At 48.3% G+C, this 56,083-nt stretch overlaps 6 protein-coding genes across 8 annotated transcripts in view; 3 read left to right on the plus strand and 3 right to left on the minus strand.

The window, feature by feature from the left end:
• Window positions 1-2,709: 2,709 nt before the first annotated feature.
• On the minus strand, window positions 2,710-14,067 carry NSDHL (NAD(P) dependent steroid dehydrogenase-like). 3 transcript variants are annotated; one of them, XM_014955952.1, is made up of 8 exons: window positions 14,023-14,067; window positions 11,831-11,881; window positions 9,776-9,937; window positions 8,724-8,870; window positions 7,178-7,306; window positions 6,276-6,418; window positions 4,305-4,407; window positions 2,710-3,701 (listed from the first exon to the last, which is right to left on the minus strand). In XM_014955952.1, the coding sequence occupies exons 2-8, from the start codon at window positions 11,849-11,851 to the stop codon at window positions 3,366-3,368; spliced, it is 1,041 nt and encodes a 346-aa protein (XP_014811438.1). In that variant the 5' UTR covers window positions 11,852-11,881; window positions 14,023-14,067; the 3' UTR covers window positions 2,710-3,365. The 3 variants fall into 3 exon arrangements, with proteins under 3 accessions (XP_014811438.1, XP_014811437.1, XP_014811439.1); XM_014955951.1 differs by having other exon boundaries at window positions 13,959-14,044; XM_014955953.1 differs by lacking the exon at window positions 14,023-14,067 and adding an exon at window positions 12,562-12,656.
• A 313-nt stretch (window positions 14,068-14,380) lies between these two features.
• On the plus strand, window positions 14,381-18,156 carry CETN2 (centrin 2). The gene is made up of 5 exons (XM_014956080.1): window positions 14,381-14,463; window positions 14,712-14,870; window positions 15,906-16,034; window positions 16,724-16,861; window positions 17,917-18,156. Exons 1-5 carry the CDS (start codon window positions 14,461-14,463, stop codon window positions 18,004-18,006), a joined length of 519 nt encoding a protein of 172 aa, XP_014811566.1. The 5' UTR covers window positions 14,381-14,460; the 3' UTR covers window positions 18,007-18,156.
• Window positions 18,157-18,762: 606 nt separating this feature from the next.
• Window positions 18,763-20,677, plus strand: LOC106896254 (caltractin-like). The gene is made up of 5 exons (XM_014956081.1): window positions 18,763-18,775; window positions 19,010-19,153; window positions 19,567-19,695; window positions 20,187-20,324; window positions 20,535-20,677. The coding sequence occupies exons 1-5, from the start codon at window positions 18,773-18,775 to the stop codon at window positions 20,616-20,618; spliced, it is 498 nt and encodes a 165-aa protein (XP_014811567.1). The 5' UTR covers window positions 18,763-18,772; the 3' UTR covers window positions 20,619-20,677.
• Window positions 20,678-21,333: 656 nt separating this feature from the next.
• LOC106896201 (ES1 protein homolog, mitochondrial-like) lies at window positions 21,334-26,110 on the minus strand. Its single transcript, XM_014955985.1, has 4 exons — window positions 25,944-26,110; window positions 23,564-23,735; window positions 22,578-22,779; window positions 21,334-21,954 (listed from the first exon to the last, which is right to left on the minus strand). Exons 1-4 carry the CDS (start codon window positions 26,049-26,051, stop codon window positions 21,762-21,764), a joined length of 675 nt encoding a protein of 224 aa, XP_014811471.1. The 5' UTR covers window positions 26,052-26,110; the 3' UTR covers window positions 21,334-21,761.
• Window positions 26,111-29,383: 3,273 nt separating this feature from the next.
• LOC106896178 lies at window positions 29,384-38,552 on the plus strand. Its single transcript, XM_014955954.1, has 9 exons — window positions 29,384-29,526; window positions 30,282-30,395; window positions 31,289-32,974; window positions 33,561-33,660; window positions 34,429-34,577; window positions 34,742-34,854; window positions 35,648-35,737; window positions 36,619-36,741; window positions 37,161-38,552. The coding sequence occupies exons 1-9, from the start codon at window positions 29,466-29,468 to the stop codon at window positions 37,344-37,346; spliced, it is 2,622 nt and encodes an 873-aa protein (XP_014811440.1). The 5' UTR covers window positions 29,384-29,465; the 3' UTR covers window positions 37,347-38,552.
• Window positions 38,553-48,744: 10,192 nt separating this feature from the next.
• The window catches only part of LOC106896183, a 14,091-nt gene continuing 6,752 nt past the window's right edge, over window positions 48,745-56,083 (minus strand). Inside the window, exons 4-11 of the mRNA XM_014955961.1 lie at window positions 55,102-55,194; window positions 54,408-54,512; window positions 53,605-53,714; window positions 52,490-52,684; window positions 51,150-51,312; window positions 50,148-50,313; window positions 49,875-49,969; window positions 48,745-49,248 (exon numbers count right to left, since the gene is read on the minus strand). Coding sequence (XP_014811447.1) covers window positions 49,163-49,248; window positions 49,875-49,969; window positions 50,148-50,313; window positions 51,150-51,312; window positions 52,490-52,684; window positions 53,605-53,714; window positions 54,408-54,512; window positions 55,102-55,194 — 1,013 coding nt within the window. The 3' untranslated portion in view covers window positions 48,745-49,162. The remainder of the gene's footprint in view (window positions 49,249-49,874; window positions 49,970-50,147; window positions 50,314-51,149; window positions 51,313-52,489; window positions 52,685-53,604; window positions 53,715-54,407; window positions 54,513-55,101; window positions 55,195-56,083) is intronic.

Consider the following 56,083-nt stretch of genomic DNA (forward strand, 5'->3'; position numbering starts at 1 on the left):
GTGAGCGTTGCTGAGAAGAAAAGATTGCAACTGCATCTGACCCCAGATATTTGGCAGGAAATGTTGTTAATGGCAATTTTGCTGTGTAGCCTCCTGCTTGGTGACACACACACACACACAGGTTGTGAAGAGGTGACGTGACAAGTAAATCACAGGCAGGAAAGCACAGAAGGATCTCACTGGCTTGCCCAGAAAACGTGGGCTGGGACTCACACAGGTGCTTGTTGGGATGAGAAAAGGAGTGGAAAGGCTTGATCAGGGGTAGAAGAGGCTGTGGACAAAGCAGGGCTCCTCCTCTGTTGTGGCCGGGGGTAGAGGCCCAGCAACAACCCCTGTTTGTGTTTGGGAAAACAGAAGCCACTCACCCTGCCAGGAGAAATGCTGGCAACTGACCTAATTACACAGGGAGGACCAAGTCAAACCAATCCAGCGTGATGCAACGCTCCTCTCCGTGCCCAGCTCTGGGAAACTGCTCGCCCCAACTCCAGCAAACCTCATGGAAACTGTGTTGGCTGCTGCTTGGCATCCAACTCCCAGTGCCTCCTGTTTCTGCAGCACCTTCTGGTTGTCACCATCACCTCTTACCTTGACAGTCCTCCAGAGGCATGGGGAGATGAGTAACCCTCCACTGGAACCGTGTCCACAGGCTGAGAGACAGCATTTTTGGGGCTGGTTGAAGCTGCAGGGCAGCTCTAGCTGGGAAATGCCATCTAGAGGCCAAAACGGGCTTTTCCCTGTTCGTTGGTTGGTTGGTTGTTTTTTTTTTCATTTACTTTTGACTTCAAGTAACCATAGCACTTGCTCCTTTCACTTCAGTACAATCCTGCCCGCTCAGCAGGACAGTGCTGTCCCTGCTTTGGGACAGATCCCTGGCAGATGAGGAGCTGAAGTTCTCTGATGTCCTGCACCACGAGTCCCAAAAGCTGCCCCATCTTAACGAGAACACATTGTCTGTCCCTCAGGGCTTCCTGTTCTTACCAGCCTGGCTTTAGCAGCCACCTCCCAATTGCCCATTTTCACAAAAGGCCATTCTTCTAGTAGCAAGCTACGAGTTTAGTCTCAGTTGATTATGTTATAAAAATGAGAAGTGCAGCTTTATGGAAAGGAGCAAGGAACAAACATGCTCCCACCCTTCCTCACCCCTTAAAGCAGAACCTTGGGAATAAAGCTCTCAGCCAGCCCTGGTTTCACCATAGGAGTTCTTTTTATACGTCACAATTATGTTTTGGGTTGTTGGGTTTTTTTTAATATAGGTTGGGCACTGACCCACGCTTACAGAAGCAGTGAGGGAAGGAAGGGTCTCTCCACAAACACCGAACTTGTGCCGGGGCATCGATGCCTCGCACGGGGTCTGACACCCCCTCTGTCTCCTCCTGAAATGGGGGGTGGGACGACACAAACCGATTCCAGAAAACCTAGGAACCACAGGACTTTATTTTTGAACAACATACAGCTGAAGAATTGCACACTAGAAGTCAAGATTTGGATATTTAACCCTACAGGCTGAATTACAAAAAAAAAAAAGCCCCTGGTGACTGACCAGTGCGAACCAGAACCGCATGAACTGGCCCAAGGAATTGGCTGCTATGCCCCTGGTGACTGAGCAGTGCAAAGCAGAACTGCATGAACTGGCCCAAGGAATTGGCTGCTATCTACTTCAAGATCAATTAAGGAAAAAGTTGGTAAAACCAACTAGCCATTAAAGCAGCAAGTAAAAATTTCCAGGAAAAAAAAAAAACTAACATAAAACCCTCCAGAAAATGCTCATAAGTTAAAATAAAACTATTTCTAAGCAGCGTATGGAGCTCCCAGAGGAGGGTAAGGCTCATTGAGGGAGGCACTGCCCGCACCTCTGAAATCTGAAACACCCAAACGGCCACAGAGGCAGGAACTGGCAGGGAGGGAAGTTCCAACTCTAACCTCAACTCTTCATTTAAAAACAAAACAGAACTGAGGCACTTAAAAAGATTATAGGGTAAAGTACACTTCATATACATGTCAAACTCAACAGCTGGGTGAACATAGCATTATGATAATTATTTTCTTGTGGAAAAGAGGTTTTTTCCATGTACAAAGTGGTCAAAGCAACAAAAAAAAATGAAAAAAAAAAAACTAACATAAAACCCTCCAGAAAATGCTCATAAGTTAAAATAAAACTATTTCTAAGCAGCGTATGGAGCTCCCAGAGGAGGGTAAGGCTCATTGAGGGAGGCACTGCCCGTACCTCTGAAATCTGAAACACCCCAACGGCCACAGAGGCAGGAACTGGCAGGGAGGGAAGTTCCAACTCTAACCTCAACTCTTCATTTAAAAACAAAACAGAACTGAGGCACTTAAAAAGATTATAGGGTAAAGTACACTTCATATACATGTCAAACTCAACAGCTGGGTGAACATAGCATTATGATAATTATTTTCTTGTGGAAAAGAGGTTTTTTCCATGTACAAAGTGGTCAAAGCAACAAAAAAAAATCACCATTTCCAGCAATTAACATGTCAGACCAGACGAGAGCTTTGTGCAGGAGGATCTTCCAACCACTGCAGCTCTTAGGGGAAGGGATGGAGCTGCAGTAAGACAGTGTGTGCTGACTGACAACAGCCACAGCAAAGATCTCCCCCCAGCCAGAAGGGAATGATTAAAATCCTGTTTATGCTGAGATGTTCAGAATGGGCTCTGCCCTCTCAAAGATGGGACACGAAGTTAGGATGTCATCTCTTCTTGATTTATTTGGGTTATTTTTTAATGGAAACAGGCTCCTGCAAAAAGAAAGGCAGGTGCTTCCTTACAAAGAGAGGCCTGACAAGCCTTTTCTCACATTTCCCCCTGATGAAGAAGTCAAATCACCCACCAATCATGGAGGCAATAACAAAATCAGCTTCGATGATTTAAGAGGTGGTGGCAGAACTCCTTTTTGGCACGAGCCTCTCCTTCACGGCTCTTGTATAGAAAAAAAGCCAAACCACAGCCAGGAGAAGTACTCATTAACCAGTCTGCAGCCAGGAGAAGAGGCGGCTGTTACCACCCGAGCAACAAAACAGAGGAGCAGGGTGGAGAGAGATGAAGGAATGTTGATGTGCTGGGCTGGGGCTGAGGAGGGCACAACAGGGTGTTTATTCAGAGTCCACAGGGTTCAGCAGCTGTTTCAAAACAAGAAGTCACATCAAAGAGAAGAACTGTGAGCGCAGCTCCTACAGGAGTTTATTTTCAACCCAGATAAAACTGTCTCGATAATGGTGAGGAGGAGGAGGGACTTCGGGAAAACTCCCTGTTCCAGAGAGTGAGTGAAATTTGCTTCAGTGTTCACGTTAAGAGATCAAAGAAATTACGGAAATCAAGTAGAAAAAAAAAATCCATCTAGGACTTCTCAGGCCTTGGCCCGGCGGAGGTGGGGGTAGCTCTGCAGAGTCCTGGCTATGGCTTCATCCAAGCTCACCACTGGCCTGTAGCCCATGTCTCTTTTGGCTCGCTCACAGCTGTAGTAGTGAAACGTTCCCGCTAACGCCACCCGCATGGGGGTGAAGGTGGGCTTGATGGTGAGCAGGGGACTCAGCAGCCACAGCAGCAGGGAGAGGAACAGGGCCAGGTAATAGGCCAGCCAATAGGGAATGTGGTACTTGGGAGGGTCGTAGTTCAAGCCAGTCAAAATACGGGACATGAAAGCCCAGAAAGGAATTGGTTCGTCATTTGTGATATGAAATGCCTGGAAAAGAGGAAGACAAAAAGCCAGATGACAAAATCATTGCGGTTTTCACAAATTTGTCTCATGTTCACACAGGGACTGATGTCCCTGGCTTGACTGAGAACACATTTTCTTGAGAAACTGCTTTGCACCTCTGTCTGAAAAGCAATGAACCCCTTCTTTGCTAAGAAAACCAGCTACTTCCGACACTCCAGAGGTTCAGATTGCTGAGAAATGGTCAAACAAACCAAGTGACACAACACAAACACGTGAAAGCATCCTCACGACCAGAGCACGGCGGTGCCATGAAAATCCATAAAAGTCTCTCCTGTCCTCAACTCTATTGCAAAAACTAAATAACTATGTTTCATATGTACACAACTTGGCTGCCCACAATTCTGGCTGCATTTCCTTGCACAAGGAGTTTTACAGCGTGAAGTTAAAGTCTATTCCCACATCTCAGCCCACGCGGCTGCACACAGCTGTCACCAGACAGGCCACCATTCCTTGTGCCCAGGGCCAGAAAAAACCTGACTCATTTGTGTGTTGGACTTCCACCCATGGCCACATGAAGCCAGGCGACGCTTGTCAATGGAGACACCCCCTCCCAAGGTCCTTCCTTACCTTCCCACACAGGGGAGAGCCCTCCCGAAGCTGTTCTGCAGCCAAGATGTGGCCGTGCACCACATTTTCCACGTAGGTGAAGTCCACCAGGTTCTTTCCATCCCTGCACAGACAAAAGGAAGAAGTTTAGCCTCAAGGCTAAAAAAAAGAAAAAAAAAAAATCTGCTTGTGGTAAAAGAAAGGACTTGAACACAAGATATATTTATTCCAAGTTTCCTCTTCTTTCAACCTGGAGAAGAGAAAGCTCCAGGGAGACCTTATAACGGCCTTCCAGTACCTGAAGGGGGCTACAGGAGAATGGGGAGGGACTCGTGATCAGGGAATGTAGTGATAGGAGAGTGATAGGAGGAGGGGGAAGGGTTTGACACTGAAAGAGGGGAGATGGAGCTGAGATGTGGGGAAGAACTTGTTTGGTGTGAGGGTGGTGAGAGCCTGGCCCAGGTTGCCCCGAGAAGCTGTGGCTGCCCCATCCCTGGAGGGGTTCAAGGGCAGGTTGGAGGGGGCTTGGAGCAACCTGGTCTGGTGGGAGGTGTCCCTGCCCAGGGCAGGGGGTGGAACTCAATGATCTTTAAGGTCCTTTCCAACTCTAACCATTCTGTGGTTCTATGATTCTCCTGCTCTCTTGTCCTGCAACATCAGGCTATGCCCTGCCAGAGAGATGAAATGTATTATTTTTGGAGACAGAGGAAAGGCTGTTATTGTCTCAGCTCTTGCGGAGGCCCTCAAAGTTTACATTCCTGTAACGTAACAGTACCATTTTTAAACCTCCCAAGTTACCAAGTTTCCAGGAGTGGCAGATCCTACAGGTCTGAGAATCAGCAGAGTGATCCACAGAAGCAGAACAAATGGAAAGAGAGTGGTAACTAGCACAGAGTCAGTCATTTAAGGACAAGCTTTCAATTATGAATTTCTCGGCTCATGAAATTCTAACTCACTCCCTCCACACGCCAACTTCAGCCACAGCTACAAGAGATTTAACCCTCTGTGCTAAATCTATTTCTGCACAGGTACAGAAAATGACAGTGAATCTCTGTATCATTTTCAAGAGTCCAGCAAAATGAAACAACTGGTTTGTTACAAAACCATCCCCACACTCATTTGGCCACAAACCAGTGTTGCTGCAACCCAGCATTCTGAGAAAGAATCACTTTCATTTCCTCTGTTTGTGGATGAATGGCTTTATCTGCTTTCTTGGAAGGGATGTACGGGTCTGGGTAGCGGTAGGGAAACTCCAACGAGGAGTGCAGGTCTGAGCTGGGAGTGAATGCAGACTTGCACGAAGCAGAAACCTTGAGTTTGTACAGAGTTACTGCTCCCAGATCACTTGAGAGATCAATTCAGAATGGAACCATAAGGAGAACTCAAAAAACCACAACCCCAATACCAAAAAACCCACAACCTATTGCCTTTCTTCCTTCTACCCCATGTGCACACAGACACACAAACCAGCTCCTTCCATGTAATAAAAATCTATTACAAATTAAAGAGCACATTTCTTTTCATGAGCATAATACAATCAATTAAAAATATCCTTAGTAGTAGCTTGAACTATTTCTTGCTCTAAAGTTTCAGTGGTCTGTTAGAAGCTCTGCAAGGCTCAATAACGAGGCAACCATGTTTGATCTTATCATCAGAAATACTGAAACACTGCCACAGAGGCTTTTTAATTGCAAGAACCTCAAATACCAGAAGTGTGTATTAATTAAATTAACAAGAAGTAATCTGAGCTCTCTCATGTTTAAAAGGACAGCTCTTCAGACAAGGCACAGACAGCTCAAGCTATGGCAGCTCTCCCCACAGACACTATTTTTGCATTATAAACACTCACCATGGGAGTGGTATTAAATTAAATAAACATCTTTTTTTTCCATGCCACACCACCTCTACTGATTTAATATTATTCTCCACAAGGGCTTTGTAGGTTCAGCATCAATTTTAAGGAAGGCTATGGAATGACCAAGCCTCACTCACCCAATTATGAACTTCATTTTGCCGCTCTTGGCTGCCTGGATGAGGATGGGAACCAGCTGGGGGTCTCTAGGACCAAATATTCCATGGGGACGGATGGCAGTAGTGAAGAAATTGTTGCCTGGGTCATTTGCACTGAGCACTTCCTGGTGGGGAAAAAAAGATAATCAAATCAGGTTATCTTTGTTTATTTGTATGCGTTGTTGTTGGGTTTTTAATAGAAAATCCAGCAGGTGGATGAGTTCAGAAACAGCATGATCACACGGCTCTTCCAGTGAAAGCAACAGCTCTGCCAATTCTCTTATTCTTTCTCTAGAAACAACCTCTGTAGCATTACACACTATTTCATTCAGCTTCCCTGGTAATTTATGTCACAGCTTTAATGAATTCTCTTTTTATTAAGTGAATACACTACTTAGGAGTACCAGCAGCCAAGGAGGACACAACTGCTGACTGATATATTTGGACAGTGAGCCAGCCTCTAGGAAAGCCTCCCCAACCCATCAGCATCACCAGGGAAAAGGATGGGGGGCCCTTGTGAAAGACACAAACGGCAGCCCCCGTCCTTCTCTGTGACACAACAAACCAATCCACAGCCCACAAGTCTCCACGCTGAGAAGAGGAGGGCTAAAATCTGGCAGGTTTGTCTACAAGAAGGGAATTTTCAATTTCAGTTATAGTCAGAGAACTCCAGCAGGCATTGCTACCTCTGCAGGATTCTGTGCACATTTTCTCTGCCACTGTAAGAACGAGATACTTCTTTTTAATGCAAGAGAGATTCTGGAGAACAAGAGAGATCTGTTCAGTCTTGAAGAGCCTGTTGTGCCCCCAAGGGCATGCCCTACTTTTAGGAGGGCAGTTGTAAGCACTGAAAATAACGTCATTTACCATATGATGACAAATACCTTCTCCTGGAGGATCTTCGTCTCTGTGTAATAGTCGATAGGTTTTTTTGCATAAGGGAGGTCTTCTGATCCATTTTTTATGTCTGTGCCCTCAAAAACGACACTGGCACTGCTGGTTAACACCAGTTTCTGCAATAGATGTGAAAGAGAACAGTCGTTTAAAGCCTAAGACAAAAGGGTCATTATTTACGAAGGCTGAGTAAAGACAATAACAGCGTTTAATCAACTGATTCTACAGATAATAAACTAAGTCTGGAAGAACATGGGCTCACAGGAGGTGATCTGAAACTGCAGGTAAGAAAACTCCCACTCGTTTTAATTGACATTGTCACATTGTTTAGTGCTACCTAAAGGAGATTAAAACACTTCAATAAACACCCAAAGCAGCCAGTTAAGGAGAAAATATCTCCAGGAAAAAGCACAGCACCCACTTGGCTTGGCACATTTTAGCACTTAACATGCAATGAGTGTTTTTAAGATATATTTACTCATCTTGACAATAACAGTAGATTAAACAAAAAAATAATTTTGATCTTGGATGTTTTTGTTGGATAAAAACATACCGTAGTGGATTTAAAACAGGAAGTCAGTGATGTGTTTGAGTAATGAGAGACATGTGGCTTTAAACAAGATCCACATTGTAATAGAAAGATGAGGAGATCCAACAAGTCCCAACAAGACTTAACTCCTCCCTCAGAGAGGATCCAGACTGAGCCCGAAGGGAAACACCGCGTGGCCCATTTCCTACAGCAGCTTTTTACCAAGGTGGGGAAAAAACCAAACCACCAACTGTGGGGCTGGGACTCCCATGTGATACACACAATTTAATTCTAAACATTATTACCTGCGTATTTGTACCTGGACACAGCACAAAATGCAGGCTTTGGAGGCAACATCTCTGCCCAAAATAAGTAAGGGATCTTCACATGCACTGCGCTTGAAAATTTGCTAGGAATTTAAATTAAAACTCCCGCAATACCAGCTGAGGGAAAAAAAACCCCAACAAACCAAAACACTTGCCTGAACAGCAGCCTGGTTTCCTCTGGCTCTTTCTTTTGTGGGCAAATGACTTTTAAAACCAAATTACAGTGACATTATGGCATAAGTGTGTTCCTTTCATTATATGTCAGAGAATTCACGGAGGTAATAGATGCCATGAACACTTCCACTGCTGGATAAGCTATCCTTAGAGCTGTCCTCTTATTACAACATAAAAGAATCCACTTGTCAGTCACAGTTCTCCCGTGGGTGATTCCCAGACGTCTAGTAGGGAAAATTTCAATGGATGCTTTTCCTGCAGTCAGCCAGGAAGATTGTAGCGTGCAGGTTTTGTGGGGCAAACATGGGATGAGCTTGCACTAGACACCAAGCCAAGACCAATGGAGTCTCTCTCTTAGTAGTCTCTACTCATTTTCATAGAAAAAGTAAGAATTCAGTATCTGAGACCCTTGGTCCTCTATCAAACTAGATTAAAACTGGTCCACGCTGCAACTGTTATAAAGTCACATCAGCATCTTATCGTCTCCGTGTGCTTTTCTACCCTTACCTGCACTCCAGCTTCTTTGCAGGCTTCAATGACTGCTTTGGTTCCTATAAAATTCACCTTATAAAACAGTTCCCTGTTGTCACTTGAAGGTGCTGGCGACGCGCAGTGAAATGCCACTGACACACCTTGTAAAGCTGGCAGCAAAGCCTGGAAGATACATCACGCGAGACAGCAATGAAGCAACAGCAATAGTGCCTGCTGAGAACAAATAAACAGGAAGGAAATAAAACACAGGGTTTTCTCTCATGGAAATAAAACCGCTAAATTCCAAGTCATGTTCCTTCCATAAAGATGAGCAGCTGGAATAGGATTAGTGTCCAGGATCTTCACAGTGTCCTTTCATTTTTTGCTAGCCAGAAAAGCACCACATCATCTTTTCTCTTCAGAGAAGAACCTGGGAACTTTCTGAGACCCAGAGGCCACCTAGACTTAACTACTTGCAATAGTCTGAAGTGCAGGTTTGAGACTCAAAATGACCTGGAGACAGGAGTTAGAACACTCAGGGAGCAGCAGGTTTAACAGCCAGCACTACCCCGTGGCAGTGTCTGTGTTTGAGGGGACTGGCACAAAGCTCTGAGATGTGAGACTTTGTGCTGGTGGGGAGACGTCTCTTCTGGGTGCACACAAAGGTTTTCACCAAGGCTCACACACATGACTTAAGGCAAGAGGTTTTAGTGTGCCTTAACTGCTCGGAATAATGCCTTCTGCAGCTGAGGTTAGCCAGGAGAGCACCCACCTGCAATTACCAACAGTGGCTGTAATTACACTGTAGATCTGAGCTAACAGTAATGCAAATCACAACACAGAAACACGTTCTGTTCTTCCCAGCTTCAAGCAGACATCAAGTATATTTCTTTAAATGTTCTAGATGAGGTTTCCACAGAAAACTGCTCAAGCTACCAACTTCACTGGGAAAGGTTGGGGGTATGTCTAGGTACCCTTTTACCACCTGTGCAACACCATCAGGTGTTTTAGCGCTTCAGGCAACAAACGTTTGTTTAAACAGATATCCTTTCTATCCACCCACACCATGGAGTGTCCTTAGTCTGTACCTCCTTGTCACAAAGGTCTCCCAGGAAGAACTGCACTCTGTCGTTGTCGAATCTCTTCTGGATGTCAAACACGTTGACGGTGTAACCCTTCTCCAGGAGCTGCTCCACCATGTGCTGGCCCAAGAATCCTGACCCACCGATCACCACACATTTCTTACCACCCTGCAGAGATGGGGAGAAAAACCCTTCAGCCAGCAGACATACCAGGCAAGCAAACTGATCTGAACTTCCCAAGATCTTAGCGTGCTGGAATTTTGCACTAGTCAGTAGCTATTTTAATTAGAAGACTCTAAATTCAGATACCAAAAGACTCTTCAATACGTCTGTGCTATCACAGTAACTTATAAGTTCAGAAATACTAATGGCCCACAAGGCTCACATGCTGGTTTGTACTGGGCAGGGCTCTGCCTCATAACTGAGTGGCTCATGGAGGAGGGAAGGAAAAGAGGACTGGTCTGAGAAACTCTGCCCTGATGGTAAAGCAAACCAAATTGGCTTCAGCCACACGGCACAGATACTTCACCATGCTAAAACTGTCACCGTTGGCAAGGACAACATTATTTTCAGAGCATGTGAAACTTAGGTTTCTCCCAGGCAGGAAAGCAATCGGGTACAGGCAAGGCTCATCCTTTTAAGTTAGTCATTAGTTCTTCCTTTCTTTTTTAAAGCTTTTAAAAATCAATGGCTAGAGTCACTAATTAACAGATTCGTCTGGTCGCTCCTCTAACTGGGCTGAGACTGAAGCCCTTGCTGCCAAGACAGAACACACAAGGGCAGGTCTGAGGAAGCTTTTGTACAAAGAATGCTCTGTCCTGGTGGGGAATAGATTTGCTCCTTATTGTTGCCACACAACCCCCTCCTCTGCAGTTACACCATCGAGCTGAAGGGAATTTTAACCCAGTGAAGCCACGCAAAGATGATAATTTCTAAGTGCTACATCCTTAAACAAAGCCTCTACTGGAAAGTGTCAGTTATCCACAACAGAATGAGAAGAGTTCACTGCAGGTGCTCAGTTACATTACAGCAGAAGCAGTTATTTAGAACGGTGCATGCAAAGCACAGTCTGATTAAAGTGATTTGTAAAAAGCAGTCTGTTTGGTTCAGATAGTTGCAAGAGAACAGACGATACAGAAGGAATATGCAAGTCTAGGGACTCTCTGCCATTCTCTCTCCCTGCATTCCCCCACTACAACAGGTTTGCATTTGCTTTACTCACCACCTTCCTGATCCTCTGAACCCCGTGACACCCCTCCCCTCTGCAGTGCCCTCTCTTTGTCAAGTGGTCTGGCCTTCTCAGCTCCTCCTCAGAAGGCACTCGTCCCATTCCATCACTATTTTTTACTTGTCTTCCCTTCTCATTCCAGCATGTTCTTCGTAAAATGAGAGCCCCAAACCACACACTGCGCTCAGATGTGCTGAACAGAAGTTTTGCAGCAACAGAGTGACACCCTCTGTCTGGCTCTGAACATCACCATCATTTTCTACCCACACGGATGAGACAATCCAGGGTTTTCTGTATGACAGTTTTCCACTCACCCAAGGAAAGGACACTATCCTAACCAGTGATGAGAAGCAGACTATTTAAACAATCTTTAGTTCACATTTATAACATGAAACACAATCTGGTACACACTCCTCTTGGGAAAGTGTTGAATGACCCAGCTCAATGACCAGAACCAGGATAACTGCACCTGGATTGATCAGCTGTTTCTGTTTTAAAAAATGCAGGTAGAAAGCCAGCCTACACATGATTACATTGATTTTAGGATATGAATTACTACATATCCAGGGTTGTGCTGTGAAGAGGTAAGAGCTTGTTCATGCTCTCTAAATGTCTGAGATGCACTGCTCTTCCATAAGCTTTGTACGAATTAATGAGAAAATAGTTCAGAAAATAAAATAGTTCTTTGGAAAAAATCACGTTTTCCCCACCAATATCTCTAGAGTTTGTATGAATGCAGGAACAGTCTCATGTCTTCCCTAGTAATGTTCAGAAAAAAAATTTATGAAAATACATTTCTGCTTCATAAAGCACCATTTAAGTCCTCAACTTACCGATCTGAGGCGTGTGGCCATTTCTCAGATGATTCACTACCAACCCGATTCCTTTAAAAAGGAGAATATTATTTTATTCACAATACAATACTTTACTTAAGCCTGCCATCAACACGAACCACCTTTTTTTTTCCAACACATTTGTAGTTATAGGAGTCAAGGTTTGAAGCCATTATGCTAAAGAGCAGCATGAAAAGAAAGAGCTAATTCTCTCTGCCACCCTGAACAAAATAAGCAGTACCAGTGTAACAGTGACATCAAACAGCTTCCTCAAAGGCATAATTTTAATATAATAAAATATCCTTGATAACAAAGGCACCATCTTATTTTAGCTAATATTAGCTTCATGCACTTTCTCTAAGTCTGAATATTTATACTCCAAATAACATAAACACAATTGCAGGTTATGGCAATGTCCTCTTCAAAAATAAAGTTGTTCAAGGGTGTTTGGAACAAGAAAACAAATCTGAAGTCCAGGCACTTCAGCAGCACCATTCCCTGCTGTTCCACAGCAGCAGACACAGCACGGGGTGTAACACCCCCCATCGGAGATGAGAGGGGAGCCACTGGTGAGATTTTCCAAGTTTTCACATCCCAGGCTGTTGATCCCACCAATTTCATTAAAATACGCTATTCCTCCCAGCAATAGCAAAGAAAATTCCCCACTGAGCTGGGATCCTACTGTGTGGGGTAGAATTTAAGGCAGAAGAAGACAGCACGCCTACTCAGACCTGTTTCCAGCATAAAGACAAGCTGCACACTGAGACGTGGGATGGCTCTATGGTCACTTTAAACCATGGCTATGACAAACTACTGCTTTAGAGGCTGACGTGATCCTCTGTATTCCTGGTCAGCGCTTCCCAGTGTCTCCTGCTGTTCAGGCACCGAGATGGATCAAGGCCATGACTAGCTGAAAATTAATCATTTTCTGCCCGAGTTGGTTTTCAGCCAGAGCAGCTCTTTGACCCATCTCACGTCACGAATACTAGTGCCAACACAACTGGACGAGATCCAGGCCCAGCTACACCGATGCCACTATAAAATTATCACAGTACTGTGCCTCATGCAAGCAGATACATCTGCTGGACTGGCTCCCCGCAAGCTACCCCGTTTGGCGCCCTTGGTTTTTTATTTTTCTGAAAAGCCCTTTGAAACAGCAAGGAAAAAGCCAAAAACCAGGCAGGATTGGTGTCTGTTCAGCCAGGAACACCAAGCTGGTTTGAAAGTAAGGGCACCAGGTGACCCATCCTCCAGTCACCCCCTCATCTCCCTTTACAGAGGCCTTGCCACTCTCCAAAATGCAATGTATAATTTATGAACTGCTCAGTCTCCAGTTTCTCTCCAGCTCTTTCAGCACCCCCCACCCTCCTCCCACCCCTCCAGCTGCCCTCCACACCCACCCCAGCTTTCACAGAATCATGGAATGATCAGAGTTGGAAGGGACCTTAAAGCCCCCCCAGTGCCACCCCCTGCCCTGGGCAGGGACACCTCCCACTACACCAGGTTGCTCCAAGCCCCATCCAGCCTGGCCTTGAACCCCTCCAGGGATGGGGCAGCCACAGCTTCTCTGGGCGACCTGGGCCAGGCTCTCACCACCCTCACAGCAAAGAATTTATTTCTGGTGTCTAATCTAAATCTCCCCTCTTCCAATTTAAAACCGTTACCCCTTGTCCTGTCACTGCACTTCCTGACAAAGAGTCCCTCCCCATCTCTCCTGTAGCCCCTTCAGGTACTGAAAGGCTGCTCTAAGGTCTCCCCGGAGCCTTCTCTTCTCCAGGCTGAACAACCCCAGCTCTCTCAGCCTGTCTTCACAGGAGAGATGCTCCATCCCTCTGAGCACCTTCCTGGCCCTCCACATTCCAACAGCTCCATGTCCTTCCTATGTTGAGGACTCCAGAGCTGGACACAGAGCTCCAGGTGAGGTCTCAGGAGCGCAGAGCAGAGGGGCAGAATCACCTCCCCTCTCCTCACACCCCCCTCCTCACACCCCTCTCCACCTGCCCTTCCTCCCCGCGGCCTCCCCTAACAATCTTCCCCACAGCCTCCCCTGCACCGCAGCCCCCACGACCTGCTTCACCCCCCCGGCTCCCTCACGGTCCCCCCGGGCCCTGCTGCCTCCAGCCCGCACCTCCAGGACCCGCCGGGTCTCCTCAGCCCCTTCAGCCCCCTCAGCCCGGCCCCTCTCCGCTCACCGCACCGCCAGCGCCCTACGGCCCCTCGCTGCCCGCCCTCACTGCCGGCCCCGCCCCTTATCCTCTCGTCCACCAATCGGCGCGGCCGCTTCCAGCAAACCCCGCCCACTCCCACCGCCTCACCTCCCACCCGCCCTGGGCTGAGCATCGCGCTAGCCGGCTCTCTCTCGCTGATTGGCCCGCGGCCACCTCCCTTCGGCCAATCGCCTTTGACGGAAGGTGGAGAGGGGCGTCTCCTCCGGTCCGTCCCCTCTTGGCCCCGCCCCAGCCGCGCGTTGGCCAATCGCTTTGGCCTCAGCGCCTCCCGCGCCCGGCTGGCCAGCAAATCGGAGTGAGCGTTGCCATAGCGACGGCGTAGGGGCATCAGCCAATGGGGAAGGGCGGCATTGAGTCTCGGCCTGCCAGGATTGGAGCCGCCCTGGGGCGCCGGCCGCCGGGATGGTGAGTGCGGCCCGGCCCGGCGCTTCCCCTCCCCTCCCTCCCCGGCGGCAGGAGCGGGCCTCGGGCCCTGCTCCGCTCCCATCCGGCCTCCCGGCGGCGGGGCTGCGGAGGAGGCCGCTGTCAGTCCGGAGCGGCCTCTCTGGAGGCTGAGGCGGCCGCTGTCCTACGGGCCTCACCCGCCCCTTCCCGGGCCCGAGTCTGGCGGCGGCGGTTCTGATCCTCCTTTGCTCTTGTGTTGCTGTGCCAAGGCCTCCAGCTTGAAGAAGCCCTCGCTCGGAGCCGCCTCCCAGAGGAAGAAAGCCAGTCCCAAGCTGGAGCTGACCGAGGAGCAGAAGCAGGAGATCCGGGAGGCTTTCGACCTGTTTGACACAGACGGCACCGGGAACATAGACGTTAAGGAGCTAAAGGTAAGTGTTGTCCTGGTGCTAGAAGCACAGCTCTACTGGGGTTATAAAGTAATTGGGGCATAAATGCCTAAATGCTCTGAAACAGGAAAGGAGAGATTTATTATTTCTGCCAGCATAAAACCTTGCTGTCAACAGGTTCTTCTCTTAACCAATAGCACCAGTAAAGAGCTATAATTGTCTTTAGGACCAGGCTGGCCGAAACATATTGGTAGTTCTGCATTTTCTGTACTGTCTCCTTCTCTGTTAGTAAAACATCAAAAAGGGTTTGTGCATATTAAAAAGGTGTGTGTTTTTTCCCCTCTCTATGTGTTGTTGAGGATTGCGTGCTAAGCAAATTAGGTTGCCCAAGCTTTGGAATACAACAATGTTATTCATGTTTTTATTTATTGCAAAATATTTTTGGTCCCTCCTCACCCCTGCCCTTTGGGAAGAAGAGTCATCAGCAATTTAGGACTTATTTTGCTTTCAGAATTGTGTTTTCTCAACATTCATTTGAAAAAGATTTTTGTCACTAGAATGAAAAATTAACTGATTTAAGTTCCCAGTGGTCTAACAGCTGAAGACTCTACTTCTTTGTGCCACCAGAGCAGGTTGTTGGAGTTCGGTAGAGTTGCACGTATGATGGAAACTTCTCTCTTGGAGCCACTTGTCTTCAAGTTATTTTGTTGAGGCATTTCTGGGTGTTCCCTTTAACCATCTTGCTTACAACAGGGCAATAAATAAGCTCTTTTTTGTTAATTATTATTATTCAGTGTCTAGTTTCTCACTGCAAAGGGAATGCTAGCCTTTCCCTCTGAATTCTTGCCCGTTCTGAGCAGGGAGTGGTGGATGAGGTGGTAAGAATGTGTTTAGGAACTTTCTGAGTTAACTAGTGAACCAAATGTCAATGATTGCCTGTCTGTTCTCTGCAGCTCGATGTGCCCTCGATGTGTGCAGCGTAGCCTTGCTCTGAGTCTGCTGCTTTCTCTTCCCCTCCCCCTGTGCTTTTGTTTATAGTTTTGTATGATTTATAATTTTTTTTTTTTGTCCTGACAGGTGGCCATGAGAGCACTAGGGTTTGAACCTAAAAAAGAAGAGATCAAGAAAATGATATCAGATATCGATAAGGAAGGAACAGGAAAAATCAGCTTCAGTGACTTCTTGGTAGTGATGACACAGAAGATGGTGAGTAAATTTTAAAAGTCAAAGGAAAAGCAATTTTGAAAATGGGTCAGTACCTTTTGTTTCCTTTCAGTTTTGGTGGGGGATGAAAGCACTGTTTTAATCTTAACAACAAAATATATAAAAGTTAGAATTCTAAGACAGGGACTGCCCTACCTCATTTTTCAAGGTAAGGTTAAAATGATTATTTTGCAATCAGGGTTTTATGTGTGCATGAGAAAAGGGAAAATACAAAATCAAGATTTTTATCACAGAGTGAACCCAGCTCTGGGCTGTGGGAAGCTGTCGGGGTGTTGATGTGTGACATGGATGACTGTAGCAACGCACTGTATTTTTCTTTTCTGGAGTTTTAAGACATTTCCAGATGAAATCTCTGATTTTAAAAATTTAAAAAAAAAAAAAAGTTGAGTAAACCCAGATATTTAACAGTGGAAGATCCTGATACTGTAATCCCAAAGGCATCTGCTAGCTATGAAGGGAAAAAAAAATCCCTGAAGCCCTGAGCTTCAGGAAGCATCACTCTGTCTCTTGTAGCATCAGCTTTTGTACACACACGTCCTGCTGGCTGGGCTTTAAATTTCCTCTTAAGAGAGGTTCTCTGTCTTTCTGATACTTCTCTTTTATAACTTTGAGTGTTACTTACAACATAACCACTACTTTTCTTTCCTTAAACTTACGCTTACTTCTTTAAGGCTGAGAAAGATACCAAAGAGGAGATTCTCAAAGCTTTCAAACTCTTTGACGACGATGAAACCGGCAAAATCTCTTTCAAAAACCTCAAACGTGTCGCCAAGGAACTGGGGGAAAATCTCACGGATGAAGAGCTGCAGGTCTGTACCCAGCACTGGAAACAACATTACGGAGTGAGGCTCCCCCTCTGCCTCCCTGTGTCCTGGCCATGGGAAGGTCCCCATCGCCCCGTGTCACCTTCATGTGTTACTTCCCCACCTCGAGGGCTGGGTCCAGTTTTGGGCCCCTCACCACAAAAGAGACCTTGAGGGGCTGGAGCAGGTCCAGAGAAGGGCAATGGAGCTGGTGAGGGGTCTGGAGCACAAGTCTTGTGAGGAGAGGCTGAGGGAGCTGGGGGTGTTCAGCCTGGAGAAAAGGAGGCTGAGGGGAGACCTTCTGGCTCTCTCCAACTCCCTGAAAGGAGGGGGCAGCCAGGGGGGTCGGTCTCTTCTCCCAAAGAACAGGCCATGGGACAAGAGGAAACGGCCTCAAGTTGCGCCAGGGGAGGTTCAGATTGGAGATTGGGAACAATTTGTACACAGAAAGGGTTATGAAGCCTTGGAATGGGCTGCCCAGGGCAGGGGTTGAGGCACCATCCCTGGAGGGATTCAAAAGCCGGGTTGATATGGAGCTTAGAGACATGGGTCAGTGATGGTTTATCAGGGTTAGGTTGATGGTTGGACTCAATGATCTTAAAGGTCCTTTCCAACCCGGAAAATTCTATGGTTCTACTTGGGTTTCATATTTGCATTTGTTTAAAACCTGTGTAAATGGTCACAGTCTACGTCTCAGCTGGCAGAAATGGAAGAGGTTTGGTCAATGTGGGGTTGGGAAAGGGATTCCAGGCTCAGGGATGGGATAACAGAACACGGCTGTCGAAACCACCTGGGTGGAATTGCAGTTTCAGGGGGTTAGGGTGATTCAAAGGCAACAACTTTGTTTCTTCCAGGACAGTTCCTATAATGACACATTTTCTACACAGATTTTTGTATAAATATATATATACTAGTTCAGTACAAATATTTTGTAGCATAGTAGGTCTGACGTTGAGCTAACGCTGTCCCCTCTGATACAATTTGCTAAAAAGCGGTTCTAATTCTGAATTTATCTAATAATTTGAATCCGTGTCTAATTTCCGAGCACAAATCTCTTCCAGGAGATGATCGACGAAGCCGACAGGGACGGGGACGGGGAAGTGGACGAGCAGGAGTTCCTGAGGATCATGAAGAAGACCAGCCTTTACTGAAAGAGGGCGTTAGTTATTTATTTTTGCACACGTGTACCTACGTTTGGGAGCTGCCTCACTTTTTTTTTTTCTCTGGAAACGGCAGAAAACACAGGTCAATCTTTTTTAAGTGGACAATCTTGAGCTTGTGTCCGTGGACCAGCTGCCAACCTGTTTACATGTAGCAACCTGGCTGTCTGCGCTCGTGAGATGTTTACACTCTTTGTTTTCAGCACAAAGCCCATTTTGGATCCAGATCCTCACACCCTTCCCCAGGGAAAACCAGGGGCCAAACCTAAATCTCCACTTCCCGGTGGCTGGAAGGGTTTGGGTTGGGCCCAGCTGTAGCCAGCTCTTTATAGGATGTATTTGTGGGGATCGGCTTTTTATACTCTACCTTGCGGTGATTTAGCCCCTTTCCCTTTTTTAGTATGTTCTTTAAATGGAAAAATAAATTTTAAAAAAAGTAAATGGACTGAGTGCTCTTCAGTTCACACATTTATCTCTTGGCAAAAGAAGAGGGAGGTTACCGTGTGCTGCTGCGGAAATGTCTGCGGGAATATTCGGTGGCTGCAAATATAAGATTGTATTTAAAATAAAGTGTCTCTATTTTAAGCCATCGGAGCTGCGGGAAGAAATTCACAGAAATTGACAGAAATTCACAGAAATACAGGATGTCGGCGCTTGTCCCGCCCCCCAGCTGAACCTCGGCCAATCAGCCCTCGCGATTTCCCTGAGGAGCAGGAGCGCTGGCCAATGAGGGGGGCGGTTGCCGGGAGCCGTTGGGATGGTGAGCGGGGCTGGGCCTGCGCTTCTCCGGAGCGCCTCAGCGGCGGCGGGCCTCGGGTGGCCACGGCCCGCGGGGGCCTCCCTGAGGAGCGACGGGGAGCGGGGCCCCGGCTGGTCCTTGGGATTCTCCCCCAGGAACGCCTCAGGCGGGATGGGGCCTCCCTGAGGAGGCGATGGCGGCGGAGGGCGGGGTGGGGTCCCCGTCCCCCGCTGAGGGCGGCCGGTCTCCCCGCAGGCTTCCAGCAACGAGGAAGGCGGCCCGAGGGAGGAACCGGCCCTGGCCTTCCCGGTCACCGAAGAGCAGAGGCGAGAGCTACGGGAGGCCTTCGAGTTGTTCGACCGCGATAGGTCGGGCCTGATGGATGTCAGCGACCTGAAGGCAAGAAGCTGCCGAGCCCCATAGAGACGGGGCAGGGGGCGGCCTCGGAGCAGCCCCGACGGGTGGCTTTGGGGCCTCTTTCTGCCCCAACAGACTTTGCTGCCTGAATTCCAACTCCTTATGGAGCCATCAGTGGGGCCAGGATTGTGCCAATTTACTGCCCAGCGGTCCTGGGTGGGGGGGCAAAGCCTCCCTTCTCTGCCCGTCCTGACAGCTCTTCCTGGCTAATTTTTCACGGCCCTGTCCTACTGATGTTAGACAGAACTTGTTCTCTGGAGACATAACAGTGGATGAATAGCTGCTGATGAAAAGTTGAGGGATTTTTTCACCACTTTCATATACCTGCTTCTTTCCCTCTATGTTTCCATCTGATTTGGGCACCAAGACGTTGGTCTGTTTTCTCTTTTTGGCAGATAACTGTAAAGGCTCTGGGCTGCGAGTTGAGGAAAGAGGAGGTGAAGAGAATCATCTCTGAATTCAGTGAAGAAAGGCCAGGGAAGCTGAATTTTAGGTCTTTTCTGCAGGTGATGACTCAGAAAATGGTATGTGAGCCCAGCTGATCCCAAAGAGTGAAATTCCTCTCACCTAACTTCACCTAACTTTACGATGCAGGTAGCCACAGTGGATTGGGTCATTCTGGTTCCCTGTAGGGGAGAAACAGGAGTGTTTCAGGGGTTTATCTGAGCTATTTTAGAGATCTGCCTTTGGGTGAATTGTCCTTGCCCCTTTTTGCATCTTTCTGTGAACTACAGAGGGAGCAGGATGCTAGTTCAGGTAGAAACTGAATATTCCAGGCCAGGTCCCTGTGCTGCTCAGGCAACTTATTTTGTAGGTTTTGCTTTAATATGCAGTTATACAGAGGTGGGGGGAAAGGCCGAGGTGAAGTAGCAGCAGTAGATAACCCTCTTCTATGGCCATGTTTTCCCCCAAATGACACCTTGGATTTGATCACAAATGTTTACTGGCTGAAGTCCCTGAGTGGGGATTGTAGGGGGTATGTTTACAGGGGGGCATTTTTCATTTCCTTCCTAAGGCGGAGCCATTTTTGGAAGAGGAGGTCGTGAAAGTTTTCAAGGTGTTTGACTGTGATGACACCGGCAAGATCTCCTTTGAGAATCTCAAGGTGATAGCTGGTGAGGTTGGGGAGGAGATCACGGATGAGGAGCTGCAGGTTTGTGAAGTACAGATGTGTTCCTCTCGTGCTCTGCTCGGGGAGGGAGGGGAACGTCTTGCTGTGGGAAGACAGGTGGGGGATTGTGCTGTGGTGCTTTGTGATGGACACGAGAGCTCTGTCTCCCTTGGACCTTGGCTGAGACCTTTGTGAGCATCCACCCTCTCAGATCCCACCTAACCCTGTCTCCAAATCTCTGCTGTCCCCCAGGAGATGATTGATGAAGCAGATGTGGATGGAGATGGGGAAGTGAACGAAGAGGAGTTCCTCCGGATTCTGACACTGACCGACTGATAACTGCAGCATTTTCTTTTTTGCTCTCATTCCCCTATAAACAGTTAGTTACAATGTCACTTCTCTCCATCTTCCTTATTTCTTGTTTGTTGCCTTTCTTGCGTGTCAAAACACACCAAATATTGTTAATATTTCATCTTTGGGGTTGATTTTCCTGCCTCCACGAGGACAAGCAGATTTCTGCATCCCAGCAAAAAGTGGCGTTACTGGCTGTGTGTCTGTGATCTAAAGTCAGAGATTAATTCCAATTCTTCAGCCAGTCCCTGGAATTTCCCCTGTTGTGTTTACATCCCGTACCTTTTCAGCCTGTCTGATAAATTAGTCAAAACATTCTTAATCTCAGAAAATCCTGTATAACACTCTGAAGTTAGAGTTTAAGGCAGAAACTTCTGTACCTTTCCTGAACTCCTGCCTCAGAAAATCACTGCTGGCTTAGAAAACAGGTCTCACGCTGAGAGAACTGAACAGCTCGGGCTGTAATGATTACGTGATGTCACCTGTGTAATAAGAACCTATTTAAGAAGAACATACCAGCTTCCACCTAAACAGCTCCTGAACCTAGTCATGGCCAAGTTGGGGTTCTACCAAACCCTGGCGAAACAAGTGGGATTTGTGACATTCCTGTATCGATTTCCCCACTCGTTGGCCACCCAGTAGCACTAAAAGCATGTCCTAATCAAGAGTAAAAAGCAGAAAAATGACAGCAGAATTCAGCTCATGTAAAAAACGTCAGGTTTTATTGTATATCAGAACCACATTCCTTCCTTTTGCCGCTAATTCATCTGTTTGGTGAGGGGGGGGGGAGTGACTGGTGAAGGTGGATGTGTAAGGAATGTCAGAAAGGGACCGATTCCTGCTGGCACATGATGTGTCAGGTCATGGCTGAGGTGACCCAGGCAGCTCCTTGGCTGCTTGGAACCAAAGACATCGGCTGCATTTCAGCCCCATGGAAGAAGTGGTGTCTCCTTGGTGGGACACCATGGCGCTTCCGTTGCTCCAGAGTTCTCCCTCCTCACTCAGTGGCCTGGTGGGGGGAAAGAACTCCATCCGAGGGGCAGTTTGCCTGTTGACATGTGGGTGTAAAAGGGAAAGAAGGTTATCCAGGGCTCGGTGCCACTCCAGAGGAGGTGGATTCTGTGGCCTTCAGGCCAGTCTGACCACTTCTTTGACCATTTTTCCGATGCCATCGTAGATCTCGTGGATGGGGGCGTTGCACATGAAGGCGCTGGTGGTCACCAGCTTGTTCTTGGCATCCACGTGGATTTCGGTGACGTGTTTGTTCACGTGCTTGCAACCCAGCTCCTTCATGGTCTCAGCAGTCTTTGCATAAGGCCACCTACAAGAAGAGAAGAGAACAAACCCTGCGTGTGGGAGCCATCATTGCACAGAGTGATTTGGTGAAGGTCTAGAGTGAGAATCCTGTTGGTTACAGAGATATGGATGGTCCCTACAGAAAGCCTGCTCAAAAGGATCCAAATCTTTTCCTATCAAAGGAGTTTCTCCAGGATTATAAAACCAGGAAAACCTCCAGATTACAGTGAGTTAAAAATCTGAAAAAGACAGAATAAACTGAATGAGCCAAAATAAGACCTTGATGTTCCACTGTGGATGTTCCACTACTTAATTCTGCCCACTCTAGACTTTGTGTTTAGGTTTGGAGGTCTTTTTCCACCAGCTTCCTACAAGTGGCATTACTCCCTAGTCCCTCAAAGCAAGATCTATCATAGTTCCTTCCCTGCCACTGGGAGAATTCAGTCATGGCGTCCCCATATGAGTAAGGACAGTTCAACTCCCTCCCTCTCTTAACCCTACCAAGTCTTGTGCAACCATCCTCTTCCTCTTTAGGATCTGCTGAACTTTATGAGTGGGTGGACATCTTCCCTACCCTGGGACCAAGGAGGTGCCTGATTCTGTGATGCTCATGGTGTGATTTCCTACCAGCACCCCAAGGTTACTCACTTCTCACACTCGGTGTCGTGACCCACAGTCAGCTCGCAGCCTGGGAAGATTTTGGCTGCCAGCACTGGGGAAATGCAGCACAGGCCAATGGGCTTTTTGGCAGCGTGGAATGCCTTCAGGACGTCCTCCACCTCTTTGCAGACGATGCAGTTCTTGCCTTGGGTGGCCCAAGTACTCAGGTTTTTAGCCACTCCAAAGCCACCTGAGAAAAGAGGAGCAGATTAGACTGGGAGATAGCACTCCAGGGCAGGTTTTTTTCAGGTATTACTTAGCAGAATGCTAAAATGGATTTGGTGGGTGGCAGCATTTGTCCAGTGTTGATAAAGGAATTAGAAATAGACAAGCTGAACCTTTGTGAGTGCCAGGAGATGAGACATCAGAGCACCTGCACCTTTCTTGCTTCCATACAGAACCAAAGTGGGAAGGTGTCAATGTTGGGTTCTTGCTTCCATAGAGAACCAAAGTGGGAAGGTGTCAATGTTGGGTACCGTGTTTCACCCACAAGCTCTTTTCTAAATTATAGTGGAACACGCTGACGAGTTTTCACTTGTCTCTTAATCCTTGCTGCAGGCCTAATCCATCCCCGCTGAAACCACGTGGTGACACTTTCACTGAAGGTGAACTACCAGCTGGACCAAGCCTTTCTGCTTCTGAGTCACCCCCTCTCTGGCCCAGCCTCTGCTTTTCCTGAGAAGGATGTAGGCACATTGGTGAGGGAGAGGAGAGTTTCACACCCAGTACAGAGCTCAGTAGATGGCAGAGGGGATGATTCAGCTGGCCGTTACTTGCCATCTCCTCTTAAGTCCAAGTCCATGCCAGTGCCAGAACAGATGGAAGATGTCCAGTCCCTTCTTCCAGCCTGTCTTCTCCCCTAGTGGCTCTGCCCAGTTCCCCTCCAGCCCATAACTCCCATGTTGTTCAAGGTTTTTGGCATGTCTAAGCTGTTCCCAAGATGTTGGGCACGCAGACCCCACCTGCCATCCTACCTGGTATGATCAGGGCATCCAGCCCCTTGACATCCAGCTTGGCTAGATCCTTGATGTTGCCTCTGGCTATTCTGGCACTTTCAACGAGCACATTGCGCTTCTCCTGGGTGGGCTGTCCTTTCACGTGGTCCACCACATGCATCTGGTCGACATCAGGAGCATAAACCTCTGCCTGGAGAGGAAGGGGGAAGGTCTGTTATCCTCCAGTAATCTATCCTAAGCATGTTAAAGATCATACGTCATGAATGAAAATGCTTGAGTTACTTTGCTGGTGAACACAGTGACCTTCAGGCTCCCCTGTATGGGATACTGGCTGGAAGGTTATTGTCACAGGGAGGAAAAATAAAAAAAAGGTCTTTTGTAGCTTCTGCACAAGAACGTTTACCCTGACCTTAAAGGAATGAGGGTGTTGTTAGGTGAAACCAAAGAATTTAGCCCACAGTGCTTGTTTTGGGGTGTGAAGAGCTGGAGAGGGAGCAGTGACTCTTCTCCTTCCTAGGAAAACCAGGTGTCCCAAGAGCTGTTGGTGAAGCCATTTCTTAGAGTTTTCCACCCACCTGCCAAGCAATCACCTCCACTGGGGCAGCCTCAGCCCTGCCCCACCTGCCCCTACGAAGCTGGTCATCCTCTGCGGCTGCTGCTGTCACACCACATCTCTCCCTCAAGGACACGACTTTGAGTTTCTTCTCCCCAGTCACTCTTTTCCCAAAACCAGAGTATTTCTTTTTCTGGAGAACACCTTCCCTTCCTTCAGAACTGTTTCAAGCTGACGTGCAGTGATTAAAAGTGGAGGGTGGCAAAGAGATGGGTGATAGATTTTGTGACTGTACAAGCTTTGAAGTTTGAGAAGGGTGTTAAGCTACTCGAATGTGTTCAGGGAAGGGCACCAAAGCTGGTGAGAGGGCTGGGAGACATGTCCTATGAGGAGCGGCCAAGGACTCAGGGTTTGTCTAGTTTCAAGAAAAGGAGGCTGAGGGGTCTCCTCATGGCTCTGCAACTTCCTTGAGGAGGGGACGCGGGGAGGGAGGTGCTGAGCTCTTCTACCTGGATCCAGTGATAGGACAGGTGGGAATGGTTCAAAGCTGTGCCAGGGGAGGTTCAGACTGGAAGTCAGGAAGCATTTCTTTACTGAGAGCGTGGTCAAATACTGGAACAGGCTTCCCGGAGAGGTGGTCGATGCCCTAAGTCTGGCAGTGTTCAATAGGCATTTGGACAATGCCCTTAACATGAGTTAACTTGGTCAGCCCTGAGTTCTTCCAGTGATTGTACTGGATCACAGAATCACAAAATGGCTCAGGTTGGAAGGGACCCTAAAGATCATCGAGGGACACCTCCCACTAGACAAATGTTGCTCAAAGCCCCATCCAGCTTGGCCTTGTAGGTCCTGGAGAGTGCACCTGTAGGTGCCCTCCAACTGAAATAGTCTGGTCTAGTCTAGACAAATGTTGCTCAAAGCCCCATCCAGCTTGGCCTCGTAGGTCCTGTAGATGGTCACTGTAGGTCCCCTCCAACTGAAATAGTCTGGTCTAGTCTAGTCTGCTTTCTTTCCTTAGGCAAGCATGACCGAAAAATAAAAGGAGGGTGTTGAAATAACGCCCGAATGTGCTCCACTAGAGGTCCCTGCCGACCAAGGGATGGGTGGAGGAGGCTCTGCCATCCTTCCAGCTCGGGGGACGGCAGGAGGGAAGCGACTGCAGCAGCTCCAGCAGAGAAGAGGCAAAATTATAGGCGGTGGAGAGAAGGTTTGGACAAATCCCAGCTTTAAGCCAAGCAGAGAATGCGCACGGCGAAGGGGTTGGGATTGGGTGGGCTGGCTCTGCACATCGTGGACATCCCCGCGGCTGTTTAATAGTTTAATAATCTGTTTAATAGAGCAATCTGACCCAGGGTTGTGTCTTGTTCAGAGCCGAGGGCAACGTTGCACAGGGCTCCTCTCCCTCCTCTTCCAGTCTGGCAAAGTGGTTATTGTGACTAAAGGGATATTAAAACGGCCGCCTGTTTTACCCCTGTTCAAATCAACTCACAAGAATGTGGCTATTTTCAGTTCAAATCTTCGGGGGTTTAAAAAAAGATGAATTTCAAACAGCCAAAACCAATAGTAGTCTTTTAAACAGACGCGCCGAAGCAGAAAAGAGGAAGTGTGAGCCAGAAAGAACAGAGGAGGCATTTCAGAAAGTTTGTTTCAGGGTTTGGACACGCTCAGACGGGGAGCAGGGAGCCAACCCTCCCCGCAGAGCAAAGCTGCGAGGGAGAAGCGGGGACCAGGGAGCTGCAGAGCACCCCGGAGACAAGGATTTCCTGGAAGAGGGAGATAATTGAAGAGCAGAGCAGGGCAAAAGGAGGCAGAAATGGGGCAGGAGCCCACCAAGGTGGCTCTTACCTGTGCCCCCTCCCTGCTGAGATGCACCAGCACGGCAGAAGCCTCGTGGATCTCGCTGCCGTCGTACACCCCGCAGCCAGCCAGCACCACGGCCACTCGCTTCCCCATGGTCGCACACCGGAGCAGGAGGATTCCCTGGAGAGCCCCAAATTGCTGTGCATCCTCTGTTCACTGCCTGGAGCCTTTTTATAGCCCGATCCCTCCCCCAGGAGCAGGTGGGGCCAGGAGGGCTGGGCTGAATTTCTTACTGGCAAGAAGGTTTTATTTCCAGTGCCACAGGCAGGGCATGTAAATATTATTTGTTTCCTCAACTGACTGCTCCCTTGCAGATCTTCTTCCCAGCACGTTGTCTCCCAAGCATCCCCAGCTGACGCGACCTGTGCGACAGAGCAGCTGTGTTTTTCCTTCTCAGTCGTCGATTTTCCGTTCTATTTCAGACTAAAGCACCGAAATCTTTGCACATAGGATGGTATCAAAGGGAGCCCGCCCAGAGCAAGTATTCCAGCCAGTGCATTCCTCCAGTGCCCCCTTTTTTTTAACCCTACGCAGGCAGCCTCAGCTTTTTAACACCCAGATTTCCTTTTCTGACCTTAAATGTTCTTATCCTTCTACCCCAGCTCCCAAGAGCAGCGCAGATGTTTGCACTCAGTTGTAGTAGTTTCCTGGCCTTTGGGTCCCAACGTTGGAAAACAATAACTTGGTTCTTCCATCGACAGCACCACCTTTGCCAGGAAAGAGGTGCCGGGAACTGGCAGAGCCCTGACCTCCCAGGGGGGCACGGGACATCAAGATCCACAGCGTGTGGTGGGGAAAATCCCTCGCTCACACAGTGACTTCTTACTTGTCCTTGACGTGCTCCCACCCGAGACGATTCTGTGCCTCTCTATTTCAGCTTTGCACCCTTGGAATAGCTGTGGCCCTGAGGCTGGCTTGCCATTCTGCAGAGAACAAACCCCTCGTGCAGCAGGGCTGGAGGAAGTTTTTCAGGGGGTATTTATAAGAAATATTCCTCGGTTCTCTGTCATATTTGGAAGAGACCTGAAGTACATCCTGTGTGCAAAGAAATAGAGGTTTTAGCGAGTTCGTTAGTCATGGCAGGCATGAGGAAGATACTCATTGCTAATGGATGTGACTTTATTTATTGCATTTTTCTCTTAAAACTAGTGATATCAGGCACCACAGACTCCTTGCTGCTACCTATGCAAGCAGGAACAAAGAGCACGTGAGAAAGGACTTGAGGTCCAACTAATCCAGCACAGGCTTTTCCTTTCAGTTAATTTTATTACCCAGAAGGGGAATTAAACTGTGACATGTGTGGAAAACACTCAAAGCCTTTTCACTCCTGTTATTTAGGTATCTGGGGTATTCTAACTGTGGGTTAGACATGTATTGTTTCCTCGTGCATGCAAAGCAGCTGAATCATGCTGCAGCTTTACCAGAGAGATTCTTCCTCCTTCAGCTGGTTAGAGAGCAGTCCTCTTAATGATGGCACAAAGATAGCCAGAGGCTGATGATTTACACAAATTCACTGCTCGCTGCGAACCACAGCCCTTAGCCCTGCCTGTTGCAAACTGGCTGAGCTGGTTCCCCTTACTGGTATAATTGCTTAGGTGTAACTGGACAAACCAGGCATCTTCCAGTGCTTGCTTCCCCAGGCAATAGGGTCTATCTCAACAGACATGTTGAACCTAAAGATCTATCTGCAATTAACATATTATTGATAAATAATACTTTTCAGCAGAGTTATTCCATTCTCTGGGGGAACGTCCGCACACATTTATTATGGCAGAGACATTGGGATTTAGTATTAACACCTTGCTTTTAAAGATGAGCATGGAGGAACCCTGTTGCCTCAAAGTTCTCCTTGAGGGGTTGTTTATTATGGTAGAGACATTGGGATTTAATAGTAACACCTTGCTTTTAATCTGCATTAATATTCCAGTGAAGATGAGCGTGGAGGAGCCCTGTTGCCTCAAAGTTCTCCTTGAGGGGTGAACACAGTTAAAGATAACTGTCCTCCAAAGCACTGAAGAAATCAGGAAACTTGGGGAGCCATTACAGGGCTCCAGCTGCGTGATGGAAGCATGCCATCATGCTCCAACTGGCCCAGAGAGCAGGAGGTCCACGTTATCTGTGGACCCAGACAGTCTGGGGTTGTTCTGGGTGCTGCTACAGATCAAATATCTCTGGGGTAGTGCTGGAGGCTCGTCTTTGAGCTCCAGTCTGTGCTGCTCTATGTCCCATTTCCAACAGCTTTTCTGTCCCCCAGCCCTACCTGTGGAATGTGACTTATGGGGGGACATAGAGCAGGATCCACCAAGAGGAATGTCACAGTTTGCTGCTGTAGGGCCTCTGGAGAGTCACCTTTGATCAGCCCAGAAATATCAGTGTGAAGCTCTTTACCCTGTTCTGTATCTTTTATCTTGTCAAGAGGCTGAGAGTGGAGTTTGCTTTAACAGGAGCTGAGTCCTTCACAGGAGCAGGCCCTGCACGGGCCCATTGCACACACCACCACGATGGAGGAATGTACAGAAGTGCCAGCCAGGGTTGCCCCTGTGGTCCATCAAAGCTCTGTGAGCTCTCATAGAACAGTTCTCTGCCTGATTACCACTTGATGTGTCACCCAACACGATCCCAAGGATAGTGTCCACCTCTTTCTGCAGCCTCTCCTCCATCGGTAAAGACCTTTGTGTGCCCATCACACATTCTCCATGGGAAGCAGTAGGAAGCTGTGAACAGGTCCTTCATGCCACCTTTGGGATACAGCAATGACCATGGAAATGATGGATACTCACTCGCTGCGTGCGTAGTTCTCCTGGAAAGCCAGCAAAGCTCATTGGAGTTATCCTGACACTGCTGGCCTCCAGAATGCTTGTCTGCATTGACACCTTGCTCATGAAACCCTGGAGGAGTTCCCTGTGAGAGGCTGGGATGGATGTGGAGTGACACATGGACAGAAGTCACCTTTCAGGGGATGGCACTGAGTCTGCCCAGAGTTTGCCCAGCACAGGACAGTGGTGCCAGGCATTCATAGCTGTGACAGGGACAAACAGCAGGACCGTGGCCAGTGCAAGGAGAAATAGCTGGTCCCCAGGGAGCTCCTGGGCTTGCAAAGCACTTGTTTGCTCCAAAGCAAGATGGATTCTTTTAAAAAAAAACCCTTAATTTTAACCAGTGCAATTTCCTCACTGGCTGTAGCAAAAAAGGCAGTAATAGCAATAAACCCTCAGCCTTATTTTTCAGGTGTCTTTTTTAACAAGGGCTAATCAACAGTAAAATTAACAGGCCCCTGGAGGGAGCTACCAGGGGCTGACTCACGGGGCTGAAATTTATTGCAGCGAGGCGCTGGTTTGCATTTCCTTCTGCAGGCGGAAAGGAGCGCTCACAGAAGATGTTTGTAGGCGAAAGGGGTGGAGAGCGGGGAGGAACGCGGGCCAGAGGAGCTGCTTTGGTTATAAAGAGCTAAGGGAGGAAAGAGAGGCAGCATTTCAGCCCGCAGCTGGGTCTTCAGCGCGCTCCGCGATGGCCGACAGGAAAGTTGAGTCACTGCATTCCTCCATAGGGCTCTTGGGCATTTCCGCAGGTAGGGATCGAGTCTTCTTGGCATGGGAGGATGGGGTTGGGACTAGCTCTCATGGACAACCCCCTTTTTCAAATGGGGGCTCCGGAGTCGTGTTTATTCGGAATCTCCTCTGCCTGGGTAAAGCTCTTCGATCCAGAGATCCCGGTGCCTGGCTCAGCGGCCAACAAAATATTTGTCTTGGCTTTAAAGCGCTGGCCTGAACTTTTGTACTCGATCCATCCTGGGTGGGAAGCGAATCCAAACTTTTTGATAGTCATTTTCATAAATGATCTTTCTTTGGCTGCGCTTTCCGCTCTTTTCCTTTTCTCGCCATTTTCCCGGCAGCTCTGTTTTCGATGTTCCCTCCCTTTCCTTTGCTCCTTCTTTGCATTTCAACTTTCTGAGGGCTCCCCCTTTTCATTTTTAGCCTCGTTTTCCCTAGGCACAAGGGTGTGTGTGCGTCTGTCTGCCTTTTGTGTAGCTGGAATCAGCACTGATTTTTACCTTTATCTGACAACGGGGGAGCACTCTCAAACAGGATTAAGTTCAAGTTTCTCAAAGCCAGGCTCCCAGAAAGATGTGAGACCTGGGATGCAAATCAAGTTACAGCACCCCCTCCCAAGCTCCTTAGATTTCATTATTTGCAGATCTTGCACTGTTATATTTTGCTCTGTTCCCTGCTCTTGCCACTCTGCTTCTCTCCTGGGGTGTTTTTTTGGGAGGGGCAAAGTTTACAAGGTTTTTCATTTTTTTTCCATCTCCCTCGTCACACACAGGGTCTCTCCTGCTGGCGGTGCATTTCTACAGTGCATCCAGAGCGTCCTCCCTCATCCCCAGCACGGCTCTGGGAGTCCTCCTCTTGATTTTATCGTCTCTTTTGGCGTACGCAGGTGAGACTCGGAGGGTGGGGGGCTCCAAGGCCTCCCCCTTCTACAGCTTTGCGTGTATTTGGTCTCCTTCCCCAACAGGTTCATACAAAGCGTGGCAGCTTTGCCAGAGCGCTGATTCCTTCAGCACATTTTTCCTATACAGGCAACCAAAGAAATCAGTGTTAGTTTTGAACAAATGCTTTACCAGAATCTCTGAGAGTTTCAACAGACTGAATAGATGATTTCTCTCTAAACAGTTCCCGGGGTTTCCGAGGGTGCTTTGGACACCCATGGATTGAGATGACATGTTGATGTGTAAGTGCCAAGAGAAAAAAAACCACTGGCTATCACGAAGTCCACACTTTTTAGAATGAATGCTGAGTTATTTCTCCTTTTTAGCTCGGAGTGATGAGGACATGAAAATCCAAGATTTGATGCTGGTAGTTTTTCCTCTACCAAGCAGAGAGGTGCTGCATATTTTAACCCATAAAATGTAGGTTCACCTCCTCCCTTAGTCAGTGGTGGCACAAAGCATTAGTAGAAGCAGCTGTATTGATGGGACCGTGTATTGGACCACTGGGCAGGTGGTGGTTCACAGCTGGTGGGAATCAACAGCCTCCTACCAAAGGCAGGAGCCTGAGTTAGAGGAACTCAAGTGCTTTGAGCTCACCTCAGGCACTCTGATGAACACAACATGTTGTGCTGTGGACTCCTTATGGTCATGTCTACACAGTGTGATGGGGCATGGTGCAGACCTACCCAAACGCTGTCTAGCATCATGCAGGACCTGTGCAGCTCCATGAGAGCTCCGTGTAGTCATGGTTCCAACACACCCGCTACCTGTCCTACCTACCGCTTTCCATAACCTGCTGTTTTGAAACCACAGGTGTGTCTCCATTGTCATTTTTTCACAGGAATTCGGAGAAGCCTAAGAAATGCCTCCCTGTTCTTGTCCCTCTGCCTGACCATCTCAGTGTTCTGGTGTGGCTATGGAGTGGTCTTCATCCTGGAAGGGCAAGGAGTTTTGAACGACAGTGGTGATTTCCGCAATGCCTTGGTGCCTGGCCTGGTCACATTTACCTTGGCACTACTCATTATTGCAGTGGTGGGCGTCCTGTGCAGAGAGGTCATCCTGGCTCTGATTGCTTCTGCTGTCTCTCTTGCCAGTGCTCATGAAGTTGCCATGCATTACAGCACAGCTTTTGGTTCCTCTGCTGTGGCTTGCAATTATATGGTTGTCTGCTTGGTTGGTGGTTATTTTGGTCTGGGAAGGATTCTCTATTTCCTAACCAAAGAGAAAATTGCCCTCCCTGGCACAGATCTGGCCACCAAAAAGACCCACGAACCGATCCAACCCACTGGTGGCAGCGTGAATCATTTTGCAGTCACCGGTATGATCCTGAACATGCTTTCTGCCAGTGTCTTCGGCTGCAGGCTCCTGGGTGTCACTGGCAAACTATTTATTGGACAAGTGCCCTGGCTGTGGGCAGCTGGGATCTACCAGATCGGCATCTGCATTCTGTCGTACCGTACCATGGATGCACTAATGGCCACCTTCTTCGGTTTCACTTCCATCCTGAAATTTGCCGGAGGCTATTGCCTTCTGTACCCCATCTGGCAACCAGAGGAGCCATCTTTCCCTACACCATTCCTGGTGGTTTTCTCAATCCTTTTTGCTGTCTTGGCTCTTTTTCTCACTTTTAAGAGCCCAGTGGATGGCCTGTATCTGCTGTTCTATGTGGCCTACTGTGTTGCGTTAGCTTGCCGTCCCAAGGGGTTTTTTGAAGGTGGACCCCAAGGCGTGGATGTGGCCATCTTCGTGGCCTCCACCTTGATGGCTCTAATTCACCTGTACAATGGGAGAGCAAGTACCAAGATCCCAACAGGGAAGGGTGCTGTGAAGGCCCTCCTTGCCCGCAGCAGTTTTCTGAAGCTTCGTGAAGGGGCAGACCTTCACGCTCCCTACCTAGGGTATTCCAAATATGCAGACGCAGAAGTGCTTGGCTACGCATGCAGTGTCCTCGCTTCTTTTGCTATGACAATGACAGGGGACCCACAGGCTCCACTTGCCACTGTTGTAATTCCATGGGTGGTGGTAGCTGGTGGGATCCTTAAGCTCTTAGGCGGCTCAGTGGCCTTTGCCCGGGGTAAAACCCTGGAGAGCAGTGCCTTCATCCTGTACGCTGTCATGTGGATCATCTGGGGCTTGACAAGATATGGTGGCCTCTATGGCACTACCAGAAGCTTCCACGCAGCTGTAGGCATCATTGCATTCATGCTCTTCAATGGCTTCATCGTCTTCTGCACGCTCTTCTTAAACATCGCCTGGTTCTTCTACACCCTCACTTTCCTGCTCATCTCTGTCAGCTTCCTGCTGGATGCCATCCATGCCCTTCCAGCTGGCTATGACATTGCTGCCACCATCATCTTCGGCCTGGTCAGCTTTTACTGCTTCCTCTCTGCCCTTTTCAACAGTGTCTTTGAGGGTTCCTGCTTACCAATGGGTAGGCCCATTGTGCAGCTTAGTGGTGTGGGGGGAGGAATGACCAAGTGCCTTCACCTGCCTGCCAGGAAAGCTTCCTCTGTCAAGAGAATTGCAGGTAAGGGAATAACGTGGGGGTGGGGGGTAAATTCTGGGAGGTTTTGTAGCAGAACATTGCTATTAAAAGGACATTTTTCCAACCCAGATGTAAAATCCTTGATAATCTGATGACATTTTGACAAAGTGGGCCAGGTTACAGGAGTCATTAGAGGCTAAACACACTCTGGGGGCAATAGGACCAGTTCCTTGAGAGGGGCTGGGTTCAGCAGTGAATTTGCTGCTGTCTCTCCTGTCTCGTACCCCTGTCAGCTCATCCAACCTGAGACACATGGATGCCCCAGGCTGGAGCTGCCACCGAAAGCTTTGCACAGAGAAAGCAGGACAAATGTGTGGTGCTTGCTCTCTCCACAGGGGCTGAATGGCTTCTGGCCCTGATGAATGTGGCCCATAACTCCCCTAAGTGCCAGATCTCCTCTGGGATGAATGCTAGAAAATGCACTGTCAGAGGAAATGCTTTGTTTTAGTTGGGCAAAGGAGAGATGAGAGCACCGAGTTGGCTGTTTTGTCTGTGACAACTCTTCCCAGAATTACAGCCCCTCACTTCTAGTCACTCAAGGGGTTCTGCCCTGTTCACATGCCAACAGATATCCTGAAGAACGGAGGGACTTGCGGCATCCCCACAGATACTGTGTACGTGCTTGTGGCAGCCTGTAACCGGCCTGACGCCGTGGAGAAGGCTCACCAGTAAGTATTTGCCTCGCTGCCCCAGGGAGGGCTTCCTTGGAGAGTCTAAAGAAGCCTCTAGGGCTTAGAGCTGCTGCTGAGTAGTGGCTACAGCAGCCGTGGAGAGCAGTGAGAAACGTGGCTTAGCCTTCATGGGAAGAACAAGGTGAGGAGCCTGGGGGAGAAGATCTGGATGACAAAAGGAGAAAGTTGAGCTGGGATTATTTTCTAGGATATTGAGGGCTCCTGGCAGGTGTTGGAGCCAGGTAGCTTGGATATCACAAGAATAACAAAAGGAGAGAGTTGAGCTGGGATTATTTTCTAGGGTATTGAAGGCTCCTGGCAGGTGTTGGAGCCAGGTAGCTTGGATATCACAAGGAAACCAAGAGAAGTGACAAATGGGGCAAGAGATTATTATACATATTTGTAGATACATATTTTCACAACCAAAATCCCTCTGGTGTTTAACAGATGCCTCTAGATGTACTTTTGTAAGCAGCCGGGACCCCTCATTGGTGGGATTTCCTCAGAACTTGGGCAGTTGGGACTTCTACCCATCACTGCGCAAGAAGCTAAAACCTTGATTTGGAGGAGACATCCCTGACTGGGAATAGCCATTAATGTCCCTTACTGTCAGGTCATCTGTTGAACAGTCCTACTTTTACTATGGACTGGTGACCTGGGGCAGAGCCTACACACCTCCAGGCCTCACCAACACAATTTCCTTTTCAACAAGAAAATAAATCCCTGTCTTACTTCCAGGCTCATTTTTTCTTGCCTCCTTCCCAGGTCCAAGCGCCAGGCTCAGGATCGCCCCATGTCACTCTGGATTTCCAGCCTGAAGCAACTGGAACCTGCAAAGCATTTGATCAGTCCCCTCCTCTGGGACTTCATGGAGGCTGCCTGGCCATCTCCTATCAGCTTGGTGGTGCCCAGAGGTGAGGAAACGCTGTTACTTCCAAGGTCTCTGGAGAGCTTTGGCTTTGAACCTCCAATTTTATGTCAGGCATCCCCAAGCTGACTCCGTGGCGATATTCCTGGTAAGATCCATTGTGTTGGGACTGATGTGCATCCATAAGTGATGTGACTCTTCCTTCTCCAGGTGAATGGGTGGACTTCCTGGGAATGAAGGACTCTGCTAAATATGTCGGTACCCCTCAGAGCGTTGCCATCCGCATCCCCGACTGCTCTGTCACCACACACCTCATTGACTTGGTGAGTGGCCAGAGCACGCTCATCCCAGCAGGGCTGGCGACCAGACCTCACCATCTCACTGTCCAGGGACTTGGCCTGGTGTCCACCATGAGCACCCAGGTCCTCTGGTTGCTTGAGAGAGGAGAGAAGGACAGTGAGAAGCTGGAGCACACTTCTTGGCATGTCACCTCTCCTCTCATGTTTCTTTTCTCCATGAAGTGAGGATCCGAGCGTGTTCAGACAGGTTTGGGGAGTGAAAAGGGCTAAAATGAGTAACTCCCACAAGAAAAATATCATTAGGAAGGTGTGGGGTATGTAGGCAGCTTGTAGCTGATTTTCTTGCAGAAAAGAGGGTAAAAGGAGTAACCACTGGGTCAGAAAGGCAGAAAAGATGTAATTAACAGACACTTTGTCCGATTTCCTACACAGAACACTTTTGTTGCAAGCACGAGCTTATCTGAAGCCAGAATAATTTCAGAAGGTCCAGAATGTGGCCAGAGGAACTGCAATACCCTGCACGTTCTGTTCGTTTCTGGGACAGACATTGTAGAGTTTTGGCAACTGCTGGTGCTGGAAAACAAAATGTTCTTTCCTGACCAACATCAGGAAACCCCAGTTCAGTGGGGTGTTAGTCACCCATGCACAGATTTGGTGGGACTATAGTTGCCTACAAAGTAGGTGTCTCTACCTGGGTGAGTCATGTCAAGCTCTCTTTAGAGTCAGAGAGACTCACGAGCGATCTTTGGAGTTCAAGTCATCTGTTTGATACAGCAAAAGTGGATCAGAGCTTTCATTCCTGTTTTTCTGTCACCAGGTTGGCCCCATTGTGGTCACCTCAGCCAACCCAACGGGAGAGGCAGACACAACACACCACAACCAGGTCTATGCCAAGCTGGGAAATAAGGTAATGGAGCTCTTTGTCTCTTCATTCTGGCTGGTCCTAAAAGATGTGGGGATGGAGGAACACAACCACTTTGTTTCCAGTAGGCAAATCTATAGGTGATACCGGAAATCTGGAGAGCATCTCATTAAAAACATCTCATGGACAATCCTCACATTGGTGTCAGAGTGAAAGAACAGTGTAAAATACAGAACTTGGTGGGAAACCAAAATGCTTCTGTTTTACACAGTATAGTTATGGCTTGGCAACGTGCGTTAGTTCATCTTCCAGCACAGAATGAGACGAGCAACGAAAAAATGCTTCTTTGCTTACAGCAATAAACCCACTGATGCCTGAAGGCGCCAGGGCTCCAGCTGGCGATGAGCTCTCAGAGCACAGGGGATTCCCATCTAAAGCTGAAGCTGGTCTGAAACTGCTGCCAAAGCTTTAAAATATCCCCGGCTTTTAGAACTTTTCATAAGTTCTGGAAGTACAATGATCGTGGCCATTCAAATGGCTGTCGTTTGCGTCACTGCTACATCCCGAGAGTATGACACTTATCTGAGGGCAGTTTTAAACAAAAGATGGTACAAATCTTCCACTTCTAACTCCTCAAAAATCTGGTTTTCTACACATTTGCTTTGCGGATGGCACTTCTTCAAAGCTCCTCAACTGATGTAAACCTGTCTTTGCTGTACTGCCGACCTACACCTCATTGATCTCACTCTTTCTTTGCTTTTATTAGTTCATTCATTCCAAATTCAGCTCTTAGTGTCAATACAGTGGGGTTGGAGGGAGCAGAGTTGCCCTTGATGATAATTAATTGCTATTGTGATGGGGAAGCTGCCCTCTCTTTTCTCAAGTTCCTGGGGGGGACCTTGGTGTGAACATTTGTTGCTCTTCAGGTGGATGCAGTCCTTTGTGATGGGCCTTCTCCGGAGAACATTGCCTCCACCGTGGTGGACTGCACCAAAATCGACAGCGGAAACATAGGATTCTTCAGAGTTGGTATCATCCCCAAGTCTCAGGTAAAATTAATCTTGATTTTATTAAGTGAGTTTCAGACTGGGGGTTTCCTAGTGCTATAAGGAGGTGAAAAAATCTGTGATAGCACAAGGAGTTATCGTAGAGTGGTGAGAAAGAGCAGCAAAGCAGAGCTCCATGTTGCCTGTGTCCTGATGCTGCCGGCAGAGCTCATCGATGGGGAACGTGCAAGGTGAGACCCATTCATTTGCAGAAAGAGCTCTGAGATCCACCATCACGGACCTCCATGGGGCAGGAAACCTGGCCCAGAGACCTCTGAGCAGACAGAAACTGTCTGTAATGCCCAGGCTGAGCTCAGACACAGAGCTTGAGGGAGAACAGGGTATTATTTCAATAGCTGGAGAAGCAATTAGTGCTTCCCCCTAATTACCAACCAGCTCACAGCTGTGTTTATTCATTCCAGGTGCTGCAGATCCTGGAGCAGGTGCAGAAGAAACACACGTCGGTCCCTAAGAGTGGTGCCTGCACCACCAAAGGCCAGGGGGAACATCTGAATCACAGCCAGGCCGTGCCCAACGGGGTGAGCACGGTGGCCCCGGCGGTGTCCCCGTCCCCCGAGGGTGGCCGCAGGAACCAGACTCGCCTCTGACTCCCCTGCAGGCCAAGCAGTGGGGGCTCACTGGGAAATTGTTTGCTGGAAAAATGACGTGTGGGTCAAACTGGGGAATGGGAGAGGTTTCCTGGCTGCAGGGGTGACTTACTCATCTTTCTATGGATACTGCTAAAATACCCCCGGGCAGAGCTGGCTCAACAACCACCGTCACCCAGGAGGAAAATTGTCACTTATGGAACCTGCCAGCTCTCACTGAAGACCAGATGTGACCAAAGAAAGCGTTATGTTGGTGACAGACTGGCCCTAGAGTAACAGAGCTTTTTTTCCTCCCACTGGGAGTTAATTCTTTCCATTTGGGGCACAGGGTAATGCCAAGCGTTTCAGAATTATGTGCTGGGGGGGAAAAACACTGCATGAAACTTGAAGTGGGAGAGGGAGAAGGGAAGATGCATTCGGGTACCGTGCTGGTGGCTACAGTGGACTTTCTAAAACAGGTGAGGCAAAGCTTGGCCTCGGGAGCCGGGGCTGTTTTCTGATGTGTTTCCTCAAAACAGACGACACAGAACTCAGCGCTAAAAGGAAACACCATTATCCCAGATGCCATTTTCTGTATTTCACTGTCCGTGTGAGGGTGGAATTACCATTTTGGTGACTACAATAATATCTCCTTAGAAGTGCTGGAGCATTAGGGAAGACCTTCCCATCCCGTTTTATCTTATGCAGAGTAGGAATTTCACATTTGAGGGTGCTAATCTCTTGCCTTATAGCATAACATACGCATCTCATGGCGTCTCATGATGTATGCAGAGTGGTAGCTGCTGACCAGGAGGAGGTGAAAAGACATTTCAAACCAACACAAGGAGCTTCCCTTGGCAAAGACTTGTGCAGTTACTGGCTCATTTAGCCTTTGAAATACTGTTGATCTTATTCTTACCTGACTCAGGTGCAAGGTGCTGATTGGACTCCAGCTGAAACCAATGCATTGAATCATTGGTTTCACCTGAAGTTCTGCTGGAACTTAAGCATAAATGCTGTGCAGGCAGAGGAGCTCAACCTCTGTCAACTCCGGCAAAACCAGGTCTTCTCAGCTTGTTCTTACAAGAACCAGCTCTCTTCCTGCAGAGAAAGAAAATGCCAGGTAATCGAGTTTGTTAAATAATTTTTCTGGTCTACTTACTGTATTTCCTTGGAGTTTATTAAAACTGGTTTTTAGAAAGCAATAAAATATTTTCAATAAATCGTTATATGTTACACAGGGCAGTGCTATCACCTTGGCAAGTACCTGGGAAAAACCTTGTGGGTCCAAGGGTTGTGGATTTCAGGGTGTGAGGGAGGAAAGGAAATCACAAGGAAATTTACAAGGAAATCAAATCCCATCACTTTCCAGGGTAGGGAAGAGGAGAGAAAGAGAAGATAACTCTTCACATCCCACCCATGTACCAGCTCCCTTGCTGAGGGCTGCTAATGAGCTCGTAAACACCGGGGCTGAATTCCATTGCTTTCCTGAACTCAGTAAAAAAACCAAAAAACCTAAATGCTGAGATGGGAAGGAGTGTGGTAAGAAGCGTTAATCCGGAGAGGTGCTGAAGCAGCACAAAGCCTTTTGCTGTGGGAAACCAGCCCTGGCTTAAATATACTGGGCACGCTGCCGCCCTGCACGGCAAGTAACGATGAATTTTAGTGTGCCACGAGTTAAAAGTGGTTTTAAAAGCCAGATTCTTCACCAGAATCCTCGCCTGGGTCCATTTTTCCTCTTTCTGTCTCTCTCTGTGGTCCTTGTTTCTTGCTCTAAGTTTGGTTGCAGCATCAGGACAGTGGGAGAACATGGGAGGGAACCATTTCTGCTTTGCTGAGCAAGATGCAACATTGGGGAGATGTTTCCTTTAAGTTCAGATGTTATTTTACCCCACCTGCAGCTCCCCTGTGTACAGGCAGACTGGAAGGAGTTTAGGGAGGAGGAGATTTAAATGGGATGCTCCGGTTAAATCGGGGAGGGGGGAATAATCTAAGAATTCCAGAGTTTTCCCAGTATTCAAGGTGAAGAAAAACACTCTGAAAGAGAAGCACAGAAAGAGGAAAAGCCACTGTTTCAAAGGGCAAACCCAAACCACTTCAGTATGAAACTGTGGAGACAAACATTTGAACTTTTTTCGGCGTATTTTCTGAAAAATCACAGATCAAATCCATTTTGAGGCGTTGACAAGAATTTATTGATTGTTATCATCACTCTAAAACCGTAGGTGTTGGTCAAAAATGGTTGCCCAGGCCCTGCTTACAGAAGTCTCTCACTGGGCCCTGTTGGTGCTGGTCCTCTCCTGTCCTGCTAAATGGGAAGGAATTGTTTCCTTGCAGTGTCCCAGAGAGAGGGACAGAAGGGGACTTGGGGTCCCCAGACCCCCATCACAGGAGGAGTTTGAAGTGACTGAGGAAAGTCAGAGACTTCTGTGAGAGAAGCCAATTTTGGTTGCATTGACAATGATTCGGAGGCCTTTAGGCCTGAAAGGTCACTCTGGGAGACAAAATAATCTCCTGAATGGGCCTCTTTGTGAAATAACCAACACTTAAATCCCACTGGGGTTGGGAACAACCCAGGAAGAAGGGCTGTCCCACCTTGATTTTGCCCTTTGTGGAGTCCAGACATTCGTGTCAATGGAAAGAAAAAATAAGAAAAAGAATGGAAAATGAAGAAGTGTATTTTCCAGTGTTGGGGAAAAACCAGCTCACCCTTCTGAGAATAGAGCTGTGCCATAGGAACAGGAACTGACTCAACGGCATCTCTGAGGATGCGTGTTGGTATAGTGGGTGGACCTGATACCAGTGTGGGCTGAGTGGTTCAGAGGGGAAGGGTGGCATCGCAACCGCCTCTTGGGCGTCACCAGCCAAGCAGAAGCCCTCAGACATGGGCAGAGTCACGAACATCACTTGAACACCTCCAACCTAAAGAAAAACCAGGAACCAGGAGCTCTGCAGGGACAGAGCCCTCTCCTCTTTGACTTCTGCTCCTGAAATATGGAAGTCAAAGTTGGGATGGGGTGTGAGGTGGAGCAAAGCACTGCTGAGGCCCCACCTCAAGTGCTATGTCTGGTTTTAGGCCGTTTACCACAAAAAAAGACATTGAGGTGCTGGAGTGAGTCCAGGGAAGGGCAACAGAGCTGGTGACTGGTCTAGAAAATAAGTCTAGGAGTGAGGAGCAGCTGAGGGAGCTGGGGCTGTTCAGCCTGGAGAAAAGGATGGGAGACCACCTCTCTCTCTCCAACTCCCTCAAAGGAGGTTGTAGAGAGGTGGGGGTCAGTCTCCTCTCCCAAGTCACAGGGGATGGGACAAGAGGAAACAGCCTCAAGTTGCACCAGGGGAGGTTCAGATTGGATATTTGGAACAATTTTTACACTGAAAGGGTTATGAAGCCTTGGAATGGGCTGCCCAGGGCAGTGGTTGAGGCACCATCCCTGAAGGGATTCAAAAGCTGGGTTGCCATAGTGCTTAGAGACATGGTTTGCTGATGGTTTTTATCAGAGTTAGGTTGATGGTTGGACTAGATGATCTTAAAGGTCAATTCTATGGACAATTCTTTGATTCTATAATCAGACCAAGCAAAACCCCTTTGATCTTGGCGCTGTTGAGGGTACAGCATCTGAAAACACAACACGCTGTGATTTGGTGTCATACTCACCTCACTGCATTCCTCCTGGTACTCCTCCCTCTAACATCAAGGGCCCGAGGTTATTACCGCAAAATGACCAGATAATCTGGTTTCTCGCTTTTTCGGGGGGGAAATACTGAGAACAACAAAGAAACGGCATATTTCAGAATCCTGAGCCAGCTCTTCAGCTGCTCCACAAAGCACAGCTCAGATTATCATACCTGAGAGCTGAGCTGTGGTGCCCAGCCAAGAGCCCGACACCCTCTAATGGTCTAGAGCCATCTGGGAGTCCCTGGCACCAACTGTAATATTGAATTTTCGGAGCAGCCCTGAGCCGAGGCCTAGGACAGTTCAGGACAGAGGTAGCTGCAGCTCTGGGCAGGGACCAGCGGGTTTATCAGATCCCTGTGTTCTCCTGCTCCATGGTTGCTCACATCTCGCTGCCAAAGGAGTCCAGTTAGTAACTGACTGTGGTGTTGCTCTGTGACCTGTGATGGAGGCCATCCTCCAGCTCTGTTGGCATTGATGCCCAACCCAGCAGTTCCCCATTGAGATCCAGCATGGATTGGAGGGTCACAAAGGTGCACAAAGACAACCAGGCATGAAACCCAGCCCTCCACACTGGTTCCTGGCTCAGTTCTCGAGGGATCCCACTGAAGCACTGCCGGGGGCTCCCAACTTCTCATCCTCATAGACTGCATGGAGGAAGATGAGCAGAGCCGTCGGTGCAAGGGGTCACTTGGAGGCTGGATGGGGAGGTCTGTCCTGTACATCCAGCTCCACACTGCCCCTGGCCATGGCTCAGCAGCCAGAATAAATACCTCAACTGAAAAGCCTTCAAGGTCTCAGAAGTGGTCATTCTTGTAAGAATCACCTTTTCATTTCTTCCTGGAAAAAACAAAGAGAAGATCTTACCTCTTCTCTCTTGTTTGGTATGTCTTCCTAGGTACCAGAAAAGCAGGAATTTCAACAAATTCTTCTGCTCTGGCCATGAGACAGATGTCAGGGTTCAGACAGTCATCCCAACACAGATATATCTGTCTCAGCAGCTGTGGGAGAGGCACCGCAGTCCCTTCAGGAATAGCCATGTGCAGGTACCTTTAAGGAACCTCATGTTCTTCTGGTGCTGCTGCAGAAGCAGAAAAGGCTTCAACCATCTCACAAGGCAGCCTTGGTTGGCTGTATGCAGCTCTCAGAGGAGCAGGGGTTGGAGAATCACATGCCAAATTTAGAGACATTCTCTACCTGAGACCCTATTTTTTGCATTATCCACCCAGCAGGAAGTAACGCGGGCCTTTCATAACGAGATGTTTGTTGCCAAGTTTCAGTAGAGCCAGGACTGAGTTCCTTCCCTGAAATAATACTGTATTTCACTGAATTTCACAGAATTTTTAGAGTTGGAAGGGACCATAGAGATCATCTAGGCCAACTCCCCTACTGAAGCAGGATTGCCTAGAGCTTGTCAGAGCATGTTACTCAGGAGCATCCAGGTGGGGCTTGAAAATCTCCAGAGAAGGGGACTCCACCCCCTCCCTGGGCAGCCTGTTCCAGGGCTCTGTCACCCTCACCGTGAAGAAGTTCTTCCTCATATTTGAGGGGAACCTCTTATGTTCCAACTTGTGCCCGTTGCCCCTCGTCCTCTCACTGGGAACCACTGCAAAGAGTCTGGCTCCCTCCTCCTTCAACCCACCCTTTAGATACTTATAAGCATTGATAAGGTCTCCCCTCAGCCTTCTCTTCTCCAGACTAAAGAGTCCCAGCTCTCTCAGCCTTTCTTCATAAGGGAGATGCTCCAATCCTTGAATCATCTTCGTTGCCCTTCATTGGACTCTCTCCAGCAGTTCCCTGTCCCTCTTGAACTGGGGACCCCAGAACTGGATGCAGTATTCCAGTTGTGGCCTCACCAGTGCACAGTAGAGGGGGAGAATGACTTCCCTCGACCTACTGGCCACACTTCCCTCTACAGCCCAGGATTCCATTGGCCTTCCTGGCCACAAGAGCACACTGCTTACTCATTGTCATTTTGCTGTCTACCAGGACTCCCAGATTGGGATTGGGAGGGTCCATGACTGAAGACCAGCTTTACACAGAAGCTGTTGTATTCTCTGAGGTTGTGATGCTACAGGTTTTGGTGACTTTTTGACCTTCTGGACGTGCTTTGCTCGGAGCAGTACGATTCATGCCATCAGTTGAGGAAGTGAGTCCCACCAGATCTGGGATGGAATGGTGAGAGTCACGCAGGAGGGTGCAGGTGTGTGAACAACAAACACTAGAGACTGGTTATTCTTTCATGCTGCTCTGCACGAAGCTTTTTAAAAATTGTGTACTGATAACATGCAAATTCATGGAGTTATGACCTCACTGCCTCCAGGAAGATCACTTGTCCTGGCTTATAAAATTACATGGCATGTTATATCAAATAATCAATCAGTGAAAAAACAAGGAAGGAGACAGGTATGGGCCAAGCATAATTGAAACCAGACAGCACAACTCTGGATGTGGGTTGGCTCCAGGAAGCTGAACTGATCAAATCTTGCTTTTCTGGGAAAGGAGGGGCCGCAGAGGCATTGGAGACTTGGTGGTGCACACGCGTGTGCTCTCACCCTCCACGTGCTGGTCTCTTGGTCACAGGGTGGATCTGTCCATGGAGAGCCATATGGTCATGCCCTGATGTTCCCTTCACCAGGCTCCAGCACCTCTCCTGGCACAGATGGTGGGATGCCCTTCACCACTAATGACATTTAGTGCAATTCACTTCCTTGCACAGACGTTCAGTTTTGCAAAAACGTCTTGCACCAATGTTTCTTTTAATAAAATAACGACTTTCTGTTTCCTTGCCTAAAAGCTCCTCTCCCATTCCTGCCTCTGCACTTCTTTCCCTCTCCCATCTGATTGCACCCACAGGTGGGCTGCTCTTCTCTGCCCCATCCTTTAGAGCTCAGCTCACATCTTGGCAAACACTGGGATGAGAAGTGGGGGCAAAATGAAGAAACCCATACACAGGAGAGATTTAGGGGCAAATACGTCATGGTTTGCATCCTTTACCCCTAGCTCAGTTAGAAACCGAAGGGCGGGTGGTTCATTGCTGGTTCCCACTTGGAAAGGAGCCTTCAGCAATATATAGCGTCTTGTCATGGAAAACACAGCAAGAGGCATTAAATATTAGCAATAGCCCTAATGAAAGGATCCAGTGTTCAGAGAGCTTGAATAAAGGAATTGAAAGCTCCCGTTGTTGATCTAAGGGAGGTGTGTTTGTTTCCCTCTAACCTTGCAGAAGCGCTGGCAGAGACGGTCCAGACCTGGGGAGTTTGCTTTGGGTCCCTGGGAAGAATTGTGGGTATGCGACCAGGAGACGTTGCTCCAGCTCCCAATCTCCTTGTGCTGAGTGTACGGGACACAGAGACCTGTTCTATTCATGGAGGCTTGACATGGTGCTGCTCGCTTACGTTGGGGCTGGTGACTAAGCCCTTTTCCAGGTTAACGTGTCGTGATAATTATTCAGAGACCAGAGGGATGAATTCTGTCTTATATTTGCCCAAAATGGCAGAATAGACAACCTGATCATAGAATCATAGAATGGTTTGGGTTGGAAGGGACCTTAATGCCCGCCCAGTGCCACCCCCTGCCCTGGGCAGGGACACCTCCCACCAGACCGGGTTGCTCCAAGCCCCCTCCAACCTGCCCTTGAACCCCTCCAGGGATGGGGCAGCCACAGCTTCTCTGGGCAACCTGGGCCAGGCTCTCACCACCCTCAGGGGGAAGAATTTCCTCCCAAGATCTCATCTCCATCTCCCCTCTTTCAGGGTCAAACCCTTCCCCCTCCTCCTAGGGCTCCCCTCCCTGATCCAGAGTCCCTCCCCATCTCTCCTGGAGCCCCTTGAGGGGCTGGAAGGGGCTCGAAAGTCTCCCCAGAGCCTTCTCTTCTCCAGGCTGAACCCCCCCCCCCAACTCTCTCAGCCTGTCCCCACAGGATTCTGATGTACAGACCAAAATCATGAAGGATCTCTGGAGATCCAACAGTCAGTACTAATGCATTGGGCAGGATCTCATCACACGTGCACAGGATTTAAAGTTGTTGCTATTGGGAATTAAATGAAACCCTCTTGGAGGCAGCTATGAGTGGCCACCATGGAAAAACTGGACTTTTCCTGGGCATTTGTTGAGCATCTGCTCAACATCTGCTGGGCAGGAGCTCCCAAGCCAGACACGTTGTCAATTGGTTTAAGTTTTGCTGTTCCTCTATTCCTGTGGTCTTGCACACACAATTGGGCTTTTCTGGCCAGCATCGCTGGAGATTATGGAACAACAGGTTTGCTTGTCAAGAGGAGATAAATCTCAGCTAAACCAGCAAAAAATTAATGTTTTTGTAAACTGCTCTAATTCACAGCATTTTAACAAAAGGGCTTTGTCATGATAATAATTTAATGAGGATTTACCCAAACATGTTTTGTGAAGGACATATTCCACTCTGTTTAGCAGCACCAAGACAACAATGAAAAATCTCATGTATTTCCTCGTTTGCAGCAGAGGGCTGCGTGCTTCTTCCCAGCACAGGCTGGAGGAAACAGAAAATGATTGTGTGGTTTATTGTGTTAAACAGAAACATCCATTTTCTTCTTATCATGCCCCACCTGATTCTGAGAACAGGTAGAGTGAAAACACCTCCCTCCCACAGTTTCTCATGAGACAGCAGAATAGTTATGGGACATCAGGCGTCAAGGTAAGAAGCCCAGATTATGGTGAATGTTTGTAACATCATTTGTTTGCTTTCTCATTCAGTAAACCATAAAAACTCAACACATAAAAGAGTTTCCATCTTTACACGTCTGGCTTTCCGTCTGCCCGTAAGTTCAGATAATTTATTGATTTCATTGTGCTCTGCTCATAGGTGATTATTTGCATAAGCATCTTCTCAAAGGAAATACCATTCATGGTTCTCCCTTAAGCCATTGCCTGAAGCCAAGAGGTTCCTGTAACATTTTTATCTTGCTCCATTTATAGATTATTTAAATTGTAGAATTTTTCCACAGCTCTGAAGTTGCTAAATAGCTTGTATTTTAACCCCTGAGAGCATCTCCACGATGCTCTCAAGTGCTTTCCTCAAGGGCTGAGACATCCCAGTCTTGCTTTTCCTGCCAGAGAGCAGCAGCACAGGGCGAGATGCCACCAAAATGCTCACTGTGCAACGTCCCAGGAGCCCACAGTCCCCACGGGGAACTTCTCCAGCCAGGCCAAAATTTGCATTGATTTACCAAATCCTGGGCTGTTTGATGCGTGCACTGACCACGGCAGATGGGGAGCTCCACATCCTTCCCTTGAGCTGAAATGTCCCATGCCATTGACACGGAGATGGCTGAGGGCAGACCCACATCACAGAGGTGACAAGTCAGGAAGGGACCTTCTGCCTTTTTTTGTTGATGTCGTTCCAGCACTTCATGGCCAATATTTAAAACCCTCATTTCCTCGGAAAGATCAAGTAGTTTTTTGAGTATTAAAACATAAGAGAAGTCCCATGTTGTGGGACCTCACCACATGCTTAAAGTTAAGCCTCTGCTGGATGGTGGTGGACCTCAGCTGGCACTTAAATGCATTTACTGGATAAGTGCTTTATTGTACTGGGGCTTGCAGAAGGTTAACAGCTCTTTGCACTACACTAATAACCCGGTGCTAGCGGCGGCCTCTTCACCTTTTTTGTCTAATATAGCTACCCAATTCATTTATCTGTACATTTAAACTGAATATTCTGTGGCAACATCTGCAACTGGGATGCAGATATACCGGGAGCAGAAGAACCCCGGGTAGCTCTGTCCCCGTGAAGGAGCAGGAAATTATTGCACTGGTTTGTTGTTGGCTTCGTTCTGTGCCTTTCTGGGTCCAGGCTGGAGAAGATAATGGTATTTTAAAACTCCCCCAGAAATCCCCACAGCAATCTTCCCTTTCCTCAGTCTCCTGTGGTTTCCTCCTCCCCTGATCCACCTCACCCTGGCCATGGGATGCTGCTGAATTTCCCCTTATGCCAGATGCAGCTGACCAGGCTGCTCCATGCCAGGAGGTGCCCAGCATCCTGGAGAGGACACAGGGATGTGGTTCAGCCCACCATGAGAAGCAGGAGATGTTAGGATTTTGGACCAGGAGACGCCTGGCCCAAAAATCAGGAGAACTCTGCCCTGGGGTGAAGGGGTGGCACAGAAATCCTGCTCCTTGCCTGAGGCTGAGCCTGAGAGCAGCATCCAGAGCCCTCCAAACACGCTTCCCATCTCAGGAGCACCCCTGAGGAACCTCTGGAGCTGGCGAAGAGGGGGAGATGTTTGCTCTGCTCTCTGCCCCGTGGTGCTGGGCAGTGAGGGAGGAGGGACGGCACTTTGCCGAGGTGATGGGGACGTGCTGTCCCCTCACAGAGAGAGGAGGAACCGACTCTAACCTCCGGGGAGGACCAGGGGCTCCTGACACACAGCCTGCTCATATAGGTGCCGCCCTGGCCGAGGGCTCAGGGAGGCAAAATACATGCTTGTGTGGGGAGAGAAGGGCCCCAGTGTGTGAGGAGGCTTGTTTAGCCACCGTAAGGTATGTGCAGGGAGGAGAGCATGACTTAATTCCACTTACAGATGCTGGCAAGGGCTGGGAAACCACAGGAGGCTGGGAATACCTGGCTGTGCCCGAGCGGAGCAGGGACAGCCCGGGAGAGGAGGGGTCTGCAGGGTCAGAAGGCTGCAGGGGTGAAGGGGAGCCTGTGTTGGGACCCGAGGAACACCTGCCAAGGGGTTTTTAACCGGGGAATCTGGGGAGCTGCTTGAATGAAACAACATCCGTCACCCAGAGCCAGGGTAAATGCTGCTATTTATGGTGACTTCTGGGCGCACACCGAACAGCACCTCGTGGAGGAGCAGATGGACAACAACCCCAGTGCCAAAGCAAGCTGGGCATGGTTAAAACCGGAGTGACTGTTTACACGTTAGTAATGAAGCGTGGGAGGAATCCAGCCCCTAAAAGCTCCCTGGTTTGGCTTCTCGGGTCCCAGAGCAGCGTGGGGTGAGCAGGGAGGGGGAGAGCTCCTGCCCAGGGATGTGGAGGGGGGAACGTGGCTTCAAGAAGTCCATAAGGAAGAGAGAAAAGTGCTCTAAAACAATGATGAGGAAGAAGAGAAGGGAAGGGGAGCGTCCCTGGGGTGGTGGGAGGTGGTGCCGTGGCTGTGCTGAGGGAGCAGTCTCCCTGCCCAGAGCAGGAGGGAGGAGAAGGAACAACTGTAGGGAACTGGCAGGGATCTGCCACTTGGACGCTGCCTCCAGTTCAGGAAAAAACATTACAGAAACCCTCCAAATCTGCAGTGCACATGGCAGTGTTTTGAAGCCAGTCGCTTGTCTTTGGGCCCTAACTCATTGTTTCCTTGGTTGAGGTTTGTCTTTATTAAGAGTGAAATTCCCTCGTCCCTGACTCCCCTCCCCAACCCAGGTCTTATTTGCTTTTTGGGGGAGAGGAAGGTTCTGTTCTCTGCTCTTGGCAGAAAACTCCCTCCCCTCCATGCCCCATAAAGCTGGTCCATGTGCTCAGGGACCAGGGGCCACCCGACCCTCTGCAGCTCCCGGCTTGGCCACAGACCCACCTCAGCCTCTGCCTGCAGGGAATGGCTGTGGAGATGCCAGAGAAGGACAGGGGATGAGTTACTCGCTGTAAGCCTTGTGTCAGGACTGCGCCTTCCAATATTTATTCCTTCCTCTGGTGCTTAGCCATGGAGCCTTGCAATTTTTGGAGGATGAATAGCTCAGTGGAAACCAAATGAAACCCAAAGCCTTTTCCTTATGTTCCAGAAAGAGGATTTATTTAGTGGATTTTAGCAGTTTAAAATACACAGATCTGAGTGTTGTGGAAGGGGATATACAAGCGGGCAGGACATTCACAGTTCAAGGCATGTAGGAAACACAGGCACTCCGGGAATTCCTGCAATAAAGCACCAGCTCCTGACCCTGCTGGTGCTCCGTGGGCAGGTCTCCCGGCGGTTTCAGGCACTTACTGGAGATAAACAATAAATGGCCGCAGAAAGCTCCCGGGAGAGATGCTGGGTGGGGAAGTGCTGCTGTTTCCCAAGGAGGCAAGTGCTTGATTAAAGAAGGTATGGCTTTCACATGGCCACGTGCCCCAGTGAGGCGTGGGATGCCTCGTGTCCTTCATTGAGACCAGATGCTGTTCCTTTGCTTGGGGAGAGTTTCCGTCGGTTTCAGACAACTCTGTTCTTCACACTCTCAAATATCTGCATCACCTTGCCTGCTGGTATGCAGCCTTCTCTCACGATGGTGATGCCGCCTTCCCAGAGGAACAATGAGAAAGTCAGAATAATCCCCAAAGGGTGAAAGAAAGGGATGGGGATGCAAAGGAACACCCTGGACCAGTAAAGCCGTTCAAACGCTCAGGACAAATAATAAAGTTGTGCAGCAAGAGGAGCTGAAACTTTGTCAAAAGCAAAAACACCCACCAACCCTGAACCCACACTTTGGTTTTCCAACTAAGGGAGTTTGGTTTTCCACTAGAGGATCCTACGCAAATGGCAAGCCAGATCCAGCCTCGGCTTGTGCTGTTACATCATTGCGAATGAGCTCCTGTAACACCTTCATCCTGGTGGTCTACAAGGAGAACACACCCTTCCTTTCAGAAGCATCCACCCTCCCACTTGAGGCATTTTTGCTCTTTTAAGGCAGTTTTTGCTTGCACAACCGTGTTTCTCCTCACTGCCTTGTTCCCTGTCAACACAGAGGTCCTCCAAGGACATCTTTTGTTTGTTTCTCTTCATCAACATGTTTGCAAATGTCCAGGCACTCAAGAACAGTTACTCTTGGAGCACACTGTGCTGCCAGATTGATACTATTGAAAGGGATGGAAACGTCCCAGGAAAACGCAATTGCTGACATAGAGAGGGTGGTTCTCACACTCACTTTCATCAATCTTTGTGCAGTTGACCACGGTTGATGCCACCACCTCATCAGATTCTCCATCACAGAGAACACCCTCCAGCTTATGGCCAAGGCGCCTGTAGGGGGAAAAAAAACCAACAAAACTACACGGTATCTCATATGACATTGTGCTGAAGTTCCCCTCAATGCAGGGCATCAAATCGTGATCTATGCACCACTTAAACTTGCTGGCCTCCCACCTGATGCTGTCCTGGTTTGCATTGGGATAGAAATGCCAAGGAATGAGGTACTCACGAGATGACCATGTCGTGGTGCGTGCTGTCAACCTCTCCGCTGGGGTTGGCAGAGGTGATTGCCAAGGGCCCCGTCATGTCGATGAGGTGCACCAGGACAGTCAGGTCGGGCACTCTGATCATGATACTGTCTTGGGTTCCCACTCGGCTGTAGCCTGCTCCAACCCCTTGGAAGACAGAGGACGTTGGCCAAGGCAAGACAGACACAATACCTGGCCTGGCATCAGAGGAATACCTCCTGCTTTCCTTGCTAGTGACCCTGCTCTGCACCACAAACAAAATTGCAGACCTCTTTGCACAGTTTCAGAGAAGCTTCTTGATCAGAAATCCATGTGAGCAGCTGTAAGATTTTGGGACTAAGTACAGAAGGAAAAGATTAACGGCTGAAGACCAGCATAGCTGCCTTCATGGACATGGGATCTACCAATACCACAGAGTCTATCTTCTTGTGATCATTGCCTACCCTCCCAACCCCCGTCACATACCTCTGCCTGCCAAGAATGAGTAACTCCCATGGTTTCTTCAGTCTTTACTGTTTTCATTGATTCCCAGGAGCCAGGTTTGAGTGTGAATCATACTGTGCTCACAGTGGTTTGTGTCCATATGGTAGGAAGGAAGAGGCGAGGAGAAGGGATGCCCATAGGAACCCTGTCCCCTGGGGACCTCTTGTGTCTTTGATGCTCCACCCAGGGGTTGCTCATTCCTAACTAACAGCTACGGGCTTGAAAGAGGTGACTCTCCCAAGCTGATGAGCCTCCCTTCCTTCGAGTCTGACTGAGTTAAAGAAATCATCATGCTGGCTCATACGGTTAATGAATCATTCCAGCTCATTAACACCCTCTGCTAAACATTTTTCAAGGCATGTAGGAGCTGCAGAGATGATTTCTCAGGACAGAATGAACAGAATCTCTCCCCACTGACATCCCAAGGGGTGTGTGGGTTGGAGACCCGCTGTGTTGAAAACATGAAAGAGGGAGAGAAAGGGCTGTCCTGTTCATCTCACCTAACTTCTTCAGCCACTCTCCTTTCTGGATAATGCAACCGATGCCACCAGGGTAAACATTTTCCATGAATTCCCAAAGCAGGGGGCTGATGGGGGGAGAAGCCGCTCGCAGCTGGTCCAGGTTTGAAATAAAGATGCAGATGGGCTTTTCTTGAGGCCTGTCCTGCAAAAAAACAGAAGAGAGGAAGGAAGAAAATAGGTGGAGAGAGGAAGTTTGGGTTGAGAAGATCAAAGCCCACTGGAATCCTGGTTTGCGTGCTTCCTGGGGACCAGAAGCTCCAAGCAAGCAAGATGCTATCTCTGCACAAAATGCTGAGCGCAGGAGGGGACTGCAGGATGTGACTGATGCCACAGCTCAGATCTGTACGTGCAAAGTGAAGAAGAGAGAGAACAGGGGTCTGCCCTTGGGATCTTGGTGGGATACATCCAAATCCCTGCTTTAGACACAACCAATGGAGGGACGGTGAGGTTCTGCTCATCACTGGTGCTTTTAACATCTTATACACCAGGGGCCTGATTTTCTTTTGACTTATTCTGGTATAAATCAAGGTGAAAGCCACCGATTTACAACGGGATAATGGAAGGAGAGCCTGACGCCCTGGAAAACAACACCTACATGACCACTTCAGTTCTTCAGTGCTTTGAAATAAGCTTGCTGCAAAACGAACAGTGATAGGGAGGGAAAATAAAAAGAGCTCACAAAGCGGTGTCATTTCAGTCCTCAACTGACATCAGTTTCTGTGGGGCCAAATGACTAAGGAACTGGGCATGTATTTACATTCTGTTTATATTATCTCATCGTCAGGGAAGGTTAGCACTGGCACCAAAGCAGGAGAGAAAAGACTGCCTTTGTTGCTGATGTTCACACCAAGTGCCAGCTGAGATAGTCTGTTATGCTTATTTCTCCAGGCTAGCCAGGAAATTGCCTCATGGAGAAGGGACGGGGCCAGGCTGCAAAAGTTGTATTGAAGGTGCAAACTTTGGTTCTGGCTCCAGCACTGAATGTCTCCAAAAATCTGGGGGAATTTAGAGCTGGGATTCTGATTCAGCACTTCGTGAGGCAGAGAGGACAAATACAGGTTTGGACCCACTTTGTGACAAGCGTCGGGGCAGTTCCAGTTTGGGGTTGTGCTTTGCCCCCGCTGTGAAGCAGGATGGAGCCACCCCAGATCACCCAGCTCAGAAAATGGTCCAAATATAATGTTTTGGTGTGGCTGTTCATAAACTCTACCCACGGTCAAATCGCAAGTCTTAGGACAACTTGAAACAAGGGGCTCCCATTTCTGCTTCTATGGGACATAAACAGGATCCAAATAGAGACGACAGCCTTGAATTCACACCTTGATCCTGTAGACCTTCTCGATAGCCTGGGGGTGTTTGCAGGAGGCTGCCAACGCGTACACAGTGTCTGTGGGGACTCCACACACGGCCCCCGTGTTCAGCAAGTCAGCAATGGTCCTCAGGCCACTCGTACAGTGGGACTTGGGGCAGACACAGGGTGGAGGCTCTTGGGTGTCCTTCTTAGAGCTCTCAGCCTGGCAATGAACAGGAGGCAACAAAGCCATTAAGGTAGGAATAAGCAAAGAAATGAAACACAGGGCAGGATTCAACCCACCCAAATACAGGTGTCTCACTGTGCCACGCTCCCTTGATAGTCCAAGGGCAGAGGCAGCACTTCTTGGGATGCTTCACCTGAAGTAGGTGAGGTAGGTTTGTCCCAGTAATAAAATCAAAGAGACCAGCTCAGGTGAGGATGTTTGAACTGCTGATGCCTAGAGTTACAGGAGAGAAATCCCACCCAGTACAGTGACCGCTTCCTGGAGAAACAGCTGCTCTCCAAGATGACCTAAGGAAACTGCTAGGGAATCTTAAATCCAGAGGAACTTGAGTAAGATCAAGTTTCAAGTGTTTTCTCATGAGTCTTCATGGTTACAAACGCTGATTTAATGAAAATGTTTCTCTGCAGCAGGAATTAGAACTGTCAGATCAATCAGCCCAGTCAGGTGGAACTGCCTTGGTCAGACATACAAGATGGTAGAAAAAGTTCAAAGTTAGCAGATACAGTGGGGAGCTCTCGCCACCCACTTTGGGAAAATTTTAACTCCCTAATTTCCCGCCTCCAAGGTTATGGTCTTTAAAACTTCAGCCTGCCAACAATTCTTGGGTTGGAGATGGCTAATTCCACAGGACCATGGAGACAGGCATTTTGGAGCAAGGTAGGAGTTCTGTAAATTTCCCTCCCCTTTCTCCAAGTTTCCCAACATGTTATTCATAATGAAGACAGCTTGTTTTCAGCTCCTTGCAGAAATGCTGTGACTGGGATTTCAAATGGCACTAAGGGATTCAAAGGAAGGACACTCAATGGAAATTTGAACTCCCATAGGGAAGACCAAAGACTCCCGGATACCCCCTCCTGACCAGGGAAGCTAACACCATCGTGCAAAAAATCTCTTACTGTGAACAGAGGGGGTCCCATCATCATGAGATCCTTCCCAAACATGCAGTTTGCAAGTGATGCTGTTGCTCCATAGAAGCAGATGATGCTGAAGATGCTTAACATCGCAACTGGAAAAAAACCCAGAGAGTCAAAGGCAGGAAGGGTGATGACAAAGTTTTGTTTTCTGCTATGTCCCACGACTTCCCCGCAAACTCACAGGATTGCAAACTCACTTCAGTCTTTCCTGTCATGCAACATTTGCGGTCCAACATATTTGTGGGTCTAAGAATTCAAGGCATTTCTAGGCTTTCCTACCTGTCCATCTTTTGCCATGTGGCTTTTTCTTTTTTTTCCTGGTGGAAAAGCTTCCACAAAGCATCTTGCTAAAACACTCTACGTAATTAAAAATAAAATTCTCACTTTCTGCAAAGCCAAAGCTTCAACAGAACTGCAGCCGTTCACACCAGTGACAAGTTCAGTTCATCCAAAATCTCAGCTGACTGAACAACTACTAGAAAGTAGGAGGGTACACAACCTCAGGAGATTGTCTTGATTCAGCAGTATCAGCCACACCTAAATGTTTGTTAGAAAGCTCAAAGGCCTGGGGATGGTATGAGGAAAGGTTTCCTCCTCCAGTTGTGGAGCTGAAAGGCTCAGGGTCTGTAGTTTGCACACACACCAATCTTCTGGGGAAAGATGACACACTCTTCTGCTTGCTTTTTTCCATGCTGAGCTTGTGCAGAACTTTGTTCCCCAACCAGGAACCCACTCACTGCACTCTAGAGGTGGAGGTTTGAGGATCAAGTTCACCTAAAACTCACTTTCAAATGGCAATGGAAGGTTCTCCAATGTAAAGAGCAGAAAACAAATGGTCAAGAGCTCCATTGCGAGGGTCATGCAGAGAAGCACCACGTTGAAAGTGGAAGCTGTGAAAAGAAAGAGAAATAAGAGGGACTCGCATCAGAGAATGGCCCATAAATATACATGTGAAACAGCAGAAGAGTGTCTGAATCAACTTGTTCTCTTTTTGATTAAATTAAGCACTCCATGATCTGACTTCCCTGTGCATGGAGGAACAGAGAGGTACGGCGATGGTTTGTTCAGCCCTCAGCTTTCAGGAGAGGAGCTGCCAAAACCTTAACCTGCCAGTACACTGTGCTCACATGGAAAACACTTCTCAGGCAGCCAAGAAGATTCTGATTTATAGCAGCTGGGCTAGAGGGTGACTGTGGGTATGTGCCAGTGGCCCAGTCCGTCTGACACTTTCACCTTATTTGAACCTTTTATTTTCTTTGAAATGTTCTTCAGTTCCCTTATGACTGTTTCTTCTGAGCCCAGCTCAGCTTCTGTTACTGGCTGTGGGCAAAACATTTCAATTCTTGCTTAATCGGAGCAACAGAGAGAGCTGAGACTCCCTCAGTTCTGCATCTCAACCACAGGGGGACCACAAATGCTATTAATGGTCTGGCTCCAAATACCCCTCCATAAACAATCATATGTGGAACTGAAACTTACCTAAAACAATTAAAAAAGCATTGAGCACCAAAAAGGCAATAGAACCAGCGGTGAATCCTTCGCTGCTCCCCGCACCGATGTTCACCAAGTGGCCTGAAACAGGACCAGCAGATTTTAGTTGTGAGCAAACCAGTAAGTGTGGTGTAACAGAAGGACATGTATCTGCAGCTGGAATGACTGCAATCCCAACTAATTGATGTCGGCTACTACAAAGCCAATCTACCACATGGAAACTCATTGCTTCTGCAATGCAAAGCATCTGAGGTATTAACTGAAGAACCAGTGAGGGTTATCCAAAACAGCGGGTGATTTTACCTCCAGCTTGTAACAAACAGAGTCTGGCTGAAAACATTAACAGCCTCTTGCCATACCTCTTAAGCAATAGCTTTAACTTTCCCCACAGGTGCTCATTTTAATAGGACCTGGCATGAAGCCTGTAGGAACATGCTGCCCACCTGGAGCTAAATAAGGCTTTTTAAAGCCCAGGCTCATCATTCTGAGATCTTCTTTCATGGCTATGACCAACTGAGATGAGTTGCTCCAGGCTTCTGAAGGATAAATTTGGAACCCAGAATCTTCCACTGCCTAAAAACCTATCTCCTGAGCTGTTGTTCTGAGATAACAGCCTGGGGACAGTTTGAATGCTTTCTCACAATAGTTTAACAGGGAAATTTTGACCTCTGTTGGAGTTGAAGACACAACTTGGACTCCTGTAACTGTGAGAGGACCAAGTGACTGTAGCAACAGCAACCAATAACGTGAGCATAAGCTGGCATGTTTGGCCATCTTTTTACAAGGAGGAATATTGGTGTCACTGAATCTCCTGGCAGTAGGAATTACTTTGGAGAAAGCAATCTGGGATTTCCTAAAATACAACCTTCCTCTTTTTTTTTTTTTTTTTTTTTTTTTTAAAAAAAAAAAAAAAAAAAAAAAAAAAAAAAAAAAAAAAAAAAAAAAAAGTTCTAGGAAAAATATTAAACCC

Source organism: Calidris pugnax, unplaced genomic scaffold, assembly GCF_001431845.1.
Source record: "Calidris pugnax isolate Ruff unplaced genomic scaffold, ASM143184v1 scaffold281, whole genome shotgun sequence".
Classification (NCBI taxonomy): Eukaryota; Metazoa; Chordata; class Aves; order Charadriiformes; family Scolopacidae; genus Calidris; species Calidris pugnax.

Bases quoted from the DNA above. Each gene is read 5' to 3' on its own strand.
- CETN2 (XM_014956080.1), top strand. The intron at 16,035-16,723 runs GTGAGTAAATTT...TACTTCTTTAAG, and splicing joins TAGTGATGACACAGAAGATG to GCTGAGAAAGATACCAAAGA. The intron at 16,862-17,916 runs GTCTGTACCCAG...AATCTCTTCCAG, and splicing joins TCACGGATGAAGAGCTGCAG to GAGATGATCGACGAAGCCGA.
- NSDHL (XM_014955952.1), bottom strand. From the start codon at position 11,851: ATGGCCACACGCCTCAGATCG. The intron at 8,871-9,775 runs GTACAGACTAAG...TGTATCTTCCAG, and splicing joins GAGACCTTTGTGACAAGGAG to GCTTTGCTGCCAGCTTTACA. The intron at 3,702-4,304 runs GTAAGGAAGGAC...CCTCTTTTCCAG, and splicing joins GCTCTCCCCTGTGTGGGAAG to GCATTTCATATCACAAATGA.
- LOC106896254 (XM_014956081.1), top strand. The intron at 19,154-19,566 runs GCAAGAAGCTGC...TCTTTTTGGCAG, and splicing joins TGGATGTCAGCGACCTGAAG to ATAACTGTAAAGGCTCTGGG. The intron at 20,325-20,534 runs GTTTGTGAAGTA...GCTGTCCCCCAG, and splicing joins TCACGGATGAGGAGCTGCAG to GAGATGATTGATGAAGCAGA.
- LOC106896201 (XM_014955985.1), bottom strand. From the start codon at position 26,051: ATGGGGAAGCGAGTGGCCGTGGTGCTGGCTGGCTGCGGGGTGTACGAC. The intron at 23,736-25,943 runs GTAAGAGCCACC...CTTCCTCTCCAG, and splicing joins TCAGCAGGGAGGGGGCACAG to GCAGAGGTTTATGCTCCTGA. The intron at 22,780-23,563 runs GTAGGATGGCAG...CTCTTTTCTCAG, and splicing joins GGATGCCCTGATCATACCAG to GTGGCTTTGGAGTGGCTAAA.
- LOC106896178 (XM_014955954.1), top strand. From the start codon at position 29,466: ATGGCCGACAGGAAAGTTGAGTCACTGCATTCCTCCATAGGGCTCTTG. The intron at 33,661-34,428 runs GTAAGTATTTGC...CCTCCTTCCCAG, and splicing joins GCCGTGGAGAAGGCTCACCA to GTCCAAGCGCCAGGCTCAGG. The intron at 34,855-35,647 runs GTGAGTGGCCAG...TTCTGTCACCAG, and splicing joins CCACACACCTCATTGACTTG to GTTGGCCCCATTGTGGTCAC.